The sequence below is a fragment of the Corylus avellana genome, chromosome ca1, assembly GCF_901000735.1.
Source record: "Corylus avellana chromosome ca1, CavTom2PMs-1.0".
Classification (NCBI taxonomy): Eukaryota; Viridiplantae; Streptophyta; class Magnoliopsida; order Fagales; family Betulaceae; genus Corylus; species Corylus avellana.
The window spans coordinates 18,637,918-18,703,155 of record NC_081541.1 but is presented as its reverse complement, the minus strand read 5'-3'; the positions used below and the strand labels follow the sequence as shown (position 1 = coordinate 18,703,155).

At 35.7% G+C, this 65,238-nt stretch overlaps 3 protein-coding genes and 1 non-coding gene across 8 annotated transcripts; 3 read left to right on the top strand and 1 right to left on the bottom strand.

Moving 5' to 3' along the window:
• The first annotated feature begins 8,411 nt into the window (after nucleotides 1–8,411).
• Nucleotides 8,412–9,143, top strand: LOC132166943 (uncharacterized). Its single transcript, XM_059577811.1, has one exon. It carries the CDS (start codon nucleotides 8,412–8,414, stop codon nucleotides 9,141–9,143), a length of 732 nt encoding a protein of 243 aa, XP_059433794.1.
• Nucleotides 9,144–24,053: 14,910 nt separating this feature from the next.
• LOC132186304 (uncharacterized) lies at nucleotides 24,054–37,050 on the bottom strand. Of its 5 annotated transcripts, none has more exons than XM_059600207.1 (9): nucleotides 36,915–37,047; nucleotides 35,642–35,780; nucleotides 30,717–30,846; nucleotides 30,501–30,613; nucleotides 28,081–29,211; nucleotides 26,947–26,984; nucleotides 26,660–26,858; nucleotides 24,680–24,768; nucleotides 24,054–24,319 (listed from the first exon to the last, which is right to left on the bottom strand). In XM_059600207.1, the coding sequence occupies exons 2-8, from the start codon at nucleotides 35,774–35,776 to the stop codon at nucleotides 24,766–24,768; spliced, it is 1,749 nt and encodes a 582-aa protein (XP_059456190.1). In that variant the 5' UTR covers nucleotides 35,777–35,780; nucleotides 36,915–37,047; the 3' UTR covers nucleotides 24,054–24,319; nucleotides 24,680–24,765. The 5 variants fall into 5 exon arrangements, with proteins under 5 accessions (XP_059456190.1, XP_059456199.1, XP_059456209.1 ...); XM_059600216.1 differs by lacking the exon at nucleotides 35,642–35,780 and adding an exon at nucleotides 35,067–35,134; XM_059600226.1 differs by lacking the exon at nucleotides 36,915–37,047 and adding an exon at nucleotides 35,067–35,134 and having other exon boundaries at nucleotides 35,642–35,721.
• A 1,084-nt stretch (nucleotides 37,051–38,134) lies between these two features.
• On the top strand, nucleotides 38,135–38,216 carry TRNAS-GCU (transfer RNA serine (anticodon GCU)). Its single transcript has one exon. It is a non-coding gene; the product is annotated as a tRNA-Ser (tRNA).
• Nucleotides 38,217–61,781: 23,565 nt separating this feature from the next.
• On the top strand, nucleotides 61,782–62,665 carry LOC132163541 (calmodulin-like protein 7). The gene has a single exon (XM_059573862.1). The coding sequence runs from the start codon at nucleotides 61,887–61,889 to the stop codon at nucleotides 62,340–62,342; it is 456 nt and encodes a 151-aa protein (XP_059429845.1). The 5' UTR covers nucleotides 61,782–61,886; the 3' UTR covers nucleotides 62,343–62,665.
• The last annotated feature ends 2,573 nt before the right edge of the window (nucleotides 62,666–65,238 follow it).

The window sequence follows — 65,238 nt, the reverse complement described above, 5'->3', positions numbered from 1 at the left end:
ATGCTATGATTATATTAATATTCATATTAGGTAATGGCATTTACTTTGAGGTTGAGATATTTATTGATGATATTAGGTAATAATATTTATTCTTGAGGAATTTATTAGATCTTATGAATATTATTGGAATGAATATTGATTTGAGGTTATTATATCATGATGATGATTTTATATTGATTATTTTATTGGGAGATTTAAGAGATATGATAATTGATGATTGATTGGTATAATTTGGAGTATGATTGTAATAAGTGGTGATATAATAGGATAGTAAATGGTAGGTATAAGGATGGTAGAATAAGAAGGTAGAATAGTATAGGGTTGGTGAAATAGTATAGGGTTGGTAGAATAGTATAGGGTTGGTGGAATAGTATAGGGTTGGTGGAATAGTATAGGGTTGGTGAAATAGTAAAATGAGGGTATAATTGTAAATTGAAGGTAGAATAGTGTTTGATTTTCTCCTATAAATAGAACTCTTCTCCTTCACAATTTTCACCACTCATCTCCTCTCCCATCTCTTGCATATATTCTTTCTTCTTCCGCTTTTTACTCGGTCTTTCTTCTTTCTAAGAGTGTTTACTCGGAACAGAGAGAGAAAGGGCGAGACCAAGCGCTACAAGAAAGAAAGAACACAAGAGAGGAGAGAAACCGAGAGTGAGATGGAAAATTTAAGACAGAGAGCTGAAGAGGAAGAAAGAGAGTTTAGGCGAGAGAGAGAGAGAGAGAGAGAGAGAGAGAGAAAGTCAGTGAAGGGATTGTTATGGGTATGGACCAACTGCAGCAGAACGGGTTTCAAGTAATTACCTTTGATGATCAATTCATGTAATCCACTGTAAGTATTCTTACTTACTGAGTATGATATTGATATCCAATAATACGGATTTTTGTGGTTTTATAACTTGTCTAGCATTTTGCTATATATGATTCAACAATGATTTATATTATCGGAAATCAATTGACTCACTACTTCACAGTTTTTTGTAGTGCTTGCAAGAATGGAAAATCAAGGTAATTATGCAGTTGTGATTAGAGATTCATATTGAGATGTACAGAGATTCCAAGTTGGTTAAGTTTTGTCTAGAGTTTAGACTGTCGGATAGATTTATATAAATGCCTTGTACGACATAGCTTTGGGTATTTTTGTATAAAGAAAAGTATTTTAACAGTATACTTTTGTATTGATAATTACAGTTTTTACGCATATATGAGATACGAGACGTTACAATAATGGTATCAGAGCCACCTAGTAACGCCAGGTCATGTGGTATGTAACACCCCAGTCCCATATTGGGAAGATGAGAAGAAGCCCACATTGAGTGGGTAGTTTATAGAGATAGTCATGGGTGCTAAGTCTCACATTGCCTAGTTACTAGGTGAAACTGGGCTAGAAATATTGGGATGTTACAAATGGTATCAAAACATTACCCAGCCTGAGATGGTGGGAGTTTGCACAAGCCTATGAGGGTCGCTAGTGGACACACGTTGGTGATGCCAAAAGTGGGTTATATTATAATGGTGTCAGTTAAGACACAATGAAATGTATAAGGGCCAAAAGTTAAGGGCCGAGAATGAAGAAAATTCCCTGAGGATTGCCAACGGTGACACTGGTGCCCAAGAAGAGTGCTTGTAGAGTCTCACATCGCCTGGGTATGGAATATGTTATGATATTTATTTATGAACAGATTGAATTTAAAATTTTTTATAGTAACTTGAGTAAGTTATGGTTCAAGTATGATTTGTTTTTAATTTGGGTTGCTCAATTTGAAGATAGGTGGTAATTTATGGGCTTTAATTTCGAGGACGAAATTCTAATAAGGAGGGAAGATTGTAGCACCCCAGATTTTTAAAGTCTTATTTTAGAGATATTAAATTGATGCTATGATTATATTAATATTCATATTAGGTAATGACATTTACTTTGAGGTTGAGATATTTATTGATGATATTAGGTAATAATATTTATTCTTGAGGAATTTATTAGATCTTATGAATATTGATTTGAGGTTATTATATCATGATGATGATTTTATATTGATTAATTTATTGGGAGATTTAAGAGATATGATAATTGATGATTGATTGGTATAATTTGGAGTATGATTATAATTTTTTGGTGACTGATTAATTAAGGACATTAGACAGATTATGATGGGTCAGATTTCGGAAAATCTGTATCCAAATTAGTTCACTTTTCTTCTTTGTCCATTTTTTGACTTCACCAACCCACTTGCCGAACAATGATCCCACTTTTCTTTCTTATTCATATTTTATTCAAACCTAAAGTTTGAGTTCACACCTAAACTTCTTTCTTAATCCTTTTTATATTCTTATTTTATATTATTTTTTCTTTTCTTTCTTTTCTCCCCCGACAACTCTCACCAACTCTCACTCATTCTTTCATTATCATATTATTTTATTCATTTTATATTATTTCTTTCTTTCTTCTTTCTTTACTTTCCGACAACACTCTCACTCTTTCTTTCTTATTCCTATTTTTTTTCTTATTATATTATTTCCTTTCTTCTTCTTTCTTCATTCCATCTTACTTTATTTCGTATATTTAATTCCTCTCCCCTGCTCAACATGTTTCATAATCATAGAATACGTGAGTAAGAGAGGAGAGAAACCGAGAGTGAGATGGAATTTAAGACAGAGAGCTGCAGAGGAAGAAAGAGAGTTTAGGCGAGAGAGAGAGAGAGAGAGAAAGTCAGTGAAGGGATTGTTATAGGTATGGACCAACTGCAGCAGAACGGGTTTCAAGTAATTACCTTTGATGATCCATTCATGTAATCCACTGTAAGTATTCTTACTTACTGAGTATGATATTGATATCCAATAATACGGATTTTTGTGGTTTTGTAACTTGTCTAGCATTTTGCTATATATGATTCAACAATGATTTATATTGTCGGAAATCAATTGACTCACTACTTCACAGTTTTTGTAGTGCTTGCAGGAATGGAAAATCAAGGTAATTATGCAGTTGTGATTAGAGATTCATATTGAGATGTACAGAGATTCCAAGTTGGTTAAGTTTTGTCGAGAGTTTAGACTGTCGGATAGATTTGTATAAATGCCTTGTACGACATAGCCTTGGGTATTCATGTATGGAGAAAAGTATTTTTTTTTGTATTGATAATTACAGTTTTTCCGCTATATGAGATGAGATGTTACAGCACATATGGGGAGGTGTCGTCGCACAAATTCGTTGGACATGAAGGGGAGCATGGCAGCCTTTTGGAATTCTAAGGGACTTTTCGCTTTACAAAGGTTCTCTTTTAGGTCTTCAACTTAACAATGAAAAAGAGTTTTCGTAGTTGTCACACTTTTTCTGACTGGTTTCTCCAAGAATGTTGAAACATTCTTTTGCATTCTTTATACCTCTAGAAGTATTCTACTAAGTGTGTGGTGGCAGTTCATCACTATGCTAAATTTTACTAGGATTTGTTATGGGAACGTGTGATGTAACTGGTGGCCCTTACTAGGCAAGATCCGAAGCAAATTTTGTAACTTTATAACGAATATGCAATTGGCTCAGTGGATCAAAGGTGTCCATTTTTCTAAAAGGGGTGTTGGTTTGAGCTTCTAGGAAAGATAAAAATGTGTATATATGTAGGGAGTGGGTTTCAAACCCCCCCACCATTTAGTAGAAGAAATATTTTACCATTGAACCACATAACCCAATCTAGAAATATTTATAATAGATACAACTAAAATGTTCTTTTGTTCAACTTTTAGCTTGGGCTTAATGTGTGCATAACTTTGTATGGTATCGTATATATTAATGTGGATTCAAATTAAAAGTGGTCAGGTCTACATTATGGCATGGGTTATACATTATGGTCAGGTATACATTTCGCAATGGGAATCACTATGGGTCCCACTGATGTCTTGATGGAGCTGGGTCATGCTATAGCTCAATCAGACTTAAGGGACCGCTTAAAGTTCTCACAAACCCCTCATGTGCGGTTCCCAGCAAGCATATGCTAACATTACTATATTAGAGAAGACTTACGTCCTAAACTTTAGCTAATGCATTCACTTAGCTTAGTAGCCTAGCTCTTTCAGGGGGACTAAAGAAAGAGATTGAACACAAGGACTGTGCCCATTCTACATGGAAGAACCAAGAGGCTAGGCATACTTCTATCAACATAGAAGACATATACAATCCTTAACCTAACAATGAGAAAGAGAAGGACGGGAAGAGAAAGGATTGAGCAGAAGAATGCTAACACAAGTAGATATTGAAATTGAATTCCCAAGCCTGAAAATCAAGCTTTTTTCTTCTTCTTCTTCTTCTTTTTCTTTTTATACCAGGTAGAGTAACCAATATGGTCGCCCCCTTCTACCTTTTTAATTAAAAATAAATAAATAAATGTTTACAAAATAATCCAAGATATCTTGAATAGTTTTGAAAGAAGAGTTTCCAAATGTTGCTCTCAAAACACATGACAAGAAACAAGGATGGCTGTCTGAACTTTGATTTTTGGGGCAAGAGTATTTAAACATTTTATATGTATCATCTACAAGCTGTCCGACTAAAAAATGGGTCAATAGTTGATGTTACATCTAATCTATCACAATACTACAAATTCAAGATCAACAAACAAAAAGTGATTAGTTTGTCTTAATAAAAAAGAGGTTTATGGTTCTAATTAACTTTCAATAATTAGGTGAAAAAAGGAAAAGAAAATAAAAGATAGATAGCGTATCTCTTACTATTAGTAAAATGCATCATTTATTACCCCAAGGAGTAGCTTAATTGACAGAACTACACCTCACGAAACATATGTCACTAGTTTGACTTTCTCCCTCCTCTCCCCTATGGCCAAATAATTATCATTAAAAAAGCCTCCTTACATAGCAGAAGCTTAAAAACAAAGGCAGACACTTTTTTCTCTCTCTAGCAACTCTAGAGGAGAAGGAGCGATTCTTCAAGTCTTTCTCAGGCTGTGAAGGAAAACAAGAGTGTAATAGGATGGCTGAAGATCTAACAAAATTGTGTGGCAATTTTTCCCTGCAGGATGAAGAAAGCAAGGAAGTGGAGATACAGACTTCAGTTCAATCAGGAGTATCAAAGAGGAGGCAGTTGTGCATGGTTGGAAAATTGATCGCTGATAGGGTTATTAGTAAGGAGATTATCAAATCAAAACTTATTCGGGGATGAGGACCATCTGGATCCATTTCGTTCAAGGTCTTGGGAGAGAATCTGTTTTTGATAGAGTTCGAACACTCTTGGGATAAGTCTAGGGTGTTGGAAGGGCGGCCATGGGTATTTGAAGGAAATTTGTTCTCGGTTGAGGATTACGATGGGACTACACCTCTGACGGCAATAGAATTTGAAAAAGTATCATTTTGGGTACGCATATTCCATTTACCATCGGATTGTAAGGGTTAAGAGGTAGGGTATCAGATTGGCTCGACGGTGGAAATAGTTGAAGAGGTCGAAACGGATGAGAATGGTGTGGGATGGGGAGGATACCTAAGGATTAGGGTACAAGTTGATCTGACAAAACCTTTATCAAGGGGACGTTGATTGAAGCTAAATGGGAAAACAATATGGGTAGCTTTCCAATACGAGAGGCTACCTCATTTTTGCTTTCAATGCGGATAAATATGACATGGAGATATCGGTTGCATGGAGAGGAATACAAAGCGGCTACGCTCGAATATGGTTCGTGGTTGAGAGTTTCATTCCAAACACGGAGACTGAAAAGGGGGAGATATTGGCAAGTGGGGACAAACACCCATTCATCTCCGCTAGTGTCCATGGAGGAGAACATCAATAATGAGAGGGCCAACATGGATCATGATAGCTGAGAGGTGGCGGAAGACAACGGTGGGGAGCACGATGTAGCAGCCTAAAAGGGAGGAAGTGTCGAAGGGGTGAAAAGGGGAAACCACAACCTGTCCAGCTTGAGTCTCGTTTCAAGGAGGAATTGTGGGGAGTGATTCACGGCCAAGAAGTAAATGCTAGATTTTCAACGGAAATCATAACCACCCGAAGATGGAAAGTAATCAAGAGGTTAGCAGTGAGGCAACAGTTACTAAAAATCCTCCAAATTAGGGAGATCAAAATATTTTAGGAAAGGGAACAGCGGAAGAAATAAGGGAGAAGATGTTGCCGAAGGAAATAATCAACATGGGGGGCAAATTTAAGTCCATTGAGCCACGGGAAATGGAAACATGGTGGGGGTGCATGAAATACCCATGGGCCTATGCTTTAATGAAATGGGCCATGATTTCCCGTTGGTAGAAAAGAGAAGTATGCTTCAGAAAGGGAAAGCCCAAGCGTCTGCTGAGGGACTTTTTGATGGACCTACTAGAGTTTAGAGGAATGGAGGCGTCAGCCCACTAAAAAGGGGTGGTATGGGGACTATTACTCAAACTTGGAAGCGCAAGACTAGGGTGGACCAGAGGAAGACAAATGGCGATGGTGGGGAAAGTGTCATTGTTAATGAGGTTGGGGACAAAAGGAAAAAAGAATATTAGAAGAGACATGCCTGTTTGAGGTTCCTATTACTGAGGGACGAAGTATGAAGACTCATGTGAGAAATAAAGGTTACAAGGGACATGAGAAGGACCGAAAATCAACTGGCTTGGGATGGCGAGGGCTGACCTTCAGTCCCACCGACCGCAATGAGCCTTATAAGTTGGAATTGTCGAGGGCTTGGGAACCTCCGGACAGTTCGGGATCTTTGCCGGATGGTAAAAGCTAAGAGACTTAATCTGGTTTTCCTCATGAAAACCAAGCTAGGAAGTGTCAAAAAGGAGAAAATACGGCGATATATGGGCTTCAATAATGTCTTTGTCGTTGAGAGTGTGGGAAGAAGTGGAGGGCTTTGCGCTTCTGTGGAATGAAGGAGATGAGGTAATTGTTCAAAACTATAGTTACCATCATATTAATGCTAAAGTGCACCTCACTGTGGATAAACATTCGTGGAAATTCACAGGTTTTTATGCCCACTCGGAGACACCCAAAAGAAAGGAGACATGGAAAATATTGTGATATCTAAGAACTATTGACCAAATGTCGTGGGTGTGAGAAGGGGATTTTAACGACATAGCTGCATTGGGAGAAAAATTTAGTGGAAATGGAAGGGCAGCAAATTTGATGGGTGATTATAAAACAACATTGGAGTTTGTTGGCTCCACAATCTAGGCTTTCACGGACCAAAGTATACGTGGAATAACGGACGTGAGGGAGGGGAGTTTATGAAAGAAAGACTAGACCGGGTGACGGCCATAATAGATTGGTGTGAATTATACTCAAATGTGGAGATCAACATGGAGGAGGCTCTAAGTTCATATCATTGTCCAATTTACATGGTCTTAACTAAGAAGGGCAGCAACTATCATCAACCCAGAGGTTTCAAGAATGAAGCAAAGTGGGGAGACGAACCAGAATGTAGAAAAGTTGTCAAAAAGGCGTGGCGTGTGAAGAACATGGAACCAATATGGCCGAATGTCTTAGCTAACATGCACAAATGCAAAAGACAGCTGGTTTGGTGGTAGAGGTAAAATGTAACGCCCTAGATAATTATTAAGTTTATTATTAATATGATAAAATTGCACATGAGATGATTTAGAATAATAGATATAATAATAATAATATTTGTGCGATAATAATATAATAGCAATATTATTTAATGATGATATACTTATGTAATGTAAGTTTAAAGTAATAAAGAGATTAACTAATAATAATGTTAGTGTAATAATAAGTCCTAGTATGGTAAATAATTATATGTATGAGTAAATTGTAGTTGAAATAAATGGTAAGGGTGAAATATGAATTATAGGTAGTGGGGTGTAAATCTTGCAATTCTAAATAGTTGGGGCTTTAAAAATAGAAAGAGAGTTTAAAAAAAAAAAGAAAAATTGCAAAAGGTAAGCTTTATGTTGTAGGTCCCACGTACAGCAGCCCACCCCCATCCTTTCTTTCTTTCTCCCTCACCTCCCATCTCACGCACACACATAGCCCCCCCCCTTTTGGTATCAAGTTCTTTAGGGAACTTGTTACCATAGCAACTATTATATCATGAGCAATTAGGTTCATAGATTTAAGTCTAGTGTTTGCTTAAGAATAACACCAGAGCTATAGGAATCTTAAAAGCGTTAAGAAAATCTAATAAGACAGTTTTATGAGATCATGATTGTCTTGCTTGTGTGGGCGTATCGTAGATTTGCTTTTGTGCCTATTTGCGATATGTTGTTGTCTATGTGGTTTCTTCTGCATTGACTTGCGCAATCTTGCAAAGTGATGCCACCGAGACGACCCCCACGTCGTTATATGAGGCAGAGGATTATAGGATCGTGGTGAAAGGTCACCGCCTCCACCACCTCCACCTTCTCCTCCACTGCCGGGTGTTCCTGAGATAGCACACTCCTTAGCAGAAGCAGCGCGTTATATGGCTGAGATTATGGCCAATCAACGCCAGGAGAGAAGAAAAATGTGTCCTTCTGAGACCTTCTTTAGGCACAACTCACAAGTATTTGCAGGGCATGAAGGCCCAAGGGAAGCTGATTATTGGTTTGAAACAACACAGAAGTTGATGGTAGCCCTTAAACGTACCGATGCAGAGATGGTAGAGTATGGGGGTTTGAAACTCACACGTGAAGCATCCAAGTGGTGGGATCCCACAAAGGCTAACCTGAAAGGTCAATTAGGGGATGGGGTCCCAATCACATGGGCACACTTTAAAGAGAAATTCTATGAACAATATGTTCCTCGTGTCCAACAGCAGCTGTGGGTCAAGGAATTCCTAACCCTCACCCAGGGCAACATGACTGTTGTCCAATATTCCACAAAGTTCATGGAATTGTCGAGGTATGCCCCTACTCTTATCCCTAATGATTGGGCCAAAGCCGAAAAGTTCCTTGATGGTTTATCGGGACGCATCAAGGAGAGGATCTCTATCAATGAGATCAAGGAATACTCTAAGGCTGTGCACGCTGCCATGATTGCTGAGCAAGCTATTAAGGAAGCAGCTGCAGAGTATGTACAAAAGAAGAGGTCAATGCCAGAAGCTGTGCATTCACCTAAAAGGCAAATTATGGATGGTAGTAGTTCAGAGGCACTTGTGAGGAGAAACATTCCTCTAAGCTACGAAAACCCGAGAAATCTGCCATGTAGCAAGTGAGGGAAATTGCATCCCGGGGTATGCAGGGTTGGAACAAATAGCTGCTACCGATGTGGCAAGATAGGCCACTATGCCATGGAATGTTTGAAGGCCACTTCTGGGAGTCGGGGAAAAAAAGAGGGGCGCTGTGTGTGTGCGTGAGATGGGAGGTAAGGGAGAAAGAAAGAAGGAAGGAAAGAAAGAAAGGATGGGGGGTGGGCTGCTGTATGTGGGACCCACAACATAAAACTTCCCTTTTGCAATTTTTCTTTTTTTTCAAAACTTTCTTTCTATTTTTAAAGCCCAAACTATTTAGAATTGCAAGATTTACACCCCACTACCTATAATTCATATTTCACCCTTACCATTTATTTCAACTACAATTTACCCATACATATAATTATTTACCACACTAGGACTTATTATTATACTAACATTATTATCAGTTAATCTCTTTATCACTTTAAACTTACATTACATAAGTATATCATCATTAAATAATATTGCTATTATATTATTATCGCACAAATATTATTATTATTATTATATCTATCATTCTAAATCATCTCATGTGCAATTTTATCATATTACTAATAAACTTAATAATTATCTAGGGCGTTACAAAAAAAGAAGACAACGTGGCCCCAATTATCAAACAAAAATCTACCTAGTTGCTGGTACTGCAGGCCGTAAATGGAGATCGAGACCAAGAGGAAATAAAAAGGTTAAAAGCATATTTGAGTTCACTATTGGAGAAAGAAGATTTGCGGTGGAAACAAGGAGCAAAGGTGAATCGGCTAAAGAACAGAGACAGAAATACACAATACTTTCATGCATGCGCTAATCAGAGGAGAAAATCAGCACCTCTCACAGATATTTGATGCTAGAGGCAGACGATGGGAGACTCAAGAGACAATTGGGCAAGCCTTTGTCCAATATTACAACCATATTTTTTCAACGGAAGCTGTGGGGGATATGTAGAACTGTCTACATGCTATGGAGAGTAGGGTGACGCCCTAGATGAACATGGAACTCCTCAGAGATTTTACGGTGGAGAAGATTAGTACCGCCCTTAGCTAGATGTCACCACTCAAAGCCCCAAAACCGGATGGTTTTTCGGTTTTTTCCAAAAACGTTGGGCCACCGTGGGTAATGAGGTTAGCAAATATGTACTAGAACACCTTTTAAATTCAGGCTCTATGAATATAGATTTGAATTCGAATTACATTGTTTTGCTCCCAAAAGTTAAAAATTCCACATGTGTAACCGAATTCAGACCAATAAGCCTTTGTAACGTCCTACACAAAATTATTTCTAAAGTGCTGGCTAACCAGTTGAAGGTAGTTTTACCTAACCTGATCTCACAGAAACAGAGTGCCTTCATACCAGGTCAGTTGATCACTGACAATGTTCTAGCAGCTTATGAGACGCTCCATACTATGCATTCGCAAATGTGGGGCAATGTTGGATTTATGGCTGTCAAGCTAGACATGAGTAAAGCATGTGTCCGGGGTGGAATGACATTTTCTTAAGGCTATTATGGAAAAGATGGGGTTCAACAATCGATGGATTGGGTTGATGATGATGTGTGTGACTACGATGAACTATGTCGTTGTAGTAAACGGAATTTTGACAGGGAGCATAGACCCCACTAGGGGTTTGCGGCAAGGTTATCCTATTTCGCCGTACCTATTCCTTCTTTGTGTAGAAGCGTTGAGCTCTCTCTTAACTAAGGCGGATCAGGATGGTAAACTTATGGGTGTTCCTACCTCTAGGAGAGGGCCACGCATAAATCATCTTTTTTTCGCAGATGACAACTTCCTCTTTTGTAAGGCCACTTTGAGTCACTGGAGGCGTTTGACAAAGTTGTTGGATAAATATGAGAAAGCCTCAAGTTAGCATTTGAACAAAGAAAAAATGTCCATCTTTTTTAGTCAGAACACATCTTCGGAATCCAGAAGGCGCATTCTAGCTTTATTAGGCCTGACATCCACACCACGATTTGACACCTACCTAGGCTTGCTAGCTCTTGTGGGAAAGTCCAGGTCACAAGCATTTAAACATATTAAAGACCGAGTTTGGAAACAATTGCAAGACTGGAAGCTTAAACTATTATCGCAAGCTAGCAAGGAGATATTGTTGAAAGCTGTCATCCAACCCATCCCAACTTACTGCATGAGTGTCTTTAAGTTCTCTAAAGGCTTATGTTCAGAAATTAATTCGATGATGCAGAAATTCTGGTGGGGCAACAATACAAATAGTTCTTCCATCCATTGGATAAGCTGGAGTAGGAGGGAGAAACCAAAGAACCAAGGGGGAATGGGGTTCAAGGAGTTAACAAGCTTCAATAAAGCCATTTTGGCTAAGCAGTGTTGGAGATTGTTGCAATCTCCAAAGAGCCTAACTTCTCAAATATTGAAAGCAAAATACTATACAGGGGTATCTTTTAAGGAGGCAAAACTGGGTTCTAAACTCAGCTTTGCATGGAGGAGTATACACGGGGCAAAGGAGTTGTTAAGGAACAGACTGATATGGAGGATAGGCACGGGGAAAAGGGTGAGAATATGGGTTGATTCGTGGCTTCCCTCTCCAACCACATACAAAATACAATCGCAGCCAAAGATTTTAGATGCTTCGGCAACGGTGGATCAATTGATAGATCCAAACACAAAGTGGTGGAGCGAGCCTTTATTGATTTCTCTAATTTACCTAGAATGAAGTGGTAGCTATCAAATCAATTCCCCTTAATGGCTCCAATCAACCGGACCGGGAGATATGGAGGTGTATATCACATTGCAACGAAAATGGTTTCAAGGGATAGGCCAAAGTGCTCAAAAATGATGGAAAGCAGTGATTTTTAGAGGAAGTTGTAGAGCCTGAAGGTCCCAAACGTGGAGAAAAACTTCATGTAGAGAGCGTGTAACAACTTGTTGCTGACAAGGGACAATCTAAAACAACAAAAGGTAACACTTGAGCCGTGGTGCCCGATTTGTGAACGTGAAGTGGAGACTATCAGCCATATATTATCGGAATGCTCGTCGGACATTGATGTTTGGGGGGCAGGGGAGAAAGCTTTCCAAAATGTTCTCTCATAGGGATGGAGTTTTATGAGCTAGCCGAGGAGATGTTCACAAGGTTTGGTTCTAAAAAACTCATCCTTTTTGTAGGACTTGCTTGTCGTATTTGGTTTAGAAGAAATGACGTTATACACAGAGCAAAATTCAAGCAGCCAAATGAACTTGTGAGAGAACTACATGCATTTGGCGGTGGAAGAATTTAAAAATGCACAGGCGGATACTTCTATGATGACAACAAGAGAGGTAGGGGGACTTTGTCCTTCTTGGACGGCTCCAACTGAAGGGTGGCACAAAACTAATTGGGATGTGGCAATAGATAAGGAGAAAGGTTATGTGGGGATCAGCATAGTTGTGAGAGACTAGACATGGAATAGCAACTAGGAGTCTCACCAAACCGGGATGTTTTGAGCCCACTACGGGGGAGATGATAGCGTCCCATTACGCTGCATGTCTTTCAAGGGAATTAGGAGTTCAAAATCTGATTCTTGAGGGAGACACAATAAAGGTGGTACAAGCAATGAATTCAAATGCTCCTAATCTCAATCTCTTTGGACTCGTGGTAGATGACATCTAGCAGGTTTTATCTTCATTGCCTAAGTAGAAATGTAGCCACATTGGGAGGGTTGGCAATAATGCGGCTCATCTTTTGGCTAAGATGGTCGTGCAACATGTCAGAGATAGGGTTTGGTTGGATAATTTTTGAAACTATATATGTGATATTATTTTGAAGGAGCAATTGATTCTTTGGAATAGAATAACACGTATTTCTTCAAAAAAAAAAATTATCATTAAAAAAAAAAAAAGCATCACATATAAATTTCAGAACAACTGATGGAGTACATGAAAGGCTAACTACTAATATAAAAATCCAATTTAAGTTTTGCCTCCATACTAAGTACTCATAGACCAAAATTAGTTTTAAGGATACAATAAATAATTAGAAACACTAATCACATTGTAGTTTTGATGAAATTTCAAGAGTAATTGGGATGGGAAGTAATCTGGGTAGACTATGGACAAAATAGAAACAATTTTCATGGAAATCAACTACTAAAAGTGACACAATAGAATACAGGAGGAAACCCAAAATGTAAAAAAAAAAATAGGAAAATAGTTTTATAACTTTAACTTAATGAGAAAATATTTGATTAAAAGCCAATAGATTTAGGTTTGTCTTGGTAGGGGTGGGTTTCAGGAGAATCTGTGACGGTAGGAGGCTTTCTGTCTACCATCCCAACAACTTATATTTTGTTTATTACTGTAATCTGTGAATCGATGATGGTAACAGTCGATAATCAGTTAAAGAGAGAGAGAGAGATCTAGTTAGTATATTATCAGACTCATGAGAAAACTAACTACTTTGTGGGGCGTCGACTTACGAGGTTGTGGTGATGGGCAGAAGCCCTCAAACCAAGCTGGGCTGTTCTTGTTGAGAATGAGCAAATGAGAGACATATTAGAGAGAGAGAGAGAGAGAGAGAGAGAGGAGGACGAAAAAGCTTTGGTGGTTTTTTTTTTTTTTTTCTATAATTGGGTTTTTGGCCTTCTTCTTGGTGATTCATTTCTCTTTCATGGAGTCATTTCAACCGAGTTTTTTTTTTAAAAAAAGAAAAGAAAAGAAAAGAAAAGAAAATGCTCTTAGACATAAGGATGAGTTACTTGGGTCAAAAGGTTGAGCATGGGTGTGTGAAATAAATTTTACTAAAAGAGCTGATTTTTGTTTTGACAATTTTATATTATTTACTTTTTATTAACATTCCATTTGTACTCAAAACCACTTTATTTTGAAAAGAAAAAAATCTAAATTTCAGCTTCTGGCTAAACTTTTGATGGAGACCACTGAATGTTTGACCTTAACCCCTAGCACGAACATTTGACCGGGGACCACACCAAACGTTCAACTTACAACCCTAAAATCATTGGGTAATAGTAGACCGAATGTTCGATAATAATTTGAAAAGTAATTTTAATCCATTATCCACTTTTTTTAACATGCTACATGCCTCACCCCCTATAAATACCACCCCTCTTCGCCCCAGACTTCACCCCTCACACTCCTTTATACCAGCAACCCTAATCTTAGAGTGAGAAAGAGGTTTTAGACAGAGAATGAGGAGATTTTGAAGTATTTTGCCATCTTCAAGGTAAACCTCTTTGTGTTAAGTTGGCTTTAATATTGTTCTTATGGTTTTCATGCTTTTTGCAAACTTTTAGATTGTCATTATGAGTTTGTGTTATTATTCTCCTTAAAAACCAAAACAGTTTTCAAATGTTTTAAAACACCTTTTGTTTTCTTAGGTTTACATGTTATTATGATTTACTATGTTTTATGAACCTATTAAGAGCAAAGGATGATATTTGTTATGTGATGATTTGAATATATGAGCTTTGCATGCATTTTGGCATTCTGGCCAAACGTTCCTTGCATTCTGACCGAACGTGCGACATCAAGTCCGAACATTTGATCATAAGCCAGAACATTCAAGCAGTGTCCAAGATTGATGAAATTAGGGTTTTGTGAGCTTCTAACTAGTTTGACTTCTCGATCAAGACCCTATGTGTTTGCAATAGGTTCTCTATTACTACATGTACGATAAACTACGTTCCGTTTTAGTAGGGACTTGAGATGTCTGAGAATTTGAGTAAGAATACAAGTAAGTAGATACTTACGACTGCTTTCCATAAAAACGTGTGATATGTTACCTAACTGAGCACGTATATGTTATGAGCATATTTACTTTTCATGAAATTAGGTAAATGCTTTAATAAATTGATTAATGAGATGCATCGTATGACATGGTACACCAGTACGTGCAGGATAATGGCCATGAGCTTACTATAGGAGCTTGATTCTATGGTCAAATATATGTGTGTTTATATAGGCCTTGGATCTAATGGTTGTTCGTGATCGGCGCAACTGTGTTTGATTGGCAGGTTACTACATGGCATGCATCATTAGTAGCGTGGGCCACCTGAGGTCGGATTCGGTCAGACTACTAGTGTTATGGACGGTAGTGTACAATATCCGGGACACTGATATTGTATTACAAGTCTTTCGGGACAACGCCAATCCTACTAAGAATGGGTAATATCTCGAGTAGACCATACATGATAGTTATGACATATTACGACACTAGTTTTTCTGCATTAAAACCTATAGGCGATTATCTCTGGGATTACACCTATACTCCGCAAAAACTAAAACTATACTTTTATGGTGTAATGATAGAGGGAACACCTAATATGATTGTGAAAACACATGTTTATTTCTGCATTTATAATGAGAACTCATTCCATACTCAACTATGATATTTACTTACCAAGTCTTAGACTTACGCAGTAATTGTGGCTTGTCAGATCATTTATTTTAAGAGAACTCTATAGGATGAAGAAGCCAAGAGATTGTTTCGCAGTATCAAGTTTAATTAGATTGACTATTTTATATAGAAGCTCCTAGTCTATGAATGATGGTAATATTTGTATATTTTATGATTTTAGATATATCAGATCTTTACATTTTCACCTTTCGCTTATATTTACTCTAAGTTTGTTAACGAGCAATCTCCTTAGTTAGTTACTAGTTAATTGAACTAAAAGAACTACCAATAACCCTACCAAAATGGTTCAGTCCAGTTTTGGGGGCATTACACATAGTAACGTGTCTTAACTTTTTTTTTTTTTTTGGGAAATGATGGGTTGCTTTTGACAAGATTTTTGTTCCAACATTCATTAGGATACAAGAGAAAAATAAACAAATAAATAAATAGCATATATAAATAAATAATATGCATATCCCATGTTATGTTTCTTGAAAATAGCAAAAGCTTTTTGTCTAATGCTTTGTATTTTGTAAAGGTTTTAGTTGGCATTGGATGCACAAACAAATTTCTTAAAAACAAATAAAACTAAATAATATCCTTCGATTCCATCCACATTGATCCCCTCAACCCTTCAATAACCAAATAAATCAAAACATAAGTATAGTGATCAGTAAAAATAAAATAAAATTAAAAAAAAAAAAAAAAAAAAAAAAAAAAAAAAAAAAAAAAAAACCATAAACAACTATATATCAAGTAAAAAAAATAAAATGCAAAAAATTACCATAAACGAATGAAAAAACATCATTCGACAAAGTCCATTCGTCAAGCCTTAATCCACGTAATATGTGATAGAATTTGACATAATTTATACCACAAGAAAATTTTAAGGAATTAGGAAAATCAAAACAATCAAATAATTTGTACATTTAACAAAATATAAAATTTATTTCACTACCATTTCCTGAATCAAGCTTGTAGTTTTCTTCATCTTCAACATTAGATAGTATGATTCATGCACATTAATGGGAGAAGATCTCAACCAATTCTGAGTACATACAAGAGCCTCCACTGTTTTCAAATTCAAAGAAGTTCGAATAGGATCTATCACACAACCTCTAGTGCTATACATTGAAGCAACTGTGGTAATTGGAATTGCCAATACATCTCGCTCTATCTCGGCGAGCATCGAAAATTTTGTCAAATTTACCTTCCACCACATTAAAATATCAAAGTTTTCACTTGGTGTCTCAACATTCTCCAAAAAATATTGTTCTATCTGTGTCTTATACTACATTAAATTTATGGACTTAGAACTACCCACATATGTTTTACAACTCTATATCTCTTCATTATTTGACGACATAGACCCACTTTCAACATTTCTAGAACCACAAGCATAGTGATCATATAACCTACCTAAGACCCCCACTTCAATGAAGAGATAATCCTTTTTGCTTTCTCAGTACCAAAATTAGGTTGAAACCAATATTCCAAACCATCCATCATGTAGCATGGTACAAGCAAAGTGGCCACAAATAAAAAGGGGTTGATCTTCTTGACGTCTCTCCAATATTTATCATTTGTCACTTTTATTATGTTTGCATGGTATTCAACAAAATATAACAACTTTCGAAATACTCTATTAAACATGAATGAACATAACAGAGTACATTAAAATACAAGTTAGAAGTTGAGTACAAGGAATCAGATATCTTCATGGTGACTTCATAAAACAATTATAAAAAATTAATAAAGTGATGGACATTATACCAATCATTATCAATCAAAAGCCCTAACCCCTTTCTTCTTGCACCATCCTTAACCAAATAGTTTAAAAAATACCCATCTTCATTTAGCATAAGTTCAAATGCCCTTCAATACTTTTCTACCACCTCCAACATGATATACGTAGAGTTCCATCTAGTGGGAACATTAAGTGTCAAGGAATTATTGCACCCAATTATGCACATTTCGGCACAATACTTAAAGAGGGCCAATCTTTGGGGGCAAGACTGTCATATATTTCACCATATTTATGATCTTTACTATTGAATCATTTCACAAAGTGCCTCTCTAACCTTTTTCAGAATACTTGGCAATCATGAGATTGTTAACACTACTACCCTGTCTAGCCCCAAAAGTAAACTTAGATTGAGACTTATCCTATTTAGCTTTTAAGCTCTTGTACTTTTGGCATGTATTCACATGATACAACATGGATGAGGTGTCATTTGTTTTTGGGTGACATTTATAGGGAGCCCCACAATAGTTACAATGTGCCACAAGATCATCGGAAGTACTTTTCTCTCTAGTGAAATGGTCACATACTGCGAATTTATTGGAAACATTTCTTTTTTTTTTCTTAGGGAGCGATGGTCATCCACCACAACGACTAGTTGGCATAGAATCAACACCAAATATTTTTAGGGAGTTATTGGACTGTTCATATGAGAAGATGGATGACAAGAAGCACCACTTGATAAAGAAGGTGTACCTAGAGTTGAATTCATCTATAGTTGATTAAGAACTAAAAATTAATAAACTCATGTACCAAATGATTACCCAACTTTTGAGAAAATAGTAGTATAAAAAAATATTATCAAATAAAAGATCAACCTTCTAACCTTTTTGTACTAGTCCTAGGCTCCTAGCATACAAAAATAATAATAATAATAATAATATTTTACTAATTTAAGAAAGTAGTGTGTTACTTATGAATGTAAATAATGAATATGGTGCAATGTGGACAATTTCATAAAAAGGCATGTAATTAGAAAATGTCAAAAAAAAAAAAATTGAAGTCAAGACTCAAGACTCAATTTCAAAGCCACCAAATAAAAAATAATAATAATAATGATATTTGTGAAGAGAAGGAAAGTCTACACGTTGTCTCTACTTTCAAAAGTTACAATTTGTTTTTTTTTTTTTCGTAAAAAAAAAAAAATGTGAAAGCAAATCTGATAATGTCAAATTGTCAATGCATACTGTTTCTTTTTTCTTTTTTTTTTTTGTTATATTTTCTGAGCACATATACAGATTTTTCTTTTCTTTGCAACCATGCACAGTGACGTTTGGTTTGATCCCCAACTTCTCTTTATTAAGAGCCTTAAGCCATGCAATGATACTGACACAAGCAAATTAATTTTCTCGAACCAATGAATTTTGTCAATGTTTATCTAGTACGCTTCGGAACAAAACATACCTATTGTCAAAGAGATTTACTTTTTATGTTTGGATTTAGATTCAATTGGTGGTGACCAACGCACCATGAATGAATGTCGGTTACAATTACGACATCGTTGGTGGTGTAGATCACTAGGGGTTGAACTTGATTATGCCACTAACGATGGCAGTATGCAAAAATATTTACGCATCGGTATTGTACTATACGTCCCTCGAAACAGTGCTAACACTACCGAGAAGGAGTTAATATCACAGGTAAACCATATAGATGTCTAACTATGACATGTTTATTTAATATATCATATATCATATTTATAATGCATTATCATGACATTCTTTTATTTAACAAAAGACTTCATTTATATTACTGCCTGTGATTTACAACATTTTACTAAACAATTGTGTTCATTGCATGCACACCATGTATATTATTACTCCTTAAGTCGTAGACTCATGCTTGTATATTTCACTTGTAAAACACTTGTTGTTTTATAGTTAGACTACCTTTATATGTTGGATTCAAGAATGACCACAAGGCAATTGTGGCCATTTGGCGTAGTGATTATTCAATTTATGCCATTACAGAATTTTGGAGGTTGCTGGTGGTAATTAGTATTTTTGGGTGATGTTGTAGATTATAATTTTTGAGACACATGTATGTATTAAGGTTTAGTTTGGATATTTTGTAATGATGATATTTATAGTAATTTTACACAATGTGATGATTTTTTGTAGGGGCGAGTCTTACATGCGGTAGTTCAAAACTACCGCTAAAATGACCAACAATAAAAAAATAAAAAATAATTTTTTTTAAGAAATAATATAAAATTCATTAAATATTAAAAAATCAATAATTGAAAAATAAAAATATTAAAAAACTAAAACTATTAAAAAACAAAAGAAAAATCAAAGGAGTGGCTGCCAAAATGGGGTGGCCAAGGGGGTGGTCCGGCCACCCTCAAAAGGCCAAAAGCAGTATATATATGGGTTTTGGGGGTGGTCGGACTACCCCTAAAGGCTTGGGGGTGGTTTCGGCCAGCCTCATGGCCAAGGGGGTGGCTTGGCCACCCATGACCCATATATTGGCCATAAGGAGTGGCCGAAACGACCCCCAAGCCCTTGGGGGTGGTCAGGCCACCCCCAAAACCCAAACTTTATTTTTATTTTTATTTTTTCTTTTGGCCTTTTGGCCTTTTGGGGGTTGCCGGACCACTCCCTTGGCCATAGGCCACCCCTTTGATTTTTCTTTTTCTTTTCTTTTTCTTTTTCTTTTCTAAATTTTTTAATATTTTTCTTTTTCTTTAAAAAAATTATTTTTTTATTGCCCAAAATGGGGTCGTTTTGGACTACCACACTATGCGGTAGTTTTGAACTACCTCATATAAGTCTCTCCCTTAGTAGATGATCTGATTGTAATGATTAATGCTGATAAAGTAAAAAAAAAAAAAAAAAATCATATGATTCTGCTACTTATTAGTATTCTCTTTTTTAGGAGTAAAAATCTCTTGGTCTTATTCTTTAGGAAAAATAGACGAGGAGGTATACTGAGGAGTTAATTACCAGTTAATTAACTTCTCTAAGAGTTACATATACTGACAAGCTTCACAAACTGATAAGGTGGACTCCTGAGTCACGACTCAAGTACTCACTGCAATTTAGCGCGCATACACACGACAATATCTAATATTATTTCTAAAAAGCTAATATCTAGACCAAAGACTAATTTCCTTATACTTTATCCAAAAATAGGTAGCATAACGCGGTGTTTATAATATCATAATATCACTTGAACATTATAATGGTTTATGATATCTAGAATATCATAATACCACTCAAGAATTATAACGGCTATGTAGCATTAACGCATATTTCCATACGGAAATCGTTATTACGGCGGCATTAATATAAAATGTATCTAAATATCTCTAACATTACTTGGACGTTCCAACAATGTTACTGTAGAATACGTAATTGTATTTAGGCAGCACAACAACAATGCCATTAAAATAATTTAGTAGCAATTGAATATAATAACTTTACATAGAATATTCAAGCATACTTTCCCGAACAATTTGAGCATAATAACAACTTATTTAAACTCTAAATGATTAAACAAGTTAAACTAGACTTAGAATTTCTACCAAGCAATTTCTCTTTAAGATGCTCCAAAACTTTGAGATCTAACATCTCCTTTCTCTCCAAATATTTTTCTCACTTTTTCCTTCTCCAAATATTTTTCTCACTTTAAAATGACCCTCTTTTAAGTGTTGAAGAAAAAGAAATTCTGATTGTGAACTTTCGGAATACTTGTTTGGTCTAGTGCAAATTGCACTTTTAGCTAAAAAAAAAAAAAGAAAAATCAATTCTCCTAGATTTTCTTTAATCTAGTTTGAAATGAACGTTTTATGCTAGTTTATTTCTACACTCGACTCCAGTTGATCATAGACTTAAAGAATCACATAGTATTCACTTCTTTAACATGTTTTATAATCTATTTCTTTATAAAATATGCTTATTATTTCTTGGATGTTACATTTTATACCATTTGAACATGGATGTATGTCATGATGTCGCTACTTTAACATGTAGACCATTGTATTGATATGGTTCCACGGAGCATGTACTATGCCTTTTCGGTATGAGGAGATGATTGGATGAGACAATTTAATGTGGACGAGAGAAAGATGTTGTAAATTAAATGTGGAACATCTACATTAGTTACTACTTAGAGTCTGTTTGGGATTGCGATTGAGAAATAGAGCTTTTAAGTCAAAAAACGCTTTTGAGCAAAAGCTTCATTTTTAAGTTTTTGCCAAAAGTACTTTTTGGCCATTTTTAAATTTTTTAAACCCTTAAAAGCGCTTTTAATTTTTTTGTCAAACTATCACTTTTTTCTTCAAACAAACTTTTTGAGTGTTAAAAACACTTTTAGGCCTCTCAAACGCAATCCCAAACATGCCCTTAGTAGAATTAGAATCCTAACTAAGATAGTTATTGAGTAATGATAGAGACTATCTTTTTATCCTACTTTTTTCTTCACAAAGTTAATTTAACTTTTAAAATTATCATTTTGATCCATCTCAAAAGTTAAGTGATTTTAAGTCACTTTGGGAGGATAAAAAGAGAATAAAAAATGGTCCCTAACATTACTTGTGATTATTTGATAACTCCCCATCAATTTGGATTAGAATAGAACTCTACTAGAAGGTTTCCCTTCTTAAGACGCTAGTAGAGAGACACCACGTTGATTTTAAAAGGACCTAAGCATACCTTTCATCATTAAGGCACTCAAAAAATTGAGAAAATTTTTGTCCCCCTCTCTACATCCAATCTCTAGGGTACCATCAAATCTCTAGAATTTGAAGTTTGAAAATTTTAAGAAGACTCTAGTAGCCTCTAGGTTACAAAGAAGCGCTTCTAGTTCATAGATTGTGCATTGAAACATGGGCGGTAAGACAAGTGCAACAAATGAACCTGTGAAAAACCCGCATGGAGTGAGGTATTTATTGAATAACCCTCATTTTACCGACTATTATGAATGCACTCATATTTTTGCAATAAATTAGCATAAGTTTTTACGATCATTAATTAGTAATTGGTTATAATGTCATAATATACTGTTTTTGGGATCCGGTAGTTTTCACTACCTCAGTGTGTCATTAGCGTGTACCGTTCAGCAAAGAGACCTACTTTTACTAAATCCAAAACGATACAGTTTGGGATAATAGCATCTATGCAGTAGTGATATAAGCCGGATCCCTATTTTTGTCTTTTTTTTTTTTTTTTTTTTTTTTGATAAGTAAATTGCATATATCAAAAAAAAGCGCAATGCGCCTTTAAGTACACAAAAGAGTATACATAGGTAGCCCAAAAAAACCCAAAAAACAGACCCCAAAGAAACCCAACCCAACTATAACCACCACCAAGCAAAAAAAACCAAAGCAAGAACCCAAAAAACCCAAACACTGAAGCCTACAAAACCCACCACCAGCCCTAAAAAAAAAAACCAGAACCCTAATGCACCTCTGGATCCCTATTTTTGTCTTAAAGATGCCTCAAAGTATTGCACTCAAATGGGCATTAATTATTTAAGGAAATTTAATCTCAACAAGCATGACAATTGCTCCATATTATTTCCAAGCCTCGACTTTTTTTCTATTGTATTATATATATAATACAATAGAAAAAAAGTCGAGGCTTGGAAATAATATGGAGCAATTGTCATGCTTGTTGAGATTAAATTTATATATATATATATTTTGAAGCATTTTGTTTCCCAAAAGGGAGAACATTTTGAAGCATATTTTTTTAAAGTCCTTTTCCCCATTTTTAATCCTAATAATTTGACGCTTAGTTTTGTATATAAATCAATAAACTAATTTCAAAATATTGATTTGTAGTGCCATAAAGGGTGATCGGTGTCTAATATTTTTTTAAGATAAAGTCTACTAAACCTCCTCAAACTACTACCTCATTGACAATCTACCCCCTCAAACTACCAATTACGACAATTTACCCCCAAAACTACCAAAACAATGATAATGTACCCTACCCTCAAAACCCCCCCCCCGGCGGCGCCCATGCTAACAAAATAACGAAATTACCCCTATAAAATTTTTACTAAAATATCCTTAAAAATTTGAAAGAAAATTAAAATTTAGTTTTTTTTTAATTTAATTTAATTTTAGTAAGGATAATTTTGTCATCTTTTGAAAATTGAGATTACATTATCATTGTTTTAATAGTTTAGAAGGTAAATTATCGCAATTGATAGTTTGGAGAGTAGATTGTCATTGAGGTGATAGTTTAAAGGGATCAAATAGACTTTACCCTATTTTTTATTATAGTGAGAGAGTACAGTACTTACAGCCATGAGTGACAAAGATGTACCGTCGATAATTAAGGTTTAAAATAAAAATAAATAAATAAATAAAAAATCAGAAACAGATCAGGTGATGTGACGTGATATTTCTTTAAATTTTTAATCCTGGTACCACTATTATTTTGTCAATCACAATCCTTCTAACGCCTAAAAAGATCTATGGGCTGGCAATGACTAAAACATGTGCTGTCCATAATTGATGGGAATTAAATAGCCCCATAAACGATTCAACTATTATTCTAGACATTATATATATATATAGAGAGAAAGTAAGGTCGTAGTATGAGGCTATATACATACAACCACATACATACATAATTCTAGAAGATCTTAATCCATAAATCTCTGCACAGACTCACCCAATTCCATCTCTAGCTAACATGTAAGGACCGTATTTGAAAATAAAAATAAAAATAAAAAATCAAAGAAAGATCTCACACACACTCTACCTCTGTGAAACAAAATAAATCTAGGGCCAAGTTCAGTTTCTCTATTATATTCATGTAGCAGAAAGAAGTGGCATGTCAATACATTAATGAATAGAAGCAACTACGAAACCCAGATGAATATAGTATTACAGAGTTCAATTTTCAAAAACCTGATACACCAGCACAACAATGAATTTTTCTATTGGCTTTGTGACAACTGTAGGGGGAAGGAAGAAAAGAAAATAAGTTTAAAGACTACCTTGTCGTTTGTTAAGTCGGTATAATGTTTCCCCAAAGAATGTAGAGACCTGCAACACATTGACATTATTAGTCCAAAAGTAGGAGATCATCTTCTAAAATATACAAAACTCAGCAAGAATGAGGGCAACAAAAGACATTGTGAGTAAACCATCAATGAAATTGGAATCATTCAATCAGCTAGCCCTTCTTACACTTGAGGCATAATCTATTGCCTGGTGTGCAGCTTTTATTTTTTTAAATTTTTTTTTTCCAATACACAAGTGGATAATGAGAGTAATTAGATTAAGGATTTGCTAAGATAAAGAATGAATCCACTGAGAATGATTTGTTTCATATTGCTATACAAAATACAATGGAACACGACCTATTGCTTTCTAAACAGAGACGGAGGAACATTTCAAACTTACTATAAACTGTACTCCCAGTAGGGAAAATGAAATATGTTTTCACTTAAGCCAATGATTCTTTTGTGGCCCGCATGAACTTCATGAACTCACTGTAAAAGAAAACCAAATACATAAGAAAAACTATGAAGTATATAAGCTAACGCATATATTATACAAGGATATGCAAATTTTCCAACAAGGCAGTCTCTAAATAGTGATGGAAACAAACTAAAGCATGTCTTCTAAGTACCTCACTTATTATCAGTATTGTTCCTTGGATAAAAAAAATATAGAGAATGAACCCAGTAACAAGTGCCTTAGGACAAGCTGGGCTCCAAAAGGCAAAAGGGAAAAAGGACATGCATACGTTTAAAAAAGTTTTATAACTTACGAAGCAGGACATTGGGTTGCCTAAACCAATTGATGCAATGCAAAGACACATGCAACATTTATAAGTATTTCCATGTATAAGTTTGTATGTGAATAACACAATCTGGTACCAGTTCACTTGGAGATATGGTTATCACTTTTGTCATAACTAATAAAGATTGAGTTGCTAGAAAATATATTTATATATATACATAACTTCATAGTTCAGAGGCAATGTTCAGTAGTACGCCTGATTCACCAGGTTTTACAACTGTGGTCTTAAGGAGAGGATGGATGGTCATTTTGACTTCAAGGCTTGGAGTGCATGGCAAGAACCCACTCAAAAGTGAAAAGAAGTTGTATGATTGAGTTTCACAACCTATATAACCACCACCACCAATTCTGTAGAAGAAAAATGCTATACTTACAAACAAATTTTACAAAAAAACTTTTACAACATCATGTGACACAATATGATTGAGTTTCTCAAAAGTTGAATTTATCTCATTTCCAATCATATTGTGCCACATTATGTTGTAAAATTTGTTTGTAAGTCTAGCATTCCTCCAGGTAAAATACCTTCATAATGAATGGATATACTTTACATATATGATCATCGGATGATATGGATAATGGTAAGCAGGCAAACCAGCAGACATGGTATTTAGAGTCCTTCATAGACCTACATAGTTATTGGTGCAGATAACCATTCACCTTGACTAATCGGTGAAGACACATGTCCATGATGCAACCAAAGAAAAAGACCCAAGTCTAACTAGCCCTGCTAAATTTAAACATGGATTATACAGCTTGGAACCAAGCCAATTTTGGAGCAGCTTTTTTTTGGAAACGGAACCCACCAGCAAAAAGATCTATGCTGCAAAGACCAATGCAGCAATTGCAATACAACAAAATCATAATTCACTACATATTCCATTCTCGCCAACTCTGAAAATGGGGGTGGGGGGGAGGGGGAGGGGGAAGCTTGATACTTAAATGCACATACAATTTTTGTAATTGTGTCCACAGTATGAACACCTGATTAGTTCTCTTGCTCCATTTAGGAACCTATATAACAGATTCCAAGATGCAAAGGATAATAATCGCATGATGTCCATAAGGCTACCATCTGGAAAAGGAACAATACATAATGCAAGGTTTTTTTGCACATTCAATGTTATGTTGCTTTTTATGCTCTTCTTATTTATTTGTAGCAGTTATCCAGGAACCAAGGAAAAAAAGAACTAAGGAAGCATATGAGAGCAGGTAGAATGAGCTCATTGCAGTTTGTAACCAAAATATTTGAAGACTACATACCTGTTAACCTATAGAAGAAAAAAAAATGCATCAAGGAAAAACTTAAAAACAAAAAGTACAACCAATTTTTATTTTTAAAAGAAAGAATATTTCCAGCCTAAAGAACAGTGACAAAAAAAAATGCACTATTTCTTCTAAACTCAAAAAAAAGGGAGGGGGGAAGCTATACATGGAACAAAAGTACGCATTGAAGTGGTAGGAAAAACAAATTAGGCACATTCAAACTTATGTGTAATAGTATGTTTGATATAATTTTACTGCAGTAACCAAAAACCATATTAGTTGCAAAGTTAAAGAGTAAAAGGTCAAAAAAACCTTAGTTATCAGCCGCATGGATCTTCTTGGAAGGACTTTCCGACTATGCTTTGAGCTTCTTAAAATCTTGGCATCAGGTTTATAATAGGAGATTTTATCTTCTCTATCTACATGTTTCCTCTTTTTGTGAAGTTCCTTAGATTCCATATCATTAGAGCTTAAACAAGTCCTCCCAACTGAGTTATCAATTTGTGAGCATCTGAAAGGAGCAAAAGAGACATATGCTTAGATTACCATTTAAGTTTAGAAATACCATAGAAAGAACTTTGATCAACAAGAGAGATTACTCTGAACTCTCCCTTCCATTGATGATGTTGCTTCTCTCCTGCAAACAATAGGATATTGCCAAAAAAAAAATTAATGTGATCTAATTTACCAGGCAGAAAACATATATCTATGTTTGCAAAAATGCGATAAATATCTTAAAAAATCTCATTACATTGCCTTGAAAATCCCTCCCTCCTTTCCACTGTGCATGTCTGTGTATAAGTGGGAGTGTGTTTGTTGGAACCAAAAGAAAGGAGAGATATTAAAACGAAAAAAATAAGGGTAAAACATAAATAATATATTCCTAGATAGTCTCCTAGTGTATTATGTGTTGTACAATGAATCTCGATTGAAATTTGCTAATTGATGAATAAAAAATATATATTTTAAGCCACTTTTCTAAGTTATAATAAAGAACCAGAGAGAATTTTACTTGGTTAAATGAAAGACCTAAATAACATATGCCACATAAAACATAAAATTTTCAAATATATGGACCAACAAGCATAGACAAAATAAGTAGTTAAAAGCAATAATATTAAACCAAGCATGCAAAAATAGAATCCATCAGTCGCTAACCAGTATATGCTTGACAAACAAGCCAGAAAGAGGCAGAGAGAAGGCATTTTATGATCATTTAAACCGATAGACCTATGATTGGGTTTGAAAAGTTTCAAAATTTTACAGTTAAGAGTAACTAAACATTACACATATACTTCTCAAACGTTAACTTTCTACTGCCTCTGCTATATTATAAAGAAAGAATACTAGAACAGTTGCCTACAACACAAATGAAGTTAATGAAGAAAAAAAATTATTCAGGTTAAAATGAGATCAAATTTCATACATTATTTTTCTATTTCAAAGTAGCATGTCCATTTTTTTAGTGAGCTTGACCTATTTGTGTAATCTAATATTTATCTTATTTCTAAGAGATATTGACTATTAATTTTATTAAACCTCAAACTGGTAGCATATGACGAATTGTATGTAGTACACCACATATTATGCATTAACTCATAAGTTATCTTAATCTTCAGCAAATATATAAGATTTCTCCAATAATATTATAGACAAAAAACAGATCAGAGGTTAAATATAGACAAACATTTAAAATGTGGAATACAGAATATCAGCAGTTCTATCAACCATACCCACTCTTCAACACATGTTGGCAAAAGATTCCTGCAAGTGTCATGATCAAGCTCGCTTGAGTTGGCTAGTCCTCCTTGTTCTGTCTCTGTATTAAGCTTCGGATCAACCAAATCCAGGAACCCACCATTGCCATAAGGTGAACATGATGCATCTTTATGGCAACTTGCAACTTCTGATGTTGGCATCTCCATGGAACCACTAGCCGAGCATCCAGGATATACCAAACTGGGATTCACAATACTACAACTGTTCTGCAGAGTTGAGTTCTCAAAAATTTCATCAACAAAGTTTGAATTTTGATCCTTTAACTGGAGAGGACTTAGTGGACCATCAGACATTGAGTTGACAACAGAATTACATGCTGACTTTATCGGTGGAGTGTCAGTTGCATTTGTATCAAGGATTACAGTACACTGATCTTTAGCACAGGACTCAGCAGCAGAATTTATCTGGTCCTGTGTATTAGAATTTGGTTCAGATGGGATAAGCACTTGATCTTTCTTCGAATTCTCAGACACATCTATGACCACGCTGCAAGGCACTATTGCACAGGATAGTAAAGATGCATCACCTTTATCTGGTTGTTCAAAACCCATATGATCATTTTCTGTCGTTTTAGAACTTGGGGAAAATGTTGTCGGTACATGACTGTTGTTGATTTGCCCAGAATCCATATTCCATACACAGGAATTTTTTACTTGTTTATCAGTCTCTCCAAAGTGCCCAAGGCCCTGATGGAAACTCGGTGACCTGTTCCCGTGAACACCCTTGCATATGTCAACCTCATTCTTGAATCTTTTAGCCCAATCTGATGGGCTTGAATTCAAATCAACATGAAGATTAATCCCCTCTTCTGACATGACATGAAACTCAAAAGAAGTGGAAGAGACTCTAGAACTTTTCATAGAGGAAGCAATGTCATTTTCTACAGGACATACACTGACATCTATATTTCTACCTTTTATCTGGGGCATATTTTCCTCTGTGCCATCTCTTGCAAAACCCAAATAAGTGTTTCCAGAGCTTTCTCTTAGGGGCTCTTTATGGTTTAAACTACTTTTGTCACATTGGAAAGCAATGTTAGAATGAGACATCTCCGGAAGATTATATATTGAACCACCTACGCAATCCTGCACAGGAAGACACAATTGATACTAGCAATGTAAGAATAGTAATCTAATAGATAAGAAACTATTTTTACAAACATGAAACAAAGGACCCAACCAAAGGCATCCCCATTTTCTCAGGCCACTCAGACCACCCGTCTTGAACCTACAACCTCACCTTTCACCTTGTCTTACTGGGAGATGAGGTTCCATTTGAGCTAGAGCTCATTGACATAAAATTGATTAGTCATCTTGCTTATGTAAAAACTTGCAGACAAACAAAACTTTGCCTTGTCTGATACTCGGTGCTCCCTTTAAAGAAAAATGGCAAGAAGGTGCAATCCTTTTGTTAGGACACCAATGTGGGTGGGGTTAATTGTCCCCATTATTTTAACAAATGCTAGTGTTAGGCTTTTATTTCCAGCTAGGTATAAAGAGGAGGCACTATCTGTATCAAACTCTCTTATTCTCTTTATCTTTCTCCCTTATCTGAGAATTTTATAACATGGTACCTGAATCTGGTTCTTGCTAACCCCTTTTCTTCTGGTAAATTCTTTTATTCTGCATGAGCAAGAGTTACATTCTGTTCAGAGTAAATGACTATGCCTCATACAACATGTAGATGTAATGGTGAGATGTTTCTTGGGGGGGAAGCGTTTTTAATAACAAGTCCACCAAACACACAAGACTCTCTCTAAATCAAATTGTAACTTATATAGCTAGTAACCTAGTATTTCATGAGTGAACCAAACACGCAAGTCTAATTCCATTTTTTGCAAGACAAGGTTGTAAAAGGACGCATCTTATATATGTTGAGGATCTATTGGGAGATGCTTTTACAAGGGCGTTAAGTAAGAATCACTTTCAAATATCTTAAACATGCAAGGCACGATGGACCATGATGGACAATTATGCTCCAACTTGACAGAGGGTGTCAGGAAAGTTTGTGTTAGTAAGAAGTAATTGGAACTTCTATGTGTGAATCTATAGAGGAGCCAGGCACTAGACTCTTATTCTCCTTATCCTTCTCTCTTGCCTGACAATTTTATAACACCTTTCATGCAGCATAGGGCCATTGGGATTAAAGATGGCTTAGGAGAGGTTATGAAAAACAGGCAGCTATTTAGACCCCATTCCAAGAAACGTCATCTAGGGCCTAGGAGCTCTATTTAAGTCAAGAAATCTTTCCCAAATAAACTGTCATACACAAACCGACACAATAAGCCCAAAAGGGATATAATACTTGGAAAGGAATATTTTTAGCATGCCAAGAGCCATCTACCTAAAAGGTATACAACCATAAAGAACCAAACCTTATCATGGTATTTAGCTCCGAAGCAACAAGCTAAATCATTGGATTTAGTAGTTTGAGAGTAATTGCCCTTTTTCTCTTCCTCTCTAAGACACAAGATGAATCCATGGCCATCTGTGACAAAAGCACCCAGTTATTTTTCATCCATTTTAAAATACAAGTTAATTTTACAAATAGGAAGCTCAAACTAATTAGGCAATCAGTAAAAACTGAAAACCTTTTTTGGCATCCACAGCAGGGTCTGACTCTGCTCCAGGCTTCAGTTGTGGTATTGATGAAGTAGGAGGCGAAGTCTCATTGATCCCATCTAAACTTTCAACTGATGATACTGAATTTAAATTCTTGTTCTGCAAATTACTCGGATATTAATACCGAGTGTATAATTTGACTCTAATACAAGAGTTTCAACTTCATCTTAAACAAATGTGAACTCAAAGCATGTTATTTAAAGAGCACAAACACACAAGCCAACCACTAACATTTAAAATGAGTGACGCCCCTCAAAAACTGGTGATTGGAAGTCCCCCATTATAAATGCTCGTTATACTCTTTGGAACTCAAACTATATGCCCATCAAAAAAGACAACCCCAGATGGCCAGAGCTTTTAATAACCCAAAGCCTGGGCCTGAGTGCTCCCACTTGGCCCTAGCTCAAACCAATCAGAAATAAGCTTTTATGTCTATAAAGCTTAAGGTCAGAGACCCACATCATGGTCAGATGGATTCCTTTTTACCCTTGAGCATGATATGCTTTTTCCACATTGATCATCTGTAAATAAAGAGTACCTCAAATATATGTTACAATACAACGACTCCAGCAAAGAGACTTCTAGAGGATAAATATTTAAGATTATGTGCAAATTTTGTGAAGCAAATAAGCAATTGAAGATGAAATCTGTCAACAACCAAAAAAGAAAAAAAGGTAAGCTGGCTTGATTATCCACAATAAATGGCCACAGAAAATGCGTCTATTAAAACAAGATACTGGCAGAGGAAATGAAATGTACTCTCAGAAGGTCTTTTTCTAGAAGCATTCCAATCAAACTAGATAAGAACTTAACAGTAAATCCTAGTATGCTCTACATTAAATAACTAATTTAAGCAGCCAGAGGATGGCCTCTTTATAACATAAGTGAATACCAAATGTCATGACAGATAAGTGAAAACACCATCATCATCAGTCCTACCTAGGAGGTGGATTTTCTGGGTCAGGAATTAGGATAACTAAGTAGTACAGGGCTAGCCTGCCATCCAATGTTGTAAGAACATAAGCCCTCTTTTAATTGCATTATTACCTTAAAAATAATTAGGATAATGGCTCAACAATTAAAGAAGGCTTGTATAGAACTTGATAGAACAAGATCTGTGCCAATAACCTTGTTAAATAAGAAATATAAGTCGAATCAAGAAAATCAAAGACATGCATAGCATAATATTTTGATCAGTAAACATAAATTTTCTTTTTTTTTTTTTTTTTTTTTTTGATAAGTAATAATCATGTTTTATTAAAAGCGTAAGGCGCCCCCAAGTACATTAGAAGTATTCAATGAAAAACACCTAACTAGAAAAAGAAAAGCAGGTAAGAAAGTTCGTAAAAGTAATCGACAAAGGGGTAAGATATGCCGCAGTCCAAATATACAAAGTATGCATCAAAGAGGCTATAATATCTTCCATGGAGCTCTCCAAGTCCTCAAAATTCCTATTGTTTCTCTCTCTCCATAAGGTCCAGAAGACATAAATAGGCACCATTTTCCACACCATAGCACTCCTCGTCCTCCAGAGGACCACCAACAAGCACAAAAGTCAACAACTCGTTCAAGCATGACCCACGCCAACCCAAACCGGCTAAAGAGCGTACTCTGTATACCCACTCCAGTTGGGTAAACCTCAGACCCATGCAAAGCGCCCCCTTCACACGGATCAGGTAATACTCCGGCTTCGCTAGCGAATGGCTCCAAGGAATTATTTGCACGCACCTAAGGGGATTCGAACCTTAGACCTGATAGGAATGTCACTAAGACCAAGACCCTTACCGCTTCAACCAACCCCTTGGAGGTTAAACGCAATTTATTAATAAGCGCAGAAGAAGCAACCCAAATACGCAAGTGATACACCTAGCTAAAAGAAGAAAAAAAGCTCAAGAAAAACAAGAAAACTAGAAAGATTAGAGTCAAAGGCAAATGTCCAAAGGTAAAGAGTCTTCAAAGAAAAAATCCTTTAGATCACCCATCATCCGTTCACGGTCTTCAAAACATCAATCATTTCTTTCCCTCCAAAGACACCACATAAGGCATAACAAAACCATATTCCACATAGCAGCTTCCCTAGGCATAATCCAATCCAACCCTACAAGGCTAAAAATGGTATTCCATAGGGTACTAGCCACCTCACAATGGAGTCAAATGTGGTCCACTTACTCCCCACTCTTCGTACACATCTAGCACCAATCAACAACAATGAGATGCCGCTTTCTAAAATTATCCGTGTTTAGGATCTTACCCAAAACAGTCGTCCAAGCAAAGAACATCACTCTCAAAGAGGCCTTGTTCCGCCAAATACACCTCCAAGGGAAATGAGTGCTATCATGGGGAATAAGGACATTGTAGTAAGATCTGACATCAAACAACCTTCTCCTAGAAGGTACCCAACAAAGGTTGTCTTTGCTACCCCATCTTAACCTGGGAGAGTACAACAAATTAAAGAACGAGTTAAAAAGATCCACCTATCAATCATGAGTCGCTCTGAGAAAGTTAATATTCCACTTCTGAGAATCCCTCGAAAACACCAAATGGTTAGCCATAGAGGCATCCATGCAACAAGCCAAACTAAACAAGTTTGGAAAGACTACCTTAAGGCCTGATCCCCACACCACACATCATGCCATAATCTAATTTTAGAGCCATCACCGACCACGAATCTAGTGTATCTAGAGAACTAACCCAGCCTCTCTTAATATTCTTCCAAAGCCCCACTCCATACAACCCATTAATATCATTAGAACACAACCCACCTCACACTACCAGATTTAGAGTCCACTACCACCCTCCACAAAGCTTCTTTCTCATGAACATAACACCAAAGCCACTTCTCCAAAATGAACAAAAGTAAATTATGAACCCTCAACCCTTTTTCTAAGATCTTAGAACAAACCGTAGACCAGCTAAACAAACGGAATTTGAACTCTTCACCGATACCACCCCACAAAAAATCTCACTGCAACTTCTCTATGTGGTTGGCAACACCAACCAAGAGGGGAAAAAGAGACATGTAAGTAGGCAAATTAGATAAAGTACTTTTAATCAAGGTAACCCTCTCATCCTTAGACAAGTACATCATCTTCCAACCAAGCAAACAACATTCTATCTTCTTAATAATGCTATCCCATTAAACGGAGCTCCCAACGGAAGGCCTAGATATGTCATAGGAAGAGAAGAAATCCTGTAGCCCCAGATGCTGGCCAGGACTTCCACATAATGACATTGCCAATGGGGACCAACTCTGATTTAGTCAAATTAATCCTCCAACCTGAAACCACTTTAAAGCATAAGAACAAGCACAGCAAGTTATGAAGATGATATGGGTTATCCCCGCAAAAAATTGAAGTACCATACGCAAATAAAATGTGAGAAATGTCAAAAACACCATCATGACTAGAACCCACAGCAAAACCTGAACATCTACCCCTGTTTACTAAGCGGAAATCATTCTACTTAATTCCTCCATAACAATAACGAACGGTAAGGGGGACAAAGCGTCTCCCTCTCTCAAACCACAGGAGCTACTAAAATAACCAACTGGAGTGTCATTTGCCAAATCAAAAAAGTAAACTAAAGAAATACTATGCACTATCCACTTACGCCATTTCTCCCCAAAGCCGCATCTCCTTAGCATATACAACAAAAATTCCCAGTTAACATGATCATAGCCTTTTCAATATCCAGATTGTGCAACACACTTGGCTCCCCGAATCTAATCCTACTATCAAAGCACTCATTGGCAATAAGAGCAAAGTCTAGAATCTGCCTACCCCTATGAAAGCATTTTGATGCTTGCAGATAATCTTCTCCACTACCATTTTCAACCTATTAGCTAGGACTTTGGCAACTATTTTGTAAATTCCACCCACCAAGCTAATAGGTCAAAAGTCCTTAATATAAAGGCCCAATACTTTCGTTAGTTCAGACATATGCAAAGGGGTGTCACATAAGCCCTAAAGGAGGGAGAGGAAGAAAAGGTAATGAAGACCATTGTTCTATCTCAAGTATAAATATGGAGCTCTTTCTTATACAATTACAGCAATTATTTCTTTTTCTTTTTTTTTTTTGATAGGTTTCTCTCAATGCTCCACAACAGTTGCAATCACATTCCAGAGGTGCAGCTCTAGGAAGTGGAAATTAACACCAGGAAAATTATACATGTCAAAAAATTTGGTATGATCAACTTTGCATTAAAAACAAAAAGAGCCAAACATCCCAAACCCATCATTCTTGTTGTATCTCTCAAAAATTAATCTATCATAAGCATATGAAAGAAGTATAAAACCCAAGTAAAAAATGAGAGAACCAACCCTAAAGATCCCCCAAAACATATCTTTTTTTCCTTCCCTAACTCTCGTGAAGCTCCAAATTATAGTTCCTACAATAACAGTCAAAATGATTACAAAGTAGGCAAGTTTATGTTGGAAACCTATCAAAACCAAATGCTTGAGCTATTAGGCAATGGTTCAACAACAAAATCAAACACTAACACACATCAACTTGCCAAACCCTCACATGCAGGCTCACCCAATAACCATGAACCAAATGTGGGACTTGCAGTGCAAAAAGCAAAAGAATATTAGAAACAAGAGTTCACGAGAATTAAATAGAAGACATCATAAGCAACCATCATTTAATAACATGTTTGAGAATATCAGCAATCCCACAAGCTTACACTAAAGGGAAGTGGGATAAACAATGTATTATAAAGCACATGCACACTAATAGTTTATAACTATCAGCTCAAATACAGAATATGGTGAAAATAAAAAAACAGGAATAAAGATTAACATGTAACAGCTGATAAAGGGGAAAAAAGGTTCTGCCTTCCCTTTATATGTGATTTATTATGGTCAAACAAAAACAAGAAACTTGAAAAAAGCACCTCTAAGTATGATATCAGCAATGTTGCCAATTCGGAATGTGATCTATTAGCAGGCAATCCATATTTTTTGCAGAGACTTTGAAGCTCTTTCCTTGAGAGGTTGTAATAAAAATCCTCATTTGTCTTATTTGCCATCAACCTGGAGTGAAAGAGTCAACATGAAAGAACAATGATCTATATCATTGACTCATTAATTTAAGAAAATGTAAGATTTGTCTTCTTGCTGAACTTTATTAGAGAAGGAAAAAAAATTCAAGTAACACCCATGGTTGAACTGTTACACATCAGGAATTATCAGAATCAATTCCGTGTTACTTGTAAGTTTATCAAATTGGCCTAAAAGGTAATTCCACTTTTATGCACATTTTTGAAGGGCACCAAGCCAAAATATCACAATGATGCTAATCATTATTACAAATCCATTGAGATCTTAAACTGAAAATTTTAGAACAATGGATCATAACTCTAGAGAATTAAAAACCACTGTAAAATGGTGGCACCAAATATATCAGCCGCTAATGATTATTGTACTTTTCATTAACAAAACATATCCTCTTCTTTATTTTACGTAAATTTTAAGATATCACCGACTATTTGAAGAATTGATAAGATTACTACTTTTGAAAATGATAACCTAATAGAGGGTGTGCACATCAATAAGCTAAGCTTAAGTCATCTGCTGAACTTCTTTACCTGATTTATCATCTCAAAACACACTCACTCACGCAAAAAAATAAAATAAATAAATAAAAGAAAGGTTGCACCCAAGAACATCAATCTTGGTTCGTTTGCAGAGAAAGCGAGAAGCAAATACAACAGGTCATAATTTGAAACCAATATGCGATTTTATGTCCTATAGTAAGTTCATATTTCCTCCAATAACACGCAAAGAGAAACATCAGAAAATCCATTTTCCTATTTCCTTATCCTTTCCAACCCAGCCCTCCTTTTGGCAGCTGAGAAAACGGAGGAACAGAAAGAAAATAAGAAAAATAAAAAAATCCCAATCCTAATCTCAAAGTTGATCTCCTTATCATGAAATTCAAAATACAACTTGGTTTTACCCAAATCACTCATAAAACACAGTTCCGAAGAGTTCCTGGTTCTTCCAAGCAACGAATAATTAAATATTTTGAGCAAGACTTCCTTTTCTTTTCCTACATTTTCCTAGCAACCAAACGGGGGTACACGACACAATACACTCAAAAATTCATCTTCATGGAGTTGGTAAATGAGAACAAGTAAGTAAGAAGAAAGAGAACGAGAGACGTACCTGCTCCGAGATTTTCCCGGAAAGTGCAAGAAAATTTTGGTAAAGAGAGAGAGAGAGAGAGAGAGAGAGGACTCAGAGAAGAGTCAACAGTCTGCAACGGGTTTCAAAGACTGGTTCTGTTTTTCATGTGATTCAGACCGGAAAAACGGTGCGAGGAATGGCAGTTTCGTAAAAAGTATGATAGTGGCGGTCATTTTGATTGTCCCAGTGGCGCTATCGTTATTAACGTGAGTTCTGCAATCAATGGCTATTGGCTGTAACTTGGATAATGATCCATTTTATTGCCCATATTTTATTCTGTCACGGCTACCTTATAATTTAAACATACAGCATCTTTAATATAAAATATAAAATATAAAATATTGATTATGGCAATTGACAAGCTTCCCATTTCACTACTTGAAAGGAAAAAAAATCCTATTCCAATAATTGTGGAGGCTAAAAGACTTGGTGAGGAAGATAAGGATTGCCAATAATTTCACCTGCCCATGTAAACGGGTTGACAATCCGGGTATGTTTCATATTAACTATCTCACAATATGCTAAATATCTCAATCTTGAAATCAAAACTAAACTTAAGACCAATTCAGAGCGTGCCAATAATGACATTTAACATTTGGCCTCAATTGGGCTTTTACTACCATATTCAGGTGCATGATGTACCAAGCGAGCTTATTTTACTTATTTCATACCAATTGATATGGCTTATTTCATAAAATATGTGTACATTAGTCAGTTTAAAATTAGTGTAATAAATAAGTGTAAAGAGTAATATTACTCTAAAAAAATAACTAATAGATTTGATGCCAAATGACACAATTGGGCCTGTCTTACGAATATGACATCTTTTTCAGTAGGGCGCTAGTGAGTTTTTTTTTTTTTTTTTTTAACTAAAATTTAGCTACGAAAAATGTTATATATCATGTGTTTTTTTTTTTTATCTCACAACTATTACACAATGTTGATGTATCAATCTAAACTGAATGTTGAATTTATTTAAAACAATGACTATTCAATAATTGATTAGGACTATCTATTGCATCAGCATTATATTAAAACTTGGCTATGTTTATGCACCAAGTTAAAAGAACTCAATAACAAACTAAAAATCCTAGTTCGTTCCAAAAATTAGCATACCAAACTTGAATATAAAATCCAATGGCAACCAAAGCTTCACGTATTTGATTCTTATTATTATTTGTCCGCCTATGAACATAACCGTCGCTTTGGCCGAGTGGTTAAGGCGTGTGCCTGCTAAGTACATGGGGTTTCCCCGCGAGAGTTCGAATCTCTCAGGCGACGTTTTTCTTCTTTCTTTCGTATTAATCTACTCGGTACATCTCTCTATTTCAATTTAATCTACTCGGTATATTTCACTTTTTCATTGTGTTGGTCTGTGAGACATGTTAATCCTTCCTTCTGTTCATATGTTTTTAGTATTTAGTATTGGTCAGTTTTATTTAAATGGTCTGGTTGAGGTATTAAATTCTGTCAACAATAAAAAGTGGCATTATTTATGATCTTACCTAATGGGGTCTCCTATCTATTATGCAGCCTCCACAACAATATTTAAAGACATACTATGTTGTTTCCTCTTTCTTATATATATATATATATATATATATATATATTTCAGTCAAATATATATATAACCCACTGCTTTCAATTATGATCTACTTACCAAAAAATTGCTTCATTTATTGGGAATAAACAATAAGACAAAACCCATGACAGAGACCTCATTGAGAGCAGTTGGGTTGGTTTAAAAAGTTACATGTTAAATTGTTGATAGGGTGGCAAAACGGGTGACTGGTCAACCAAAATACGACCCAATTAACCTGTCACCTAGTGGTGGATATCAAAATTTTTTGAAATATTTTGGGGTAATTATCTTTTCTCCTCATCAACTACAACGAATTGTCATTTTACTCCTATAAACTAACAATCCTATTGCCCAACCCTATCAAACTACCATTTTGTGCCCAAAACCTTCATTCCGTCAGTTAAAGGCATTAACTCAGATGTTCAACCCGTCACGTGCGCCCCACATGCGATCTTAAAATTTTCTATCCCACATTTTCCCCACATCAACTACAACGCATTGTCACTTTACCCTTATGTAGGATTGTCAGTTCATATGGGCAAAGTGACAATGTGTTGTAGTTGATGTGAGAAAAATGTGGGATAGAAAATTTCAATATGACAAAAAAAATAATAATAATAGATATCCAATTTTATTTTAATCAAGATCCAAACAAACAATTATATGAAATTCTCATAAAACATCACATGTATCCGGGAATCACAATAGATGTCCAAAAGTAATTTCAATAATTGAATTAAAGTAAAACAATTGAAACTTTAAAAACCCATAAAATCATAATAATATTGACTTACAAAAGTGTTGTCATTCTTCATCGGTGGGGCTTCATCCTCAACCTAAGTTGAGAATTTAGCTCCACATAATTATTGAAAATAAATGTAAACCTAAGGAAAACTAAACTAAAGAGAGTAAAACTGTTGAAAATCGGACTTTGTCACCAGCCTCCTCTTTTTGAAGCTTAACATTGTATTTATAGGGGCTTCTAGGGTTTAAAACCCTAAAATGGACACTTAAATGAGTTTCTACCAGGTCATTGCGCTCGATCGCACACTTGGTGCACTCGAGTGCACTCAAGCGTGAGTTTTTCTCCTGCAGCGCATGTGTGCTCGCGCGCTGGTGGAAGTCTTGGCCGTGGGTGTGCTCGATCGGATGGCCAGGTCACTCGAGCGCACCAATGCATGTAGAACCCTTTGCTGCGCATTTGTGCTCATGCGATGTTGCTCCTTGGTGGCTTTCTTCCAAACTTCGTATTTTTTAGTTTAAATGCGCAGTTTTCCTTCAACAACCTAAAAATACTAAAAACATAAAACTAACACAAAGCATTAGATTTCGACACAGCTAAAAGATTAACTAATATAAATTAAGAGGTCCAAATGTACAATCATTGGCACACATCAAATACCCCCAAACTTACATTTTGCTAGTCCCTTAATAAAACAAAACGAAAGACAAAATGAAAACAAGAAACATAAATCTTCTGTCGTGGGAGAGACGATTGTATTTAGCATATGCAACAAGCCTTTTAAACCCCTAGGCATCCCTATTGGACGAGTGAAGTCTCGTAAGGGTTTAACAGCAATGATATCCACAAACATTATTTTTAAGCACTATGTTATTGACAAACATTAACTTCCACACAAACACATGGTTTTTACCTCATAAGCAAGTTTAACAAACTAAACACTACAATCATATCATTAGGACATCCAAAATCACTTCACTCATAGAAGAAAATTTGAGACAACACATGCTCCAATAAGTGCAGAGTGAAATTAACAAACCATAACGAGGCTTTAATTTTTCCCAAATTTTTGTGTACCTCAAAATTCATAGGAATTTTTTCAGATGAAAACAACCAAGGCTTAAGTCAAGATATGCAATTTTTTTTAAAAAAAAAAAAAATTTTATGTAGGCTGTGCAATTCTCGGCTTCTTAAAGCTTTCTAATTAACCTATGTAACGAGTGTTGAGCCAGTGACTCCCAAACTAGATAGTTTTAGGACACTAGATGTAAAAGCATCCCTAAGGGCTTAATGACTCAAGTCAAAAAAGTTACAAAGCCAAACTAGCTATACAAACAACCAACTTGAATTTCACATCTTTTTACGCGAACAAACACTCAATGCTTAATAAGGTAAGAGATCCGGTAACTCAATAGGAAACTCAAAATGATTTTTTTTTTATTTATTATTATTATCTATTTTCAAGCCAAAGTTTCATAAAAAATTCATCCTACAAATCTCAAAATACACACTATTCAATTCAAATCTCATACCTCACAAATTCTATGCTAATGTACTTGTGATGATCAACTCAAACATATGAAGTCTCTCTAAACCAAAAATGAGTCAAAAGACTCATATTTCTAATGACATGATGTGTTTGAGATGTTAAACAAGCCCATGAAATGCAAACCACAGTCACAATGTAACTCATGTATAATCAACAACGTAGCAATTTTTTTTTTTTTTGAAAATAAATAAATAAATAAAACAAAATGAAACAAACAAACAGACACAATTAAACAAACAGACAGTGTGTTTGTCCACCAAACTTAAATGACACATTATCCCAACGTGACAAGAGATACAATACCGTGGGGTGAGGAATCGGAATGTGCAAAGGCCAAGGCGTCCCCCAAACTTGAACACCATGACACCTGTCAAAAAAAAAAAAACTAACAGCAAACTTTTCTCACAGAACAAGCATCATCAGATCAATTGCTGTTAAAAGAGAAAATAAAATAACGTGAAATAAAATGAAAAAGTAAAGGAATTAAGAAATGAAATGCGGAAAAGAAAATTCACCGTGTTTTCCCCGATCATTCAAGTGTCCAACCAATCCCTTCCACCCTTTCTTCTTAAGAATTTGATAGCCCTCTGAAAGGATGTTTTGTCGTCTTAGGTAGCCTAGTTGCTTGCTTTGAAGGATCTTCTTAGGAACATGATTCCTAGATTTGTGACCTTGTGTGCATAGATCCTTAAGAGGTTTAGGATGAGACGGCTCTTTGAGACATTGAAGAATTGAAGCTTGGGGTTCATAAAGTGTCTCAAGAGGGATTGTGACGAATGAATGAGCTTCAGTAATCACTTCCTTGTCATTGGACAAATTTGGAGTTGGTGGGGGCTCAATTTGCTCATCTTTTTCTTCCACCTTGTTGACAACTTTTTGCTCACTCCCAAGTATGGTGATAGTTTGAGCATGCTCATGTGAAGACTTGCTAGCATCATCCTTATCAATCATGTAATGATTAATCAATGGGCAATCATCTATCCGGTGAGAAAGATGATAACAATATGAACATGACTTATGGGGTGAGTGAGTATGAGGAGGCTGGGTATGGGCACGCCTAGCTGCCATGAGTTGGTTCACTCTCTCCTCTAAGTCATCAACATGAGCAGTTGAAAAATGTTGCACTAGTGACTCTTGAGGAGGGTAATTGCAAGGTGAAGGCATGGAGAATGGCTGTTGAACTGCGGATATTCATGATGGTGTAGTTCATGACATTGGGGAGCATAATTTCCCATCGCATGAGCTTGCCACGAGAAACCAGAATGATTGCTCCAGTCCAAGTTGTAAAAATTGAAATTTGATTCAAACCCCGGACTGGATAAATAAGTGTTTATTTGCTCATAAGAAAAATTGGAAAATTGCCCATAGGATGAACAATTTCGAATTTGATGATGAGGATTGGAGCAATATGAACATGGTTCATGTGGTTTAAAAATGTGAGAGTAGTTAGTAGGAGCTGGTGTCCAACAACTAAGAGAAGTATTAAAATTATCAACCGAAAAATTCATGCTTCACCCTTACTCTTTAAAACAAAACACACCTCCACATGAAACGGTAACCAATTGTTTTTTTGTTTTTTGAAATGAAATAGAAACAATACCAAAAATTAAAAAAAAAAAAAAAACTCAAAAACTCACAAAATGGACAAAAAGTAAGTTTGGCAAAATTTTAGGTACTAGCCCGTTTTAGTGCGGTCAGCGGATGTGCGCTTGAACACAGGTTAGGTGGGATAGAGCGCAGATACGCTAATCCGTCAGTGGTGCTGCCTACTGCATGTGTGCGCTCGAGCTTGCGCAAGAGTTGGTCGAGCGCATGTGCACTAGATGCTATGATGGTGCTGCCTGCTGCGCAAGTGCGCTCGAGCGGCAAAGGCGCGGTCGAGCATGCGTGTGCAACGCGCTTGAGCGCAGGCATGGAATAGGAGAGTGCAGGTGCGGCTTGCCTCGCTGCCTTGTGCTTGACTACACTCGAGGGTGCTAAAGTGCACCCGAGCATCTTAGTAGGGACTGCTTCGGCAAACTGCAAAACAGAAACCCAAAACAACCAAACTCTTTTTCTTTTCTTTTTTTATTTGTTTTGCAAACAGGAAGAAAAAAATTGCAGAAAGAAAATAACTAGTAGAAAAATAAAATCAATTGAGACAAAAATTAATTTTCACAAACAAAACCAATTCCCCAACAATGACACAAAAAAACTTGTTGTGAGTTTTAAAGTACTCACAGGTGCACAAGTTGTTTGCAATATAGTTTATGCAAGTGCGAGATCGAATTCCTATCTAAATCAATTCTATTTTAACCTAGTTCCAAATTGTTTTTTATTTTGAAAATAAACAAGCATAAACTAAATAAAATAAAAATAATAACAAGATAAAAATACTAAAGTTATGGAATCCACACCTGCCAAGTTGGAACAACACATTCATGTTGTCGATCTTCATCGGTGGGGCTTCATCCTCAACCTTAGTTGAGAATTTAGCTCTACATAATTATTGAAAATAAATCTAAACCTAAGGAAAACTAAACTAAAGAAAGAAAAACTGGAAAATCGGACTTTGTCACCAGCCTCCTCTTTTTGAAGCTTAACATTGTTTTTATAGGGGCTTCTAGGGTTTAAAACCCTAAAATCGGCGCTTAAATGAGTTTTTGTCAGGTCATTGCGCTCGATCGCACACTAAGTGTGCTAGTGTGCGATCGAGCGCACTCAAGCATGAGTTTTCTTCTGCAGCGCATGTGTGCTCATGTGCTGATGCGAGTCTTGGCTGTGGGTGTGCTCGATCGCATGGCCAATGCGCTTGAGCGCACCAACGCATGTGGATTTGCTGCACATTTGTGCTCACACGATGCTAGTCCTTGGTGGCTTTCTTCCCAAACTCCATATTTTTCAGTTTAAATGCACAAGTTTCCTTCAACAACCTAAAAACACTAAAAACATAAAACTAACACAAAGTATAAGCTTACGACATAGTTAAAGGATTAACTAATGTAAATTAAAGGATCCAAATATGCAATACTTAGCACACATCAGGGGTGCTTCGGCATTCCTCTACTAGGACCCCACCAAATAGTGATGAAGAGGATGACCTGAACGATGCATTGTTGTGGTTTGGAATGCATGTTAGTAATGAGGCGAATGTAGATCTTGGTAATGGTAGGGAGAATGTTGGTGGTTCTGGGGGTGGTGGTAGTAATGGGGGCAATAATGCTGCTCCCATTAATAGGCGTGTAATAATTCGGGAGGGCCAAGCTCCTCCCACTAATCAAGGTGTAGTCATTAGGCGAAATGGGCCTAGCAAGCGTCCTGTGGATAACTCGGTCCCATATTAGACTACAAGAGGAAGGGGAAGGGAAAGAAGTCTTCCTCTTCAATGGACTCCCATAGAAGTGATGGCCTAAAAGAGTTTTGTTACCTGTCCTGATTGAGGAAGGAGATGATGATTTAGGATCCGAGGAGAATGAGTGGTGGAGGAGAAACCAGTGGCAATGGTGCAGATAGTGGTGTGTCCTTCTCTAATAGCATGAGTAGGGCTATAGCCATATTGGATGAAATTGCCCATGATTTGGATGACGGTAGGTACTTTAAGGCCTTTGAGCTTTTTAGGGACGAGAGCATTCATAATGGTTTTATAGCTTTGGCTCTGTTTAGGAAGAAGGCATGGGTAGCCTCACTTTAGCAATTTCTACAAATCCTTGCCAGTGTTGTGACAATTTTCTGCCTGATGTTCACAGCATTCCAAATGGTTGGAGCGTTCCAAATGCTCTTATTTTTCCCTACTATGTCGTATGGCTAAGGGGCGTTTATGTTATGTTAAATTTTATTTCTAAGTTTGGCATGTAATATTCCTTGACAATGAGCCACTGTCACCTTATGGGTGCAACTATTAGCAAATTTTCCGTTCGGTTTTATGACTCTTATATATCTAACTGTCTAACTTAGAATATTCTCAAATATTTATTTGAATTGATGGTATGCTAAATTCTGATTATGGTGTGTTTAGTCCCATGCATTTTGTATGTTAAAATACATCTTTTCTATGCAACTGTCATGGTAGACCCAACCTTCGTACATATGCATCTCTCAAAAAATAAAAAAGACGTTCAAAGGGAGCAACTTCCCACTTGACCATTTGTAGTAAGATAAACTTGTCCATTACTTCTAATCTAAACAGAATATTGCTTTGGCCAAAAAAACCAATACCTCTTACTTGTCTTAGCTTTTTAACTTTTTATTACAGTTAAATCACTCACATAGATTTGTACATAAAAATAATAATAATAATAATAATAATAATATCGTCCAGCCATCCTCCACAAAAACAGAATAATGTATTTATGTTAGCACTTTTTTTGACACTCGTGCATCTTCTGTTTTTTCGTGAATCTTCAAAGTTGTTACCCACTTGCAAATGGGTCTTCGCATACACAGTTATCATCAATTTCCTTTTTATTTTAATAATTCTTAGATGAGAAATCTTAGGAAGCCTTTTTTTTGTTTTTAACTTTTTTAATTCTTTTGTTGACATTCTTTGTTAATTTCTTTTGTTGGAATTAAACTGAGATCAATTTTTTGCTCATGACTCAAGTAATGCAATGACACTTATTTTGGTAACGTGCTTTATGAAAATAGAATAACAGTCAAGTCTTTACGTTGTTTCAACTTTTTGCTCCAAACTGATATACTCTTTATATATATATATATATATATATATATATAGGAAGAAATATAAAAAAAGACCCCCAAACTATCAAAATAAATAAAAAAGGCCACTTATTTTTTTATATTCTTATAATACCCCTATTCTTTTAACAAATAAAATAATAAAATAATTGTAAAAAAAAAAAAAAACCAAACAATTTTTTAAAAATACAAGAAACCAATGGGCATATAAAAAAAACAAAAACCAAAAAAAAAAAAAAAGGTTTTTTTTGGAATAAATAATAAATAATTAGTTACTGTAGTTAGCCTAAATTACAAATTGTTTTATATTGTATTAAAGTAAAATCAAAGGTACTGTTCTTGAGATATTCCAAAATGAAAGATACTAAAGTAACCCATCAAACTACCAAATATTTTTACTTTAATACGGCATGAAGCAGTTTGTAATTTATGCCAACTACAATGACTAATTATTTATTTATTTCAAAAAACTTTTTTCTTTCGTATTTATTCATCCGTTGGTTTTTAAAAAAAAAAAGAAAAAGAAAAGAAAAATTGTTTGGTTTTGTTTACAATTATTTTATTATTTTATTTGTTAAAAGAATATGGGTATTATAGAAATATATAAAAAAAAAAAATAAGTGGCATTTTTGATACATTTTGGTAGTTTGGGAGGCTTTTTTATATTTTTCCCATATATATATATATATATATATATATATATATATTCAACCTACATAGAAGATACAATCCGAATTATAGAAAAGAAGTCTTTTTTTTTTGACTTATTATGTTAAGAAGGCATCGAAAGTGGATAAAGACATGAAAGGTTGGAACAAGAACTTCATTGGTGGTAGATAATTTGAAAAATAGTAACAGTGTATTAAGCAGTGAAAACCCCCTCATGGTGAGTTGCCAACATTTCTATATATCCCCTCACTTTAGGAGTTGCCATATAAAAGTGATTATATGTAACAGTACACCAAAGTTAGGCCTTTTATAGGGCACCCCGGATTTTAAAGAAAAAAAAATGTATGTAAGGTTTATTAATGAATTTTGTCATAGTTTTGGTGTAATGCACCCAAAATTGGCATTGGTCAACCTGGCAGAGTTACTAGCAATTACCCAACTTAAACTAACTGGTGGCTAAATGAGGAATCACCCCTCTAAACATTATCAGAGTTAATGCATAGGAAAGTGAAATAAATACGTGAAAACTATAAACACTACAATACAAGTATATTTCTCAAATAAAGACAAGAAGCGACTAATCAATAATAAAAAGCAAACCTGATGATAGTATGAAGAATCTTAAGATAAAGCTGTAGTGGCAACTGTGCCACTTTTAAGTCCTATTAACAGACTCCCTATAAGAGTAATAACAACGTAAGTCTAACGACTTAGTAAGTAAACCTCACAATTAGGTATAACATGAGCTCATTATTAAGCAAAAATAAACGTGCAGTTTTGGTAAACATTTAAAAAAGGTGTTGCCCCCGTTAGTACACCTTGAAAATATCGTTTGGTTTGATAAAAGGTGGTGTACTCCCGACGGCAAACACCTAAGTGTTTTAATGCATAAAAACTAATGGTTTATAAGTCATAACTCTCATGTATAGTCTACTCGAGATATTACTCTGCTCATTCTCAGCAGTGTTGACGCTGTTTCGAGGGACCTGTAATATAATGCTGGTGCCCCAACCACTGTATGCTATCGTCCACCACTAGTGGCACAACCGAGTCCGATCTTTGTGGCCCACACTACTAATGATGTTTGTCATGTAGTGATCAACCATGAGGGAATAGCTGCGCCGGTCACGAAAACTATTGGATCCAAAGCCCATATAACAACACATACATTTGACTATAGAATGAAATCTATATAGTAAGCCCATGGCCATTATTTCGCATGTAACGGTGTCCATGTCATACGATGCATCTTATCAACTATTTATTAAAGCAGTTACCAAGTTATTACAAAAAGTAGACATGGTCATATCATATGCGTGGCCTGTCAACTGACATATCCAATGTTTTTAAGGAAAGTGTTCGTGAGTGGTTACTTACCTCGTATACTCGCTTAATCCCCCCGACATCACGAATTCCTGCTATAATAAAACACGGCCTATCGTTACAAGCAGTACTTAGAGAATTCTACGAGGTTCCATCTAACTAAAAAGAGTTGCCAAGACCTTTGAACATTTAAAGGGCTAAGGAGCACAAGAGCCAGCCTCTGGTCGAACGCTTGTTCCCAAGGGTGAGCGTTTGTCCAAAGACTATGGTTTATCCAATAATGCTCAAAATGCTTCTAAGCTTCTATCTACAGATATGGGTTGGTTCCTTCTAACTAAACTCTTAGCAAGGCAAGTAAACACAAGAATCCAAGAAGTGTTTGAAACTTTTGAAAACACCTTTGTATATGGTGAATAGGTTCGTTTTGAACACAAAAACATAACACAAGCATTCTTAATGACATCTTTCGAAAACACTTTTTGAAGTGAGTCTTGTTAACAAGGAAGTGATGCAAATGCTTGCCTTAACAATAAAATGCTTAAAACAATGAAAGAAGTAATCATATCTTCAAGGAATTGCTTAGGTTATGGTAACACAAGAAATTTAACAACATAATATCAAGGAGGTGTAGGGATTACCTTAACAATTAGGTTCTCCAAGTGTGCTCCTTCCTTCTCCTAAAGCTCACACTCTCTTAAGACTAAAATGGCAAGGCTTTCCTAGGGTTTTTTAAGCTGGGAAACGAATGGGGTTGGGTGGTATTTATAGGGGAAGGAAGCTGAGGGCAAAATGGGCATTCTGTCAAAAAGGAATCAGTGCTCATGTGGTCCCTAGTGACGAGCACTCATGTACTGTTACATCGAGCCAAAAATGCTTTTCAGGCGTGCGTTTTTTTTTTTTGGTATTAATCGAGGATCTAAAAATGGTCAATGAGCGCTCGTGTGTACTATTCACGCGAGCACTCGCGTACTATTCGCAAAAAGCCAAAAGAGCTTTGACTACAATCTTCACGAGGGTGGCGTGAGGTTCAGACGAGCATTCAATGTGGTCCCCGAGCGAGCGCTCGTCCAGAAAAGGTGGACTTGGGTTTTTACTTGCAAAAAGGCCTCAAAGGCTTAGGCCCACTAAAGAAGGTCTTAAGGTTTTTGTGCTGGGCCTGTTTTTCCAAAAATCTTTGATTCAAAGGATTTGTAGTACTGTCATAAATAGGTGATAATTTATCGGGGTATTACAACTGGCCTTACCTACACATACTAATTTTAATAATTTTGATAAGTGTATGTCATTATCATCGGTACAAATTGATATATGACACTAATAAGATATAAACATTATGAAGTCGATGTTAGTTTGTTGAAAGATTTATGTCAATGTCCTTGTTTTCTCAAAATTCCTTATTTATATATTTTAAAGTATTTTTTGTTTCCCCCATGTCAATTGGGGTGCATATTTAAAAATATCTCTAAAATCTTGTGCTTTGTTTGACCTTCCTTGTTGCAATTTTCCATATAGGATGGACCCATCTACCCCTAACTTCGTTTTCTACAGTGCTGATCATAATGCAATGGATGACGATGATTGGTTTGCAAAGATGTTCTAGTTTCTGCTTCAAATTGAGGACACATTTGATGAAGCAGCCAAAGTTGTAAAGATACTCCAACGCACTTTGGCACTCCAAGGTGCTGTATTTGTGCAAGAAGTGTCAGTTGGTCACCCGGGTACTTGCTATGAGCTGTTTCGCATGCAGAGGAATACTTTTGTCTCATTAACAGATGTTTTAAGGGAAAACTACCTAGAAGATACTTGCTCACTGAGTGTGGAAGAATCACTGGCCATCTTCTACCTAATAGTTGGCCATCGGCAAGGGATGAGGGTTGCGGTGGACCGGTTCCAACACTCCACTGAGACAATTTCAAGTGTGTGATGAGGGCGTCATGCAACCTAGGTAGGACCCTTATAAGGCCTAGGCAGCTTGACAAAGTGCACCCCTACATCTAGGGCAATCCAAAATATTTTTCCTAGTTTGAGGTATGAAAGCCTTATGTATATTTTTGGTAGTCTGTGGGTATTTGAATTTATTTGGGACCTACCTAACCATTGAATTGTTTCCCAATGTTTTGCATGTTAGGATTGTGTGGGGGCCATTGATGGTACCCATATTCAAGCTTGGGTTCCAGTGAAAAATTAAAACGCATTTCGAGGGCAAATGGCATTCGTATCCCAAAATGTAGTGTGTGCCTGTGACTTCGACCTGATGATCATGTTCGTGTATAGCAGCTGGAAGGAGACAGCCAATGACTTAAGAGTCTTATATGATGCTGCAACTAGACCTGAAAATGAATTTCCTACTCCGCCCGAAGGTGAAAGTCTTTTGTTCACAACCAAGTGTCAAACTTATACACAATGTATGTCTACTTGCAGGTCACTATTACTTAGTTGACTCTGGTTTTCCATGCTCAAAAGGATACCTTCCCCCCTATCGCATAGAAAGATATCATTTCAAGATTTTCGAAGTGGTGGTGACCCTCGAGGCTTCAAAGAATTGTTCAATTACCGTCATTCCTTGCTTCGTATGGTAATTGAATGCTCCTTTAGAGTGCTGAAAAGGCGTTTCCATGTGCTAAATGGCATGCCCAAGTACAAAGTTTGTCGCTAGCCCCTTGTAGTTAAAGCATGCTGCACACTGCACAACTTCATCCATCAGGCTGATCATAATGATATGTTCTTTGAACATGCCCCTCCTATGATTCTTGGCAATGGTACTGATTACCCCAACCACTATGACTTCTTTGATGAAACTACTTTGGCCATGGTAAACACTAGGGACCAGATTGCGCAATTGATGTGGGATAATGTCCACCCGCTGAACTGATGTGGGGTTAGGTATTGCAATGGAACTATGGTGATATAGTTCTTGTTTTGATATCGTATCGATAGTACCATTTATTAGTTTATGCTATGTGATGTGTCATGGGACAATATTTTTTGTGTATGGCTCGCTATTATAGCACATCTGCTTGTTCTTGAAAAATAAAATGTGTGTGCCAGCATGCTCACTGTGGATGACATGGTGCGTGTGCGAAGTGTGTTGCAATCATGCTATGTATAGGCATGTCAGATGTGGAGTCTTATTTTATGTCTATTTCATTGAAAAAACTTGCTATGTATAATTATGTTGGTTGTGGACTCCTATTATATGTCTATTTCATTTTGGTACTTACTATGTATAATTATGTTGGTTGTGGTCTCCTATTTTCTATCTATGCCATTTTGATAATTGCTATTTATTACTATGTCGGTTGTTAGACGTATATTTTACATGTATGTCATTTTGGTTGGCTTCATCTATGTGTTAAGAGAATTGTTTATGGAGCTCGAGATGCAATATACATGTGGTGCTAGACCGATGAAACTACTCGTTTCTATAATTGACAGGAACTACATAAGGCGCTTTTACAAGTGTCCCCTTTACAAGGTATGCAATGTTTTTGCTTAACCTATATAATAATACATAATTGCACTGTTTGACTTGCATAGGATGATGGGTATACCATTGGCTTTTGAATTGAAATTTATATCAATAATTCATTAGTTATTATTGCTTTGTTTGCGATTGTGCATTGACAATGATGCACAATTAGATGTTTCCACATAGTATACACCTTTGAACTATAGATATAAAAGTAATGAAAAAGTGGTATATTTTGGAATTAATTTTGGTAGCTGAAACATAATAGTAAATTTGCACATTGATGCAAGATTCTCTGATTTGAACGAGCTACTTCAACTACTAATATGCATTTATTTTTTTATACATTAGTATTCTATCCCTGATCGATTGGTGTTACTGCAGAATTATCCAGGTAATTTCCATTGGGAAGATGAGCTACTACAAAATTTGTCGCCACCCACGTCTCAACAAGGGCAAGTACATTGGGAAGATGAGTTGTTAGAAAATATATCAACACCATCACCCGATGTCGAAGAAGTGGGTGTACATGGTAATAGTTGTACATTGGGCAACCAGTGGCTCAATAATGCTATACGATACTATTTTGGTTTGGTCGTGTGCTGTTTATGTTGCCTATGGGTACTCCTATTGTTAGCGCTCTTATTTGCTTGAAGAAACTTTTGGTGGCATTGCATTAATGGTATGTCGGTTGTTGCTTGTCTTTTCCTGTTAAACCTACAGGAAGGATAATTTCTTTTAAGTGGTAATTGATCTCTTGTTAGTAGGATCACAGTAACGTATGGTTCAGTACTAAGTAGTTGGGCGAACCATTGTTTATTTAAATGTATTGAAGATGGTTGCCTATTTGTTGCATTATATATATATCTATTTGCACAATGTCAGCCACTTAACAACAAAAACAAAGAGGAATGGTATTTGCTGTTAGTGTAACGTATACAGGGAGGCATCTAGGTGGCTCTAATACAACTTGTAACGCCAGGTCATGTGGCATTGAACCACTGCATGATGTAGCCCTGACGAGGACGTCAGGAATTTAATAGGAGAAGCTTGTAACACCCCGGTCCCATATTGGGAAGATGAGAAGAAGCCCACATAGAGTGTGTGGTTTATAAAGATAGTCATGAGTACTAAGTCCCACATTGTCTAGTTATTAGGTGAAATTGGGCTTTATAATGAATTCTAGGGAAGCTCCAAATTGACCAGTCCTTTTGGAATAATAGCGCAGATATGGCTAGCATTTTTCCTGGGTCTTTACAAGTGGTATCAGAGCCACCTAGTAATGCCAGGTCATGTGGTATTGGATCTCTGCAGGATATGGCCCTGACGAGGACATCGAGAATTTAAGAGGGGGAATTTGTAACACCCCAGTCCTATATTGAAAAAATGAGAAAAAAGCCCACATAGAGTGAACGGTTTATAAAGTTAGTCATGAGTGCTAAGTCTCATATTGCCTAGTTACTAGGTGAAACTGAGCTTTATAATGAATTCTAGGGAAGCTCCAAATTCACTAGTCCTTTTGGGGTAATAGCGTAGATGTGGCTAGCGCTTTTTTCTAGGTCGTTACAAGTAGTATCAGAGCCACCTAGTAACGTTAGGTCATGTGTTAGCATTGCCTAACGTGGTCTTGACGAGAATGTAAGGAATTTAAGAGGGTGAGTTTGTAACACCCCTAGTCCCATATTGGAAAGATAAGAAGAAGCTCACATAGAGCAGGTAGTTTATAAAGATAGTTATGGGTGCTAAGTCCCACATTGCCTAGTTACTAGGTGAAATTGGACTTTATAATGAATTATATGGAAGCTTCAAATTAACTAGTCCTTTTTTAGTAATAGCACAAATATGGCTAACGCTTTTCCTTGGATCGTTATAAGCAGTATCAGAGCCACCTCATAACACTAGATCATGAGGTATTGGAGCTCTGCATGACGTGTCTCTGACAAGGATATTAGGAATTTAAGAGGGAGAGTTTGTAACACCCCGGCCCTATACTAGGAAGATGAGAAAAAAGCCTATATAAAACGAGTAGTTTATAAAGATAGTAATGGGCCACATAGAGTGGGTGGTTTATAAAGATAGTTATGAATGCTAAGTCCCACATTACCTAGTTACTAGGTGAAACGGGGCTTTATAATTAATTATAGGGAAGCTCCAAATTGTCTAGTCCTTTTGGGGTGATAGCGTAGATGTGGCTAGCGCTTTTTCCTAAGTCGTTACAAGTGGTATCAGAGCCACTTAGTAATGCCAAGTCATGTGGTACTAGAGTAATGCATGACGTGGCCCTAACAAGGACATCATGAATTTAAGACGGGGAGTTTGTAAAAATCTGGTCCCATATTGGGAAGATGAGAAGAAACTCACATAGAGTGAGTGGTTTATAAAGATATTCATGAGTCCTAAGTCCAACATTGCCTAGTTAGTAGGTGAAACTGGACTTTATAATGAATTATAGGGAAGTTCCAAATTGACTAGTCCTTATGGAGTAATAGTGCAGATATGGCTAGCGCTTTCTCTTGGGTCGTTACAAGTGATATCAGAGCCACCTAGTAACACCAGGTCATGTGGTACTGGAGCTCTGCATGACGTGGCCCTGACGAGGACATCAGGAATTTAAGAGGGGAGTTTGTAACACCCCGGTCCCATATTGGGAAGATGAGGAGAAGCCCATATAGAGTAGGTGGTTTATAAAGATAGTCATGGGTACTAAGTCTCACATTGCCTAGTTACTCGGTGAAATTGGGCTTTATAATAAATTATAGGAAAGCTCCAAATTGACTAGTCCTTTTGGAGTTATAGTGCATATGTGGCTAGCGCTTTTTTGCTAGGTCGTTACATAGTGTGTGCCTGTGACTTTGACATGATGTTCACATTTGTGTATAGTGGCTGGGAGGGGACAACCAATGTCTCAATGGTCTTATATGATGCTGTAACTAGACCTGAAAATGAATGTCCTACACCGCCCAAAGGTGAGAGTCTTCTCTTCGCAACCAAGTGTCAACCTTATAAATAATGTTGTCTAATATCAACTTACACAGAAAAAGTGTATGTCTACTTGCAGGTTAGTATTACTTAGTTGACTACGGTTTCCCTTGCTCAAAAGGATACCTTCCCCCCTATCATGGAGAAAGGTATTATTTACAAGATTTCGAAAGTGGTGGTGACCCTTGAGGGTTCAATGAATTGTTCAATTACCGTCATTCCTCGCTTCGTATGGTAATTGAACGCTGCTTTGGAGTGCTAAAAATGTGTTTCCATGTGCTAAATGGCACGGTTAAGTACAAAGTTATTCGCCAACCCCTTGTAGTCAATGCATGCTGCACACTGCACAACTTCATTCGTCAGGCTGACCGTAATGATATGTTCTTTGAACATGCCCCTCCTGTGATTCTTGGCAATGGTGCTGATTACCTCAACCACTATGACTTCTCTGATGAAGCTGCTTTGGCCATGGCAAACACAAGGGACTAGATTGCATAGTTGCTGTGGGATAATATCCACCTGCCGAACTGACATGGGGTTGCGTATTGCAATAGGACTATGGTGATATAGTTCTTGTTTTGGTATCGTACCGACAATACCGTTTATTAGTTTATGCTATGTGATGTGTCATGGGACAATTTTTTTGTGTATGGCTCGCCATTATAATACATTTTCTTATGCTTGAAAGTTAAAATCTGTTTACTAGTATGCTCATTGTGGATGGCATGGTGCGTGTGCAAAGTGTGCTGCGAACATGCTATGTATAGGCATGTCGGTTGTGGAGTCTTATTTTGTGTCTATTTCATTAAAGAACTTGATATATATAATTATGTCGATTGTAAACTCCTATTATATATCTATGTCATTTTGGTACTTTCTATATATAATTATGTCGGTTGTGGTCTCCTATTATATATCTATGCCATTTTGATAATTGCTATGTATTACTATGTCGGTTGTTGGACTTATATTTTACATGTATGTCATTTTTGTTGGCTTCATCTATGTGTTAAGAAAATTAGTTATGGAGCTCGAGATGCAATGTACATGTACTGGACCGATGATACTACTCGTTTTTAGACCCGATAGGAACTACATGAGGTGCTTTTACAAGTGTCCCCTCTACAAGGTATGCGATGTTTTTGCTTGACCTATACAATAACACATGATTTCGTTGTTTGACTTGCTTAGGATGATGGGTATATCATTAGCTTTTGAATTGAAATTTGTATCAATAATTCGTTCGTTGTTATTGCTTTGTTTGTGACTCTGCATTGATAATGATGCACAATTAGATATTCACGTATAGTAGACACTTTGAACTAGTGGGATAGATATAAACATAATGAAAAGGTGGTATGTTTTGCAATTAATTTTGGTGGCTAAAAACATAATAGTAAATTTCTTGTTTTGATGCAACATTCGCTAATTTGAACGAGTTACTTCAAATATTAATATGCATTTTTTTTTATACATTGATATTCTATCCCTGATCGACTGGTGTTACTGCAGAATCATTCAAGTAGTTTCCATTGGGAAGATGAGCTATTACAAAATTTGTCGCCACCCACGTTCTAGCAAGGGCAAGCACATTGGGAAGATGAGTTGTTGGAAAATCTATTAACACCGTCTCCCGATGTCGAAGAAGTGGGTGTACATGGTAACAATGGCACATTAGGCAAACAATGGCAAAAGACAGTTATACGCTGCTGCCTTAGTTCAATTGTTTGTACATTATGTTGCCTAGAATTACTCCTACTATTGGTAGTCTTCTTTGCTTGAATATGTTTTTGTTGGCATTACGTTTCTGTTATAATCTGATTGCCGATCGTAGTTTGCTCTTGTGTTTTGGATACTTTATCTTATGTTTGAATGACATGTGTTGGATAATGTAGTTTATATTATAACAAGTTGCATGCATAATTTGTTAGAAATGAGTATGCACGACTAACACCCTGCATGCCCGAGGAGAGGAAGGGAAATAGTATGATGCATCACATTGTTGTTTGTTTATTACTCGTTGGTTTACATTTTTAAAATATATATATATATATATTAAGTGTACGTGTAGGTGTAGTGGCAGATTCACAAAACCATAAAATAATTTTTTAGGGATAATTACCTTTTCACCCATCAACTATAATACATTGTCCAGTTTGCCCCATGAACAGATCGACAATTCTACTGCCTGATCCCATCAAACTACCATTTTGTGCTCAAAAAACTCATTTCAAGGAGACAAAATGACAATACGTTGTAGTTCATGGAGGCAAAGTGACGGGTTGACCGTCTGAATTAACGCATTTGACTGACAGAATGAGGATTTTGGGCACATGATAATAGTTTGATGGGGTTGAGTAGTAGGGTTGTAAGTTCATGGGGCAAAGTGACAATGCGTTATAGTTATGGAAGAAAAATGTAATTATCCTTGATTTTTAACCCAATTTTTTTGTAAACATTTTATGACAACCTGATTCCTTAAATGCCAATTATTGGCCATTGATTTCCGGTTTATGCATGGAACTTTGGTGGAATCAATGACCAATAATTAGATTGAAGGCAACCAAAAATTTGTAAATACCCAAAAAAATCTGGTTTTCAAACCGGAACTCTGAACCAAAATTTGGAGTTTCAGAAATCTGAACCAAAATTTTTTAAAAAAAATCAAGAAATTGCAATTTTAAAACAAAAACAAAATCGTGACCATCCAAATGTATATAGTCTGATTAGGAAAAAAAAGCTTGTAGTTATTTTTTTTTAGAAATATTTTATTTGTTGAATGTTGATTTATGAGATTTTTTTTTGAAGAGTTTCTCTCTCTCTCTCTTACTCTCTTCTTGTTAAATACACATCTCGAAAAACACATTTTCAACCAAAAAATTAAAAAACACATTTTCAAAGGCTTTATCAAACAAACCTTAGAAAGCTCGACAAAGCAAGGCAATTATTTATTTATTTATTTTTCTAACTTCTCCAAAACAAGAATATAAATGTTTTGAACAAAAATTTCCAACCCTTGGCATATTGTGTGCGATTGAAAGCTGGCCATTGACAATTCATCTCCCTCAGATTTGGCGTGTGTGGCTGCGTGATTAAAGGCTAAGATGCTTAGATTCGATTCAAATGCGTGTGTCTTTGAGAGACTCAGAGAGACAGAGCTGCTCGTGAGCAGAGAAGAAGACAGACATGTTTGCCAGCTGTAATATAAATGGATAACAAAAACCTCTCTTGTCTCTTGTCTCTTGCCCCTTGTCTCTTGTCTCTTGTGTCCAGACCAATATTGCAGCAGCTTTGTCAACCCCATCATAAAACTAATGCTTAGAAGCTGCTAAATTAAGGAAAGGACACTAGCTGGGACAGTGTCCAAGCACAATTTGTATAATATTATACCATTCCATTATTGTCTCATAAAATAATAATTTAAACAGTATCTATTCTAATTACTCTGCCTCAAATAAGCAAATAGAGTAATGCCAAATGTCACTCTTTTTTGTGTTCTTTCAAAACTGATGCTACTTATAAAATTATCATTTGATCAAAATTTAATTCAATATTTTAAGAACCGCATCAATTTTAGAGAGACGCAAAGAAGATATGGGTCTTCAGCAAATATAGGCGTACACTAAAAGCATTTCCAGTAACACTAATTAACTAGCCGTCATTTCCTCTTTTAAGAGAGAGAGAGGTTGAGCATTGAGGAAGAGGAAGAGAGAAGAGAGAATTTTTTTTTAAAAAAGATTTAGTGTGCTACAGTAAATAGCCAAAAATAGCTATTCATTGTAACACAAATTGTATTTGGGCTAGTCTGCATGAGAAAAATGGCTCATATTAGCTAAATATAGCTAATAGAGTTTAGGGTTTAATGTGAGAATCTGTTGGAGATGCTCTAAATTCTAATGTGAGAAATTTAGCCCACATAGAGTTGAGATTTATAAGAGGGAATTGTAACACCTCAATCTCATATTGGGAAAATAAATAGCCAGTACAGAGTGAATAAATTATATAAGAGCATCTATATTGAGCTCTTCAAATAAAAGTTAAATTTGAAAAAGAAAAACTCATTTTTTTAAATTTGAAGAGTCATTTTTAAAATGAGTCAAATATCAAACTCACTATATCTTCCTCTACTTCAGTTAAATATTATTATTTTTTTATTTTGTTCTTGGTAGACGAAAGAGATGAGGAAAATGAATATATAAGATTAAAAAACTAAATAACTTTCATTTTTTAGCCCTTGGTATTTGGAGAGCCTTGTTGATCAAAGTTAAATTTGAAATAGAGTAGAGAGTTTGTTAAATGACTCTTTTTGTGAGTTTTTTCAATTTTTTAAAGAAAAGCCAATTTAAAGATCTCAATAGGAATGCTCTAAATACTTATGAGTGCTAAGTCTAACATTAATTTCTTATTACATGAGATTAGAGTTTATAAATAATTATAAGGAATTTATTTATAAGAAATTCCACGTCTCTTGCCAAGTCTACAGGTTTCGCCAGTTCCATTGTTCGTTTTTCCTTTTATACTTGGCGTGTGTATGAGAGAGAGAGAGAGAGAGAGAAACACATTGCCCTATGCACTCGAGTCCTTCATCAAGCCAGGGTTCATGATCTCCATCCAAGTTTATCATTGCCATTGTTGTTCCGTGTTCATTATTTGATTATATTTTTACAGCAATGTGTTGCACTTGACTGGTATTTAGATAGACAAGAAGCCTACATATAGAGAATGATTTATAAAGATGATCATTGGTGCTAAGTGAAACTAGGCTTTGTAAAGAATTATAGGAAAGCTTTAAATTGACTAGTTCGTTTAGAGTAATAGCGCAGATATGGCTAGCACTTTTTCCTAGTAATTACAAGTGGTATCATAACCACCTAGTAACGCTAGGCCATGTGGTACTGGAGTACTGCATAATATATGATGTAGCTCTAACAAGGACGTCAGGAATTTAAAAGGGGGAGTTTGTAATACCCCAGTCCTAAATTAGGAAGATGAGAAGAAGTCTATATAAAGTGAGTGGTCTATAAAGATAGTCATGGGTGCTAAGTCTCACATTACCTAGTTACTAAGTAAAACTGGACTTTATAGTAAATTCTAAAGAAGCTCCTAATTGACTAGTCATTTTGGAGCAATAGCGCAGATGTGACTAGCGTTTTTCCCTGGGCCATTACAAAATTGTTTTAAAACAATTGGTTGCTAAAATAAAATAAATAATATTTAGCTAAAATTTAGTTAATCGAATAGTGTTTAGAGTGAAGAGAAATGCTACATCTACTCTCATATATATATATATACTCTTCGGCAGTATCAGTTCATTTAATGAGCCTTGTCATTTATTTGACTAATTTTCTATTGTTCTAAGAATAGCATCCCAGTAGCTTCCTGTGATGCTGCAAAACTATGCAAGGAGTTTGATGTGAAACCCATCATCTTGGAGGGCAACGCGATGCAAGTGATGAAGGGTGTGAATTCCATGGAGCAAAACTGGAGTCAGTTTGGACCTCTAGTGGCTAAGACGAGAACAATCTTACACTCCCTAGCCCCCTGGCGATGTTGCCATGTGAGCAGAAATGGGAATACTGTTGTGCGTTTTTTGGCCAAATTGGTCGTGTCCCATGTCACTCACTCACTTTACTTGGAGGGAAGAAATTCCTAACCGTATTCATGACGTTATTTTGTTGTGGCAATCGCTCGAATTGATCTCTTAATAAAAGTTACAACTTTCTTTAAAAAAATATATATATATGTCAAGTTAAAATTACATGCAACATTTTTGTCCTAAAAGTAGTAAAAGCAAAGCCAACGTTTACAAGAATTACAGGGTGTACGATTGTCCTTTTCAAGGCCGTCCGAAGTCCATATCAATGAGGGAGCCAAATTGCCATCAATCTATATAGTGGACCTAGTGGTAGTAGTAGTAATTCCCACGTCCCCTACCCCCACTGGCACGTGTCGCCACCTCCACCAATCAAGCATAAGGAGCCGTTGAGATCATTCAGCCGGCCTTATTAAAGGGTCGGGTCGCATTCCCCAACGTCTCTTTTTTGTTTATTACAGATCCGTTATCAACGGTCACATTTCCCTCTCTCTCTCTCTCTCTTGTTCTCGCTGATAATAATTTAATTTAAAAATTTCAAAGCAATAAGAAGCTTATGGAAAGAGCAATTATAACCACGCGTCTTCGTAATTGAAAATTGTGAAAAATTAATTATAATAATAATGCCCTTTCTTAATCTAATAAGTAGTAATACCGCGTGAAAGAATAAAGAATAAAGAAAAAGAAAAAAAGAAAAGAAAAGAATCACTTGTGCGACAGTCCGTCTAATACCGCGTAAAAGAGTCACAACGACAGCTCTCCAGGGCCACCACTACCACCAACTCTCTCTCTCTCTCTCACATGGATGCTTTGCTTTTGATTCTTTCTTACTCTTAAGCACTTATTGGGTAATGCTATCGGTGTTTCTACTTTTTTTTTTTTTTTAAGTCATTTGAAATGTAATGTAACTTTTAAAATTATCAATAAATCAAAAGTTAATAAATTATATTTTAAATTTAATAATGATTTTAAAAATCAAATTACATTTATGATGATTTTAAGAGTCTTTTAGAAAGACTTATAGCATTATTTGCACTTGTTATATATGTTTTAGGCTTTTAGCAAATACTAACTAAAATTTATTTTATTTTAAAAAAAATATTTTTTATTTTAACTGCCTTTTTTTAAAAAAAAAATAAATAAATACTTACATTTGGCTTATTATTTATCCTATTCAGTTTCACCTTTTCATTTAATATATGAAACATGCTACATGCACATCTGCGTTCTTTTTTTTTGGCAAATTAATCATTAAATTTATGGAACACACTCATTTGTGAGTCTCACAAATTTAATGAGAACATATGTACAAGAGACTAGCTGTACAAATATATATATCCACACCGATAAGTGGGTTTTAAAACCACCCATGAATATGAGATGAATTTTTATTAGTTTTAATTTAATTATAGTTTTAAAAGCTACCTAATAATTTTTTTTTTTTTTCAACTAAAGAGAAACAATTAAATTAGTTTTTTTATCGATATAAATTATACATTATAAAGTACCGACCAGGATAGCATCTCAACAAATTATCTATTTTAAAAGAAAAGTACCCATAACTTCCTTAAACTATTGCCTTATTGTTAATGTATCATCTAAACTACCAAAACAATATCAATATTTTCCTAACTCCTAAGGGCTAAGGCTAACAAAAAGACAAAAATAACTTAAAAAAAAATTCTAATAAGACAAATATCCTTATAAATTGGGAAAAAAAATAAGAAAATAAGAAAAATGTAAAATTTAAGTTTACAAAATTATAAAAACAAAAAAATAATTAAAAAATCACCTTAGTTGTTTTTTTTTTTGTTTTTTTGGTTTCTTTTTAATTTTTTGTTTACTTTTAAAAAATTTTATTTTTTACTTTTTTTGTTATAATTTTAAGAATTTCTCTAAATTTTCAAAGGATATTACTGTCATCGAAGAAATTGACATTGTTTTAATAATTTAAAGAAAACATTAACACAGTTAATAATTTGGTAGAACATTAACAATATAAATAAGAAATTGTTTTTAAAGTATGTTTGGAATTGCATTTGAAAAATAGAATTTTTAAGTCAAAAAGTGCGTTTTGGCCATTTTTAAACCCTTAAAAGTGTTTTCATTTTTTTTTCCTTATCAAGCAGATATTTTTTTCTTCAAACGAATTTTTTGAGTGTAAAACGCACAACCAAACGGATCTTAATGAATATTTTATTAGTTGGGTGGCTAAAATAACTTCTGAGCTATTTTAGGTAACCAAACTTGAGTGCTGCTGAAATTCTCTATTTAAGCACCCAATTTCCTCTCTCAGTATTTCTCAACCAGACAACCCCCAACCCTCCGCACTCTCACTATTTCGCTTGTTTCCGTAACCACCCAAAACGCAATGGATCAAACGGAGTTCAAGCGCGTTTTCCAACTGTTCGATAGAAACGGCGACGGCCGGATCACGAAGAAGGAGCTAAACGACTCGTTGGAGAATCTGGGCATCTTCATCCCGGACAAGGAGCTGGCCCAGATGATCGACAAAATTGACGTCAACGGCGACGGCTGCGTGGACATCGACGAATTTGGGGATCTGTACCAGACCATAATGGACGAGCGAGAGGAGGAGGAGGAGGACATGAAGGAGGCCTTCAACGTGTTTGATCGAAACGGCGACGGATTTATCACCGTCGATGAGCTCCGGTCCGTTTTGGCCTCCCTTGGGCTTAAGCAAGGGCGGACCGCAGAGGAGTGCAAGAAGATGATAATGAAGGTCGACGTGGATGGCGATGGTATGGTTAATTATAAGGAGTTTAAGCAGATGATGAAGGGAGGTGGCTTTACCGCTTTGGGTTAATATAATTATATTTTGTTTTCCACTTTCTAAATTGCTTTGTTGGTTTTTTTTATTTTTATTTTTATTTCTAGTTTTTGTTTTTTTTTTTTTTAAATGATGGACAACTCCTTCAAAGCAAGTACCATTCTTGTCTTGTCGGGTAGGTATCTGTGATTCTGACAAAGCGTTCTCTTCACACGGATCAGATTCGACCGGCGCGTGACACCGAAGAAATTTAAACCCACTTAGATCAAACTCTTACCGCTTGAGCGAACTCCTTCATTTTTATTTTTCTGTCATTGTAAATATTGATATATGGATCATATTCATAATCTTTTCTTGCATTCTGTGTGCTTTTGATGGAGATTTTTATTTTATTTTTTTATTTTTACGAACGAATAAAATTTTATTAGAACAAATTAAACAAACATAAATTAACCAGAAAAAAAAAAAAAAAAGGACAAAGTATAAACTTTCACATGCAGCAACGGATCCAGCAGGGAAACAACAACCAGCGAAGAGCAAAATTAATGTTATACGTGTAATGATTCCTGGACACCCAAGTAGTTGGGAGACCAGCTGTTAACGTTACCCCCACCACAGTATCATCAACGTATTATAACCTTTGAATGTTTCCATACTAAGAAAAAGCGTATGAAAGATTGAGATTTCCTAAAATTCTTTTTAAATTTGAGATTCATATAAAATATTAATGTTTTGAGGATGTTATTGTGTAGATTCGTGTCCATCACTCTTGTAGTATGCTTCATTGCTAGAGGAAGAAAATATTGAATATTGTAGACTCGAGTTAAAGCATGAGAAACAACTTCAAGTAGTAGATCCAATTTTGGTGTGAGATCAGAAGAATATATAGAAATACTTTTAAATAACGCCATTTGGTATCAAAGCTTTTAACAGATTAATGTTATATACAATCTGTTAAGTTTTAACAATGACTAATGAAATAGTTTGTTAAGACTCATTATTGTAGGATTAAAACGGGACAAAGGCTATATATATACTCTAATTCTATGCAACAAGGTTGACGTGGCATTTTAAATTAATCATTGTTAACTAAAATCAGAGAGATGCAATAGTTGATTTTGAATTCCACGTCAACATTATCAAAAAAATGTATGATAAAAGCATAATATTATTCTAAAAAAGTATTTTTTAACATATCACACCAAACTCGTACCACACACACATCTCATCAAGAGCAATTTGCTTAGCTGATAAAATGTTAGGCTTCTAACACAAGTAATTAAAAGGAAAATTGAAAATAGTTGAGAGAGAGAGAGAGATGGAGAGCCAGAGATTTGATTTTATCTGGTCCATCATTCATTAATTTTTTTGTCAGCTTTTTGGGTTCCATAAAATTCATAATTCACGAAGTTCTTTTTTATTTAAAATTCATCTTATACGTTTCCTCATGCATATCACACCACACTCGTACCACACACACATCTCATCAAGAGCAATTTGTATAACTGATAAAATGTTAGGCTTCTGACACAGGTAATTAAAAACAAACGTTTCTTTAGAGGTGAAAATGTAGTTACAGTTAGTGATTATTAGCTAAAATCGCTAACCGTACTGCCTAGGCAGTTAATTGGCAGTTAACCAAAAACCAAAACGACGTTGTTTCTATGGTAATACGATAATGCCCTACACATATGACATCATTTCTAGATTTTTATACATTTCTATATATATATTTAAACACAAAAACGACGTTGTTTCATGTATTTATATATAAATATATGTGGTTAGCGATTTTTTCAAAACTTAAAACCTAAAACCGTAACCATTTTCAAAAGCGGTTAGCTGTTAGTGCAGTTAGATGACGGTTAATAACCACCCGTCTTTTCACTCCTACGCCCCTTTGTTCAAGAAAATAGTAATTCAATTTGGAAGCGTGGTGAAATGTTATGATCTGTTATGGGTTTGAGTCATAGAGGGGACTGCCAATAAGATAGAGTGGGCGCTATGCATGTCGAATTTGGAAGCGTGATGAAATATTATGATCCCAAATATCTCACATTGATTAAGTGTAATATTAACTATATGTATATGAGTTCTTAGATACCTTTCCCTTGTGAGTGAGTTTCACTTTATAATCAATCCTTTCAACAACGTTTTAACCATAAAAAAGAAAAAAAAAAAGAAAAAAGAAAAAAAAAAGAGAGGGTGCTTTCCTTGCTTGCTTGTTGCTTTTTTTTTTTTTTTTTCTTTTTTTGACATGTCCACACAAGGGAAGGGAGATGGGGGATTCGAACTAGTGACCTCCGCTTCATGAGGCGTGGTTCACAGCCGATTGAGCTACCCTTGAAGACTTGCTTGCTTGTTGCTATTAGCTAATTACGTATCCACCAATTTTAGTATTCGGGTCAGCTGTCAACCGGATTGGATTGTACCGGTATTTTGGATTGTGTCAAAATACCGGTTGTTTAGTTAATTATATTTCCATCTATAATGGCATGGCGTTATTAAAAAAAATAACCATCAAAATCTATCATCATAAGTTCATAACCCTTTGGAAATGAGTAGACTTGGTCTATATTTCATTTTCCACTTTTTATTTTATTCTCTTTCTCTTTTAAAATTAATGTTATCTTACATGCAATGGAGGGTTTTTATTTTTTTATTTTTTATTATTATTATTATTATTATTAATTTATAAGTAGTGTTATATATTACACTCTCACTTCCTTTCATTTTATTGAGTTAATGCGTTAGTGCTCATGAGCCTCTAGATCAGATCTTGTTAAAAAAAAAAAATAATAATAATAATAACTAATAGACACTACCACGCCAGTCCAATAATCTGTGTGGCAGTATATAATATTTCTATGCTATTTATTTTTCTTTGCTTTATAAACTCGTGTGCTTGAGACTTGGTGGTTTATGGAGAGTA

What these genes read in the sequence shown, in the direction of transcription:
- LOC132163541 (XM_059573862.1), top strand. Translation starts at nt 61,887, where the DNA reads ATGGATCAAACGGAGTTCAAGCGCGTTTTCCAACTGTTCGATAGAAAC.
- LOC132186304 (XM_059600207.1), bottom strand. Translation starts at nt 35,776, where the DNA reads ATGGCAAATAAGACAAATGAGGATTTTTATTACAACCTCTCAAGGAAA. An exon ending in TGCTGTGGATGCCAAAAAAG is followed by an intron (nt 30,614 to 30,716) that starts GTTTTCAGTTTT and finishes CTTTTGTCACAG; the next exon opens with ATGGCCATGGATTCATCTTG. An exon ending in CAACATGTGTTGAAGAGTGG is followed by an intron (nt 26,985 to 28,080) that starts GTATGGTTGATA and finishes TATTGTTTGCAG; the next exon opens with GAGAGAAGCAACATCATCAA.
- LOC132166943 (XM_059577811.1), top strand. Translation starts at nt 8,412, where the DNA reads ATGGCTGAGATTATGGCCAATCAACGCCAGGAGAGAAGAAAAATGTGT.